Here is a 72089-nt window from a genome sequence, read left to right on the forward strand (position 1 = left end):
GTATGCTGAGCTGAGTAAGTGTATTTGCTGAGTACAAAGACATTCTACATACACTTATTGCTGCCGCTGCTGCTAAGTGGCTTCAGTCATGTCCAACTCTGTGCGACCCCATAGACGGCAGCCCACCAGGCTCCTCTGTCCCTGGGATTCTCCAGGCAAGAATACTGGAGTGGATTGCCATATACTTATTAGCTGAGTTAAATGTACATTGAGCTGAGTAAGTGTATTAGCTGAATAAGCATAGCTGCCACTGAACTGGCTCCAGGTAAATCCCTATGAACATTTGTCTTTAGCGCCCTCTACCTCCTCCATCCCGTCCTTCAAGACCACCCTCATGTATCCCTGGCCCCAATTCATGTTCAGTATCACTAATCAATGACATTAGCTTAAAGTATGGGGTATGCTTATAGATCAAGGGAAGACTCCTAAAGCATCACCTGTGTCCATGGATTTGCTCAAGTCCAATCACTTAGGGCTCCCCAGGTGGCCCAATGGTAAAGAATCTGCCTGCCAAAGCAGGAGATGCATGTTCTATCCCTGGGGTTGGGAAGACCCCTTGGAGGAGGTAAAATGGCAACTCCAGTATTCCTGCCTGGAGAATCCCATGGACAGAGGAGCCTGGCAGGCTATAGTCCATGGTGTTGCAAAGAGTCAAACACAGCTGAGTGACTGAGCATGCACACAATCACATAGAATGTGATTATATCCCATGAATTTGAGCTGAACTCTGTCCTCTGATAGTCCCGGCATGGAGATGAGTGAGAGCAGAAGCTTGAAAAACAGAATTGCACTGCAGTGTAGAAACATGCCCAAAGGGAGAGAACTGTTTGGGACAGTGAAAGCAGGGAAGTCTGAGGACTACAAGAAGGGTCAAGGTGTTTGCTTCAATTTAAGACCTTCCCCCTCTTTTTACTACATTAGCACTTTTGGAGGGTATTTAACGATGATATACCCCAACCACATTTATCCTTCAAGATACCATTCCTCTTTGCTAGAGTTTACTTGGCCATGGGTGGATCAAAGCTGGGTCAGAGTCTCACCTATGGGAATTTTGAATTAGGACAGTCTCTCCACATGGTAAGAACTATCTGCAACAGTAAAGTTAGGGGTGGCCAGACCATACAAGGTGGGCCAATTCAGTTCAGTCACTCAGTCGTGTCCAACTGTTTGCAAATAGAAATGGAAGATAAGAGTATTGATGTCTCTCCTGTCCTGGTGTCAGGGCCCTTCTGTCCGTCCTCAGATGCTGATAACCTCCCCTTACCCTGTGTTCTTAAAATAATCCTTTTCTCTTTCTGAACTCTAGTCATCGGGGTTGCTATCACTTACGATCAAAGCATCCTAACTAGTGGAACAGTGGTTTCCAAGCTCTGTGCTGAGGCACCCTAGGGCACTTCATTACATTCATGGGGGTACGTTGTTACTCTCTCACTTGGATCAAGTTGTTGTATTGTTTTTAATTCTTTCTTCCTCTGTGTTGTATGCTGTTTGTTGGTGGAGAATGTTTGCTGATCACTAAGGAGATGAGGCAGGTTGAATAGATTGTCAGGTATACCTGAGGGAAGAAGCAGGGTATTCAGGTTGACCATCTGACCCTAACAGACAGGAGAACAGGCCAGCAGGGGATCCAGGTATGGGGAGCAGAGTGCTCCCCCAAGTTTATACACTTTTGGTAAGGGAGTTGATCCTATGTCCACCAGCTGGGTGATGAGCAAATCTAACCAAGTATTCATGTGTAAGTTTATTTAAAAAGAAAAATCTTAATTATGCTGAATTTTTGGTGTGCAGAAGACTCAAATTAGAGAGCTTAAAAAAGAGGTAAATAATAATATGTTGACATGTCTATCTTGTGACCATGCTGCTGCTGCTGCTGCTGCTAAGTAGCTTCATATAGGGAGAAAATGAATATGAAATAATTGAAAAACCTGACATTTATAAATCAAAAGGTTAAGCTTTGCTAAAATTCACTGTACAAAGAACACGCCACCAGGGCTGCAGCAGGGGGAGGTAGCTCAGCTTTATTTATGAAAAAAAAAAATCACTGACAAAACAATAAAAAGCCAAAACTAAAAAGACATTTTTAGTTACAATGTGAGCTGAAGCGTTGTATTTTTTTATGAATTTGATTTTAAAAAGAGAAATATCTGACATCAGCAATGGGCAGGTCCTTAATCCACTTTTAAATCTTTCCCCACAAGCATGGCAGTCACAGGGTGCATGGATGCCTTGTGCTCCTTGTAGGTACGGATGGCTTGATCATGGGATTTGTCAAAGGCAGCAAGGTCCCTGCATTGAGAAAAAAAAAAAAAGATAATGACTTGTTGACTTGTTTTGGCAAATTTTATTATGGCTTGCAAAGCAAACAGATTAATAATAGGTATGCCAGGTTATATTTTTTCAGAATTCCTGTCAAATTCATAGTCAAAATAATTTCACTGAGGTATTTTTAAATTGTATCTTGTGGCCACGATAACAACTTTTTTCAATTTTACCAAGCATTCCTTTATTAAATGTCAAGCAACCTACTCTTCTACCTAATTGCAACATTTGAATTAAACAGGTTTGGCTTTACCTGCTTGATCCTTCTTGCATTTAACTTCAGACACTTTTTTCTTGTGCTTCCCTACTCACCAATGATCTTCTACTTGATTTTAAAGATCTTCCTGTGTATATAAGATTGCCTTCGATTTATTTCCTTTTCAGCAGCATCTAATCCTATTTGGCTGGCCCATAACAGATAATCTTCTTAAAAAGCTAACGAAATCATCTCAAATTTAAAACATTTAGAAGTGTTAACTCCTATTCCAAAATTATATCTATAATCTTTAACAAATTTTAAAATATTATTTTTAGATTGCACTTTACAAAGTATTATAGCAACAACAAAAATATCTGTTTAAGATTTTTCTTTCCCATTCTTAATGTAAAGTCAAAGCACAGGGAGACTTGGTTCTTACTTGAATAAGGGCCGTGTAAACTTCATCCTTCCTTGTTCAGTTGCCATTTTTAGAGCCAAAGGAATTGCTTCCTCCCATTTCGATTGAATGCAGAGTCGTAACCATCTAAAAGGAGGATTTTAGGTGGTATGGGGTGGGAAATGAGGTGGGAACAGGATATGACAGGCACATCTGAAAACTTCTGTAATGACAAATAATCCCATTATAGCTGCACTGCACACCACTTTATATTATGTCCTTATTCTGAGAATCTCAAATCCTTATACATATCGTTCAATAATTGGAGAAGAGAAGGAAGAAAAGTGTGTTCTTGAAAAATATCATGTTTTAGAATTTGGATTATGTAGGTGCTCATGGGCCTAACATATGCAATTTCTGAAGGAATTAAACTTTGATTCAGGCTTATACTACCAAATTTAAATTAAGAAAGATGGACAGAATCAAAGATTTCTGACTGTTCCCATTTCAGAGCCCATTTGGTTAGTTGTGGAAGAGTGCTGATTTACCACTGGATCCTTAATTCTAATTTTTTTAAAGGCAAGAGAAGCTTACAGAGAATTCTAACAAAAACTAATATGATCATATTACAGACACTGCAACTATTCCTTAAAGACCACTATAACTCTGTATATAGATGCAGTGAATTTAACAAGGATTTCTCGAGACTCAAGTATGTCTCACATGCTGCTTCCCCTTTCTCTATCTGTTAAACTAGTTTTCCACTTTCTTCCACAGAGACAAGTTAAAATGATGTACCTGAATCGTATTTCAGAATTGTTAATGGCATTGAAGTTGTACACCTCTTGCATTCGCTTTATGTGCCCCAATGGAAGAGGTGCCTAGAGCAAAATAAAGAAGTATAACGTATCATTTCAACAGGATTCCTTGGAAGAAAGGAGTGGGAGAGAAATTCTTAGCCAGATTAAAATCCTCAAGTGTATAATATAGCAATTAGTTAGATAAAAATAAACAAATGCACACTAAGATAAATTTTGTGCAAACTTATTCTGAATATGGATGTCCTGCTAGGAGGCAAAGTGTTAGTCACTCAGTCGTGTCCAGCTCTTTGCGACCGCATGGACTGTAGCCCACCAGCCTCCATAGATTTCTCCAGGCAAGAATACTGGAGTGGGTAGCCATTTCCTTCTCCAGGGGATCTTCCTCACCCAGGTCTCCTGCACTGCAGGCAGATCCTTTACCGTCTGAGCCACCAGGGAAGCACTATGAGCCAAGGGTTAATTTAATTTGCAAGATACATGGAGAATTAAATGAGAAGTACTCTCTTGAGACTTTTGGATGTGTATAAATACTAACTTTCAGACCCTTTCCAGAATCTTTCAAGTTCTTCCTTATACTTTACATATCTTAAATTTATTCTATTCTCCAGATTCAATCACAGTTAATTTTTTTCCCTCACTGAGTTCCCCCAGTGTTATCTTTGTATGTTTCCTCTGAAATCCCTTTTAAATTATCTATATCCCTACAAAATAGCAGTTTTTAAATTTTTATCTTACCCTTTTCAGAATGTGATGACTAATATGTACCCTTTCCTTAAGGGGAAAGTACATATATAAATATGAACTTATGTGTACAGTTTCAGGGGATTCATCAACTCTTGTGACCAAGTTGTGTGTGTGAGAGAGTGCTCAGTCATGTCTGACTCTTTGCAACCTCACAGACTATAGCCCACTGGGCTCCTCTGTCTGTGGAATTTTCCAGGCAAGAATACTGGAACGGGTTGCCCTTTCCTACTCCAGGGAATCTTCCCAACCCAGGGATCGAACCCACATCTCTTCCATTTCCTGCACTGGCAGGTGGATTCTTTACCACTGTGCCATCTAGGAAGCCCCTGTGCCCAGGTTAACCCGCCCTAAAGGGAGAACAAGTTTGGGTGAAGGAGAGAAAGAAGAGTTCAGTTTGGTCAAGTGGAGAGTCTGTGGTGCCTGCATGATGCAGGCTGAGGAACCACGAGGTAGTCGGTAACTCTCTGCTCCAGCCATGACTTTTTCTTACAGAACCTCACTCCCACTCATTAACCATCTCTGCTCTCACTGACTGCGAGACCCTTCCCAAATCGTTTCAGTTCAACTCAGCTCCAAGTCAAGCCAGGCTGGCCAGCTGGTTACGGTCTCGTCCTCAGTGCCCTTCCTCTCCAGTGTTTGATGTGCCTGCTCCCCAGTCACCCCATCATTTCTCTTTTCGCAGTTCCAGGAGACAGGGCAGGAGGGGCTACAGAAGTGTGTGATGACGGCTTCATGCACTAAAAAATACTCTAAAGCCCCTGTTGCTGTAAAATGCTATTCCTCATCTTGTATCAATTCCACAGGAAATTCTGTTCAAAAGTCTCCATCCCTCTCAAGGTCCTTAGACCTAAGTTCTTAGGTCTAAGGACCTGTCTTACAATAAGAAAGACCTCACTGTGTCCCACTCAACATACAGCATCTCCTCTCAGCTGTGCCTATTCATTTAATCCCCTGGCTTTGAAACCTTCAAATCTGCTTGGACTTCTTCCTGTTAACCCCTAATCCAGTGAGTCCCCAAACCCCTCGCTCCATCCTGTGATCTCCTTCTCCTGTTCTTTCCCTTCCCACCAGCTCCCTCCCTCCTGTCCTGGGCTCCTTCGAGTCTCCCAACTAACTTCACTGCCAGCATTCCTCATTCCATCCAGCCTCCCCAGCATCAGAGGAATAGTCGTCATAATCACCATTGCATCAGATGAAAGTGAAAGTTAAGTCGCTCAGTCGTGTCTGACTCTTTGCGACCCCATGGACTGTAGCCTATCAGGCTCCTCCGTCCATGGGATTTTCCAGGCAAGAGTGCTGGAGTGGACTGCGATTTCCTTCTCCATGGGATCTTCCCAACCCAGGAATCAAACCCGTGTCTCCTGCATTGCGGGCAGACGCTTTACCGTCTGAGCCACCAGATGACTCGTCGTTAAAAATGTGAAATCCTTTGCTCCTATCTAGAATCACATCTAACATTTCTAGCTTGACATTCAAGACTTGTCACATCGGGTCCCAGCAGTCTTTCTTGTGTTCTCTCCATTAACCTCTTTCCCAAACCCACAGTTTCCTCCTCTTGCAACACCGGCCACGCTCTGTCATGTTCCGCTCTGTCTGACTTGAATTTGTACCTCCCTGCTGATTCTGTTCTGCTCAGATCAATCCCCAGTTCCCCCAAATCCTTCTTGATTACCCCGGTTGGAAGGGAATCCTTCTTCCCTTTTTTCACAAATGACACCTAAAATTCCTTTTACTGCTAAATTTTGCATGTGTGACCGTTCCTAGTAGCTTATAAACTTTTTGAGGACATGGGATATTTCTTTCTTACATACTTTTATATTCAACACTGTATTAAACATAGCAGGCATTCAATCAACAAATGTTTTTAAGTAAACAAATGAATTTTAACAAATCATTTTTTTCTGTTAGTTTCTACATTAATACTTTTCCAATGCTATGCCTTTATGCCCATTTTAATTTCTAATATTTTGAGCTAGTACTTACATTCTGGAGCATCTGTGCTAAAAATTCATTCACTTGATGGGAAGAGAAGTCTTTTAGGTCTGCTGAGCTGAATGAATTTAAATCATCTTTGGCCTGAAATAAATGTTGCCTGATTATTTACATTCATGTACAACTCAACAAAATGTATTGGTTTATCTGACATAAAAGTTAAGAAAGAGAAATACAAGGATACATAAGATTATAAAAAAATTAAATTAAGCATTAGCTATAAATCATTCTGAGATGGCATCAGTGTAAGTTAAAGAGCTGATATGATTCCTAGATCTATATTACTTAAGAAAAATTAGACTGTTAAGAGTGGAGGAAACTTTTGACATCCTCTGCCATTTGCATTATGTAGATTTCCAAAGTAAAGAAACACTGCAAAATACACGGCAGGTAATTTACAGGCCAATTCAAAAATGTGGGTAAAAAATCATATTGCATATTCTTTAAAATACCACACTAAGGAACACATAAGTCCACAAACAGATCTCTCCCTTCATCTCCACATATTCTATTTTCCCCTGCTTAAATCTTGGAAATTGTCTAAGGAAAAAAAAGTGCTTCTGTACTTTTCAATTTAGGATTTACTGTGATTTATCTTTGAGGAAATGATTAAGGAATATTAATAAAGCTTATCAAAATGGGTATTTTTAGAATCTTTTAAAATAGTTTCAAATTATTTTAAACTAGGGTTTCTTTTAAAAGAAATATATGCATGGGGAACACATGTATACCTGTGGTGGATTCATTTTGATATTTGGCAAAACTAATACAATTTTGTAAAGTTTAAAAATAAAATAAAATAAAATTAAAAAAAAAGAAATATATGCAAAGGTTTGAAAAAAAAATCAAATAGGACCAAATGAAAAATTCCTCTGCTTTTGCTCCCTGTCTCTAAGTCCCACTCCTCAGAAACCTATATTAATAGTTCCTTGTATATCCCTCCAGAAAATTTAATGTATGCATATACATCTTTGCATAGAAACATTATTTTACAGCTTCCTCCCCTTCAAAATGCCCTTAATATCAGAACTTATTCCCTTTTTAGAAACTGACGTCAATATTAGAAGTTACAGATCTCATTCTTTGCTTAAAAACATGCAAATTTAAACTATCGAGGATATACTTATTAGTGGTAAAATCATAAAGAGCAGGGAAAAGATAAAACCACAATTCATGGTCACGGTTACATGGCAGGGCCAGGTGGGTGGAGAGAAGAACGAGACGGGGAGGGCCAAGTACCAACAGAGGAGGTACATATGTGTACAGCCAGCCCACTGCTCTGACAGGAAACTGTTGAATTTTGTATTTTCTTATGTTCATATTTTATTTAAAACCAGAGTATCTTTGTCATGGTTTCCCGTTCTGTTTTCCTGATTTGCCTTACTCCTGATTTGGTTTCTTTTCCTTTTGCTGGCTTTCCCTTGGTTCTCCTAATACCTGGAGCTTTCTACTCCTCTCTTACACTCCAGTCCCAGACTTTGGGGGAAACTGTGCCTCCCTATCTCTTCTTCTAAGGGCCCCTATATTCATCGTTCCCAAAAATCATTTCCTCTCCCCTAAGAGGCCTATATTTCCCTTTCCCTTTTAAGATCAAGAAAAATCAGAACCAATACCATCAACATCCATTTGTTTTCCCCTCAAATTTAACTTTACACACTGGGGGCTGGTATATGTTATTTTGGACAAACCAGACTGAATGAATAGCCTTTCCGAGCACATGAGTTCATAAGTAAAGCACCACTCTCCCACTTCATTGAGTAGAGACATATTTGTACAATTCAAAAAGGAGGCAAAAACCATACATTACTACTCACAGTGATCCATCTTTGACTCAAGGAAATGCAAGCATTTGTCAGGGTCATATCATAACTGCAACAATGAAAAAATATTAGAGCTTATATTTTATACAAAGCCACATGCTTTTGCATCAATGCCATTCTGAAATTATAGAACATTCTTAAATCTCAGAGTTCTTTTGAAAATAACCCCAGAGTGATGGCAATAGGAAATCTTCTACCTGATTTAAATATGACTGATATCCTCTAAGAACACAGAAATCCAAGTAGATACCAAGTTCATGAAACACTGGATTATTTTGTTTTTTATTATTGTCTGTGCTGGGCCTTTGTTGCTACGTGAGGGCTTGCTCTCACTGTAGCGAGCATGGGCTACTCTTCACTGCTGTGTGCGGTCTTCTCACTGCGGTATGCAGGCTTCTCAGTGTAGCGGCTTCTCTCGTTGTGGAGCACAAGCTCTAGAACTTGGGTTCAGTAGTTGTGGCGACTGGCTTACTTGCCGTGAGGCGTGTGGGGTCAAACCGCTGTCCCTTGCCCTGCCAGGCGGATTCTTAACCACTGGACCACCAGGGAAGCCCCAACACTGGACTATGCATTGGAGAGAATGCCAAAACCTCGTAGCAGAGACTGTCACACGCTTCAGCAGTATGTGCTGAAGGGGCTGGGCTGAGCATATGCAGTGTTTTCTGATGGCAGGAGCAGTTGCGGGTACACAGGACAACCTGGCAACCACCACAAGGTCCTTGCCTTCATGGATTTTACCTCCCATGGTTCCACCCATCTAATCATCCACCAGATCTGCCAGTAACTGCTGCGTGATAGGCACTGTCCTAGATGACGGGGAAATAATGGTGACACCCTTGGGAGACTCCAAAATCTTGTGATTTTGTTCCTCTCTCTTCAGAAGAAAGCAGAATTAACGAACCCTGATCATTAAGCAAAGCAACTTATGTTAAGGTTTATGAGTTCTCAGCTTGGAAAACAAATCATGCATTTTGCAACAATGAAAAAGACCATGTAATGTGTGTGAACTTCTTGTAAAACATCCCTCTTTGTCTGTAAGTCATGCTTGCTTGATGTGAAATGTTTGTTAGAACACAGAGGGGTACCTGTCCTGCAGGGCCTAAATGAGGTAAGTTTGATTATAAGTGACCACAGAACTTGCTTTCAGACTTTGTGCCATGGGGCAAGATAATAAAAGGGTCAAAGCAGTGACCTTTTTGTTTGCATTTTGTTTTGTGGCCCCATGGCTTGTGGGATTTTAATTTCCTGACGAGGGATTGAACCTGGGCCCTTAGCAGTGAGGGCGTGGAGTCTTAACCACTGTGCCACCAGAGAGTTCCCAGCAGTGATCTTTTCCGAATTAAGCTGCCAGTTTATTTTCATGAAGTAGTCAGGCTGTGGGCAGTGGGCAGGACCTTTTGACTGCCCTCGAGTCCAAAGTGGGACCAGAGGTCCTTGACTGCTCAGAATGTAAATTACCTTCAATTAGAACATGACTTCGGAGAAGGCAATGGCACCCCACTCCAGTACTCTTGCCTGGAAAATCCCATGGATGGAGGAGCCTGGCAGGCTGCAGTCCATGGGGGGTCACAGAGTTGGACACGACTGAGCGACTTCACTTTGACTTTTCACTTTCATGCATTGGAGAAGGAAATGGCAACCCACTCCAGTGTTCTTGCCTGGAGAATCCCAGGGACGGGGGAGCCGGGTGGGCTGCCGTCTATGGGGTCGCACAGAGTCGGACACGACTGAAGTGACTTAGCAGCAGCAGCAGAACATGACTTAGTACTGATTTCATAAGAAACAGCAGGACAGTAAAAAAAAAAAAAAAAATCTTCAGCTGGTCTGTTTCTTGGTGCCTGAAACTTCCTTCTCAATGTCAAAAAAAAAATTAAATAAGGATTAGCCCAGGCAGGCAAAGCAATCCTTTCTTAGGGCAAGGTCCTAAGAAAAGTAACGAGTGACCCAGGTATAAGGCCTGTTCTCCTGGTGCTTCAGTGGAGTGAAGGAGAAAGACTTAATAATTACACAAATAAATTTAAGATTACAGTCGTGGCAACAACTGGGAAGAAGTGATCTACAGCACCGAGAAACCCAAAATGGGAGACTTGACCTAGTTAGAGAGGTCAAGGAGTGCTCCCATGAGAAAGTGGTTCTTGAGTTGAGACTGGAATTAACTGGGTAAAGAGTACTCAGGTAGAGGGAACAGCAAGTTCCTGGCCGCAACACGGAACAGTCAGCATCTCTGAACAGGACTCTTGGAAGACCAGGGTTCAGGCCCCTGCTTTAAGGAGTGTGCTTTATGTAAAAGGCAGTATAATGGATTGATGGCAACCAAAGTTTAAATCTCAACTCTCATTATCTCCTGTGCAACCTTTGACAAGACCCTTTACTCTAGCTAAGCCTAATATACCTCCTCTGGAAGTGAGGATGGTAATTTATGAAACTGTTGTAATAATGAACATAAGGCTCTTGTGTTATTTTTCTTACTACAAAGGTTTTCAAGAAAAGGGTAATATCTTATTCTTTTCTGTATCTCTCACCGTCTTTGTGCAGAAAGGAGGCACAGTTGCTGTGTCAGGTCCGACTCTTTGCGACTCCATAGACTGTAGCCTGACAGGCTCCTCCGTCCATGGGATTTCCCAGGCAAGAATACTGGAGTGGGTTGCCATTTCCTTCTCCTGGGGAATCTTCCCGACCCAGGGATCAAACCCGCATCTCCTGCATTGGCAGGCAGGTTCTTTACTACTGAGACACCAGAGAAGGCCTCTCAGTAAATACCTGCAAGGACTTTAACTAATTTATATTTATAATATTACGGAAATTACTTTTTTGACCCCAGGGTTAAGGTTCTAACACCTAAGAACTCAACTCTTATTACAAACTAGTAATAGCTTAAGGAAGGCATAAAACTCTCTCAGATACTTTGAGGAGCTCTAGGATTTCAGAGAATGAGAAGGAAAGCTTTAGAATGTAAGCATTTACTTGGGTTTTACAGGGGGCAGTCCAGGAGAGTACAGCCAGGTGTTCCAATCCACTTGATTGAGAATATCAACCTGAGAAGAGAAGGCACACGCAGTTTACTACAGAACAGTCTTTTCTATTGAAAAAAAAAATCTAAAACAGATTTTTAGGTCCTCAAATGTATAATTCTGTCTACACTGATGTGCAAGATAATTTTTAAGTCTCTCTGAAATAAATGTATATTAATCGGCAGTATTCTTTTAAATAAATAGGAAAATCAAGTACACACACAAATCTCTGAACATATTATTGCAAGTTGCTCTGATATAGGAAAATTCTACACATTAGTTCATCCTGTTGAGACCACATTTTAAATAGGAAAACATTCAATGAAAGACTGAGTCTTAAATTCTTGGCCAGTACCACTATCAGGCAACTCAAATCGGCCTAACAAATAGCTATTAAATAAAGACAGATTAGGCATGCAAAATAAGAAAACTCTTAAAATCCAACCTTATCTTTAAAGTGGGAATACAAGAAATCCTTCCAGTTATCAGTAGTTATGCTCTTGTAGGAAAATTTCTCAACATAAGCCTTTAAGAATCCTAGGAAAACCTCTAAGGTTTTTTAAAAAGAAGAAAAAAAAGTCAATTAATAGATAAATAATTAATATATTTTTTTGGCACATTGTACCAAACAGCAGAGAACATTCAGAGAAAAGGAAAAGCAGAGAGGGCTACAAGGATAGAATAATGTCAAAATGTTCAAAAGTAGAGGTAGAATTTAAGTTGTACCTTGAAGAACATACGTAATTTGGTGGAAGGGAGAAGAGAAATCCTAGTTAGAGATAAGAGGATGACATAAGACACAGAAAAGGAATACACAACATAAATTCTAAAAGCAATGATCCGAGTATGACTAGAGAGGAGGAAAATCAAATTGGACAGGCAGGATGGATCCAGATGAGGAAGGGCTTTCAAAGTCTATCAAGTCAAAGTCCAAAAGAGAGTACAGTTATTTATTTATCTAACCATAAGTTTTTATTTTTTTAATTGAGGTATCATTGATTTATAATGTATTAGTTTTAGGTATACAGCAAAGTGATTCAATTATACATATCTGTGTGTGTATACATATATTTTTTTTCATATTCTTTTCCAAAAGAGAGTACTTTTAAATGCTCATCAATGGGGAAGTTTACATTAACTCCACACAATTGGTATTAAAAAGCATAAGCTAGATTTGTAAATTCTGTTATGGAAAGATATATGTGAACCATTGTTGAATTAAAAAACAAATGTAAAAAAATATAGAACAAATATATAGTATGATCCATTTTCTGTATTTAAAATAAGTATATGTACTTATTTGTTCATTTACACTGAGAAAAAGATCTGGAGCCATATACACTAAACTGAGGGACTCTCACTTGTCACCCCTATAACCTTCTATACCACATTAAGTGTTTTCAATGAGCACAAGCTATTTTCCTAATTTTTAAAATATTGAAGAGGTTTTTTTTCCTTTGAAGTGAAGCAGTACAATTCAGAATGCAGGGGCTATTCAAGGTTTCAAATAGAGAGGTAATGTCAGAAAATGATATAGATTTCTTTAGCAGCTACATAAAGAATGAACTGGAAGGATAAGACAGAGAAAAAACAATAGTTAAAAACTTTATTACTCTTGAAAAAAAATCAGAAAACGCCAACTACTTGCCTGGTCCTCCAAGAAGCTGTTCAAGGTAAAAGAGTAAAGCAAAGCCCTTCTCATAGGGAACTGAAGAATATGCCACGTCAGGGTCTGTGTTCGTCAGGTCAACCACAAGTTTGGTGAAAGGATGGGTCTCCCCAAAAGTCTTTATCTGTGGGACACAGAGAAAAGTTCAAATATGAAGTCTGGTTACCACCTTGCAGACAAGCCAGTAAGGAAGTGTTACTTTACTTAGTGTCATAACTTTAGGGGAATCTAAATTTTAGGAGAATTTAGAGAGTGGTAATTATAGGATATGTTAGCACACATTTCTGGAAATCAATTAATGGAATGGCTACTAGTGCAAGATTCTGTAATATTTCTTGCCTAGACTAGAACAATGTTTCAGTGCCTGGTTAGCAAATTCAGCTTTCAGGAGAGAGCATTTAAACATGACATAAATATGCCAAATAAAATTCAAACTCATTGAATATATTCATTGCAAAGCCCAGTAAGCTCCGACTAGTCATGAACACCACCATACACAGGATAAGGATTAACATGTAACAAGAGAACATAATACCAGCATCCGCTTGCTTTCCCACACTAGTAAAAATGACTTTCTTATTGCCATTTAGTACAGTGTAAAGTAAAGCTGCCTTACAAACTGAATCTTTGAGTTTGACTTACACAACCTGGGATGGATGCTTTTAGAAGTATGACTTATTTACCGAATTCTGGAGTTCTCCCCATCCGCCCAGAGCATGAAAATGTCTAAACTTTTCACCAAACAGTCGTCCACAAATGTGGCGTTCCAAGTATACGGTATGTCCTTCATTTAACCTGAAAAAAATTGAAGAATAAAAACACTGGCACAGCTGAGGAAAAAAGGCATGTGATCAACAAGATCTTTTCTTTTTGGTGTTTCTACAGAGCAAAGCAATTGTAAAGTGTGAATACTCCACTCTAAGCAGACTGCTCTGCGTGGCTTCCTTGCATTCAGTTCAGAGCAATGGGAAGCCCAGCCCAGAAGGTGGCAGTGTGGGAAGTTAAGCTGTGGCTCTGGTCCTATGCGTCCCTGTGTTAAAATGTGACCACACCACGAACTAAATAGCATCAGCTGAAAACTTCTTTTCTATCTGACACTGTGCCAAATATTACAGAATTAAAGAAAAAAACCCTGTAAAGAGATGATAACAAAGATATACACACAATCCAGAGACGTGGAAGGCAGGGAAAGAAATAAAATCAAGAACCAATAAAGAAGGAATAATAATAAATCTTACCAAAAGTGATCCCAAGTTTTGTTGGTCACTAGATTTCCTGTCCAACTATGAGATATTTCATGTGCTATAACCTAAAGGAAATAGAGGAAGTGATTATCTAAGTCTAAAATAATTTATTATGTAAGCATTCTACTTTTTTCAATTCCATGTTGTTCATTTCATTTTTTCCCCATATTTTCAGTTTTTTTAACATTAGCTGAAATATTCAAGGAATTATTCAGTTCAGCAAAAAAACAAAAAACACAATTTAGCCAAACATAAAGTATTGTAGAGTTTAAAAAATGGAAATTCAACATTATTTTAATAATACTAAATAGATACATCACTCCATTAAATAATATTTCATAAATATATCAAGAGATCAAACCATAAAATGTTCTTAAATCTAAGGCAATTAAGAGCGTAGTATATGGCTGATACATGTTGAGGTTTGACAGAAAACGACAAAATTCTGTAAATAAATTATCCTTCAATTAAAAAATAAATTAATTAAAAAAATAAAGTTGGATGGGTTCAGAAAAAAAAACAACAATGTAGTAATGTCTTGCAACAAGATAATACATTTTAACTTACATTGGAGAGTGACTTGTCACCAGCCTAAAAAAATAAAGAAAATTACCTTAGTATTTCAGAAATCAAATTCAGACTATATCTAAACGACAGCCTATGTCAAGACATACGTCTGGCATTTATGGTTCACTGTATTTCTGCTATTGTACTCCAAATAGTTCAAAAGCAACATGTATTGAGGAAATTTTTTAAAAATGCAGGACTAAAAAATAGCATTATTCTTTCTCTCCTTAATCTTGGGAATTTTCCCAATACCAAGAGGCCAGTATACTTGTCTCTAATTTCCCAGAAACATTTCTCCTCTTCCATTTTTTTTAATGTACCCTAATTTTCTTTCATTCTCTCCTTAAAACCCACAGGATATTTAAGAAAATTTTGTAGTGTCCTGTGTCTACTAAGGTGTATTTTATTTATTTAGTTGCCAATCCATTACTCACTTGGTTTTAGGAAGGATTTAAAGTAGCTTACAAAGGCATATAAAATATAGCTATATACTATGGGCTAATTCTTCCCTAGTCATGGTAAATGGAGTTTTGTTTTGCCTTTAACCAGAACCTACATGCCAACTGTAAATGTTTCTTTCTCTGGATACACAATCCATCAATAGACTGTTATTACACAACCTTCCAGTCCCAGCATCCCAAAGCACCTTGAACCTATATTATTTTCTCCCAAATGGCCAAGTTAGAAGTTGATATGATGATAGTAACTACAAGAAACAATAAAATCAGAAACAAAGATTACATAAATAAAAGACTTTAAAAAAATTATTAGGAGCTGAAGTTTCTTCTTATCTAGGTGTATGTTTGAAGCAAATTCAACTTTAGATGAAGAAACATTTACACTTACCAGCAGAGTAGGAGTTACAAAAGTGAGGCAAGGGTTCTCCATGCCGCCATAGGGAAAGGATGGCGGCAGGACCAATAGGTCATACTGCCCCCAAATATATGGGCCTCCCAGATCTTCTGCAATTTTAAGCATAGATTCAGTCTGGAAAATGAATGCATATATATTTGTACATCTTAATCATTGCCATCATAAATTTCTTAAAAGTACACATTGCTTTCTACGAAGGCTATGAGTTAATGATGCTATTTTAAATGAAAATGATACCCCAAAAACGCATCAACTGCAAACTCATATAAAATAAGATACACTATTTGACTCTTTTACCACATTACTTAAAACCATTCGTTTCATACTCAAAATCTTAAATCTACTTTCTATCACTATTATTTTAAAAAGGGTAACTTTATGACCAACCTCAGAAAATTCGTAAGCAGACTTTTCCACCTGCTCTTTCTCAGACCATACCAATGTCCTTGGGCCAATCTGTCTGCAAAATGAAAAGGCTCAATAAAAATGAAATTCAGGGCAAATTACTCACCTGGTTCTAGGAAAGATTTAAAGTGTCTGCACACAAATCCTGACAGGAGTATGATTTACCACATGCTTATGGGGAGGAGGTGAGGCTAAGTGGTTTTTCTGAGGTACAAACCTCCTGTTGTACATGCGGCAGTAAATCTGCTTGTCTATAAAGGGGAGCAGCTTGAGCCACATGAAAACCTAGACGTTACGTGCCCCCAAAGGTTAGCTCACTGGCTCAAGTAAGACCCTTAGGGATCTAGTTTTTTCTTCCCTCAATGTTACAACTGTAGAAACCCAGTCATGGCTCAATAAGAGATTATTCTAGAATAGAAGTGGATGTAAACTCTGTTATGCACTTAAAGGTTGATCGCTTTTATAGAAGAATAAACAAACAGAAAGAGAAGGAAATTCTGTCAAATGCTGTAACATGGTGCAATAAGGCGGTTACTGATGGACACATACTCTCTGATTATCTATGAGTCAAACTCAGTGTCAAACTCAGTGAAACAGAAAACAGAACAGTGGTTATAGAGGTGGAAATGGAGCTGTTGTATAAAGGGTACAGAGGTTCAATTTTTCAAGATGAAAAAGTTTTAGAGATTTGTTTCAATAATGACACAAGTGACTACTGAACTATATATTACAGCTAGTTATTATAATTTTGTGTTTCTCTTAAAACCACAATTTAAATACAAGGAAGAAACAAATATAACTATATATCACATATAGGACTATAACTCAAACATTTTTTTAATCTAAATTTCATCTTGAAAATTGTATGCAATGCAAATACCAAACAATAAGACTTTGCCTTGATATTCTTCCCCAGAAAGGCAGTGGACTCTAGGGCAATGCCTCTAAACATCAACGTGCTTACAGTTATTTGGAGAGCTTGTGCAAATACAAAGTTTGATGTAGTAGGTCTGGGATAGGACCCAAGGACTTGTCTTTCTTATTCCTTTTTAAAAATATTTATTTGGCTGTGCCAGGTCATAGTTGCAACATGTGGGATCTAGTTCCTCAACCAGGGATTGAACCCAGGCCCCCTGCATTGGGAAAATGGAGTCTTAGCCACTGGACCATCAGGGAAGTTCTCGCCTTTCTAACTCCCAGGAGATGCCAAAGCTATTGGTCTGTAGACCACTGTGAGTAGAAATGGTAACCAGGGCTATGTAATATAAATTAATGACAGCTGCAAATGTGAGCTACGTGTGTAATTTTAAATTGTCTAGTAGCCACATTTTTTTTAAAAAAAAAAAAGCAAAATGAAGAGGGTGAAATCGGTTTTAATACTATATTTTGTTTAACCCAATATACCAAAAATATTATCATTTTGACATGTAATCAGCATAAAAGATTATTAGTAAAATATTTTGCATTCTTTTTTTTCATATTAAGTCTTTAGAAATCCAGTGTGTGGTTTACATTTATAGCACATCAAGCCTCATGTGGTTAGTGGCTGCTCCTCCAGACAGCAGAGTTCTAAGCTACAGGGGCTCCAACATCAGATGGCCTAGGATGGGTCCCAGCTCTGATATTTTCTAGCTATGCTACTCTGACCCAGTTATTTAAACTCACTGAGTTTTTTTTATTGGTAAAATGAGAAAGAGTAATTGTATTCATTTCACAGAGGTGTGAGGATTCAAGAGGATGATGCTCTGGAAAGTGAAAATGAAAGTCGCTGAGTCGTGTCTGACTCTTTGTGATCCCATGGACAACACAGTCCATGGAATTCTCCAGGTCAGAACACTGGAGGGGGTAGCCTTTCCCTCCTCCAGGGGATCTTCCCAGCCCAGGGATTGAACCCAGCTCTCCCGCATTGCAGGCAGATTCTTTACCAGCTGAGCCACAAGGGAAGCCTGATGCATTGGAGCTGGTACCTAATGAGACCTGCTAATTGGCAACTGCTATGACAATGATGACAATTATTTAGTGAGTGCCTCCTATACGTCAGGAGCTTTACTTATGTTGGGTCTATCAATCCTCACAAAAATCTTTTGAAGTACATATGATTATTTCTAGGTTTTAGGTGACGAAGATAAAACCCCAAAACCTTCAGCATCCTCTGAAGTGAGATGTGGGTATGTCTTGGTGAGTGTTCATCCTGATGCTCACAGATGCTCATCCTGAGAAGTGAGCTACCCTGGGATGTTCATAGTTAACTTCGAGAGCTGGACCAGAAGCTGTGTTTGTCTGACATGTCCACCATGTCCACATTTCTGGCAATTTAAAGAATGTGATTACTATACAGCCATTCTTAGTTTTCAGTTGTTTAGAAATAGGAACAAACAAGAAATTAAGAAAAGGGCACTCTAGCTGCTGGTACGGAGAAGGCAATGGCACCCCACTCCAGTACTCTTGCCTGGAAAATCCCATGGATGGAGGAGCCTGGTAGGCTGCAATCCATGGGTTCGATAAGAGTCAAACACGACTGAGCGACTTCACTTTCCCTTTTCACTTTCACGCATTGGAGAAGGAAATGGCAACCCACTCCAGTGTCCTTGCCTGGAGAATCCCAGGGACGGGGGAGCCTGGTGGGCTGCCGTCTATGGGGCACACAGAGTCAGACACGACTGAAGCGACTTAGCAGCAGCAGCAGCTGCTGGTAAAATTTTAACAAAATATCTTATATTTCTGTAATATTCATAGGCTTCCAAGTGCTTTAAAATACTTTATCTCATTTATTGCACATAATCACCCAATGAGGTAGGAAGGGGGATGTCGTAATTTGAAGGATGAAAAAACAGAGGTTATGAGGATTGACTTGTTTAAACTTGTTTTAGACTCCAGATTAACAGTAAGAGTATGCTCATTCTCTAATACTTGGAAAGTCCAAGGGGTGACTGGTAAAGATCTTTTAATTTAAAATTAATTTGTGATTCACATTTCATGATTAGATTTGAATATTTCTAGAGCTGTCAGCTTATTATCTTGAGAAACACAAAAGTGATCTAACAATAAATCCTGACAGAGGGTCAAAACACCTAAGGTTTGATCTTTGTGTATACTTCAAAATTTGTTCAAAAGCTCACCTGCTTTCTAAAGCTCCAACAACCAAAGCAATCAGGTAGCAGGGGATTGGAACCTGAAGGGGCAAACAAGACACACAGTACATGCTCGAATTAGTGATTAGGAATGTTAACAGAATAAGACAATTCATATTCAAAAGAAAGTTTCCTTTCAAATCTCCAAACATTAGTGTAGATTACTTTCTTTTGGTACTTCTCAAATGGTTCCCATTTTTGAGGGGTCTAGCAGTTCAAAATTGTAATATAAAAACTTTCAAAACATCTATTTTCCTTTTATCCTATGGAAGGAAAGCTTCTGAAATGTGAAAAATACGACTGCACAGTATTACAAGGTACCTCTTAAGCATTTCACAAAAATTAACATATAAGAAGGCAACTGTGCTTTCCTCTTTGTTTTGTCCTTTCTTCTTGAATTAAAAAATTTCGTTTTAAATTGCTTTTTTGAAATCACTCCTGGCATATTTGAGAGACACAAAATAATCCAGCAATGAAAGGATGCTAAAGGTTTTAGAATCCCAGAAGCTGGTGTGGGGACAGAATTGTCCACTGTGATTCAATGACAAGTTCTGCTAAGGAGGATGATTTTAAAAAGCATTAATGTACACACACACACAGACAACAGACACAATTCATTAAAAGTCAAAGAAAGAAGTCAAACTACCAGCTACCTAGGAATTGTAACTTAAAGGACTGAAACTGTTTTTTGGTCTAAGCGCTCTTCCATCTGTGAAGACTACGCCAATACATACCCATAGTTCGGTACCAGGGCAGGTCAAAGTAACTTAGGAACAAGAAACCTGCTACTGACTGAGATGAGCAAAAATGCATCAGGCACACCCCCTACCATACCTACCCAGCAGCTTCCTTCTTCAATACAATGTTGCAAGCAGAATTAAATATTTCAAAAGAGCAAGAGATAGAGAAAAAAAGCAGAAGCTGCATTCTAAATTCTGAAATATTTCAAAAGCCATTTTGCTTTCCAAATGGGAAGAAGCTATTTAGAGTTCACCACCAACTAAAACACAAAATCTAGACCCTAAGATCTTACTTTTTGGCTGAATCTGTAAATTTTCCTGTTCGGGTCTTCTGGGTCAGGTGCTTCTCCGTCACGAATGGCACTCATAAGTGCCACCAGTTCTTTGGGGACAGACACCTAATGGAGAAGAAAAGTCATTACCAGTTATAAATAAAATGTTCTACATAAAATAACCTCTTCCGCCTTCTTGACTCTTGATCCAGTAGACTATGAACTCAGTACAGTCATACGTATCAGTTTTATAAACAGAATTAGCGTATGTAAAACTGGCTTCTTTAAAAATGAATGTAAAATATCAACATTTTCATTCACCTATTCATACTGAAAGCATCTGGTAGAAACTAGATTAAAATCCCAGCTCCGCCATTTACTAACTGCATGGACTTGGGTAAATAACCCTCCTGAGCCTCCATTTCCTAAATCAAATGAGGGTCATACTTCATAGAACTGTTGTGAGGAATAAATAACCTAAATTTATGTTACTTATAAAGAACGTACATTATTTATTTTAATCATTTATTTTTATTATGTTAATATTTTTATCACACCTGGCAATGGCAGTCACCAGGCCTGATCCCCTCTATACCCTCAGGAGAGATTCAAAAGGATGCTATACTCACTTTAGAACAGAGAATACAACTCTGAAAATTTAAATATTTAAAACATAAGAGTTACAACATTCTACTTTTAAAATATCTAAAGTTTAAAAATAAAATAAAATTTAAAAAAAAATAAAAAAATAAAATATCTTAATTTATGTATTTTTGGCTGTGCTAGGCTTTCTCTAGTTATGTCAAGTAGGGGCTACTCTCTAGTTGCAGTGTGCAGGATTCTCACTGCAGTGGCTTCTCTTGTTGCACAGCACAGGCTCCAGGCAGGCAGGCTTTTGCAGCTGCAGCAGGCAGGCTCAGTAGCTGTGGCACAAGCTTAGCTGCTGCGTGGCACATGGAATCTTCCCTGACCAGAGACTGAACCCGTGTCTCCTGCACTGACAGGTGGATTCTTATCCATTGTGTCACCAGGGAAGTCCCAAATTCTACTTTTTAAGGGTCTTGAGTGTGAGGAACTTAAGCTTATTGCTGAGAAAGGTGAAATAATCTTCTCTGGAACCTTGTATGGGGAAGATCCTTATGGAGCAAACCTATGGTCATTGGTGTGTGTACCCCAGCTCCATGATTCTGAAAGTGTTACTTCTAATGAATGCCAGGATAGAGGACCATCCCCTGAGTATTAGTGACTTAGCAAGCATCCATCCCAACAATTGTGGACTTTCTTGTTCTGTCTGCACGTAGTAATGTTAGTCCCTCAGTTGTGTCTGACTCTTTGTGACCCTGTGAACTGTAGCCCACCAGCCTTCTCTGTCCATAGGATTCTCCAGGCAAGAATGGTGGAGTGGGTTGCCATCCCCTTTTTCAGAGGATCTTCCCAATCCAGGGATTGAACCCTGGCCCAGCCCTCAAAGCTGTTACTGCGACAAGCACAGAATCAGGAGCTCCAGAACCAGCACTGCTATAGCCACAGATCCTGGAGCTAAAAGCCTAGAGACTACTGTGGTTCCACTTCCTCCCTTCATTTAGGCAGTGATACGTCATCCAGATGAGAAAGCTGAGGTGGTGAGGTCACAAGACTTGCCGAAGATCATGCAGTTATTCAGTGGTGGAGAAGATCCCAGATCCTGGGATTCTTGGCCTCCAACTGTAGTTTTTGCAGCGTTATGCTCAGGGTGGTTTGGTGGTGGGACAATGTGGGAATCAAGATGTTTCCATAAATACCAGATGGTCCTCAGTTCCATTTGCCTGGTATGAGTAAGTCTAGCCTCTGGGCTAGACTTATTAATTATAGTCCATCTTTTATTAATTATAGTCCACCTTTTCGTAAAAGGGTTAGCAGTACCTACAACAAGAATACGTTGGAAATGCATACAAATAAGTCTGTAATATACACCCATTAGGATACCTAGATAGATATTTATATGGCTAGTTCCCAGGTGGTGCTAGTGGTAAAGAATTCACCAGCAATGCAGGAGACAGAAGGGATGTGGGTTTGATCCCTGGGTCGGGAAAACCCCCTGGAGGAGGAAATGGCAACCCATTCCAGTATTCTTCCCTGGGAAATCCCACAGACAGAGGAGCCTGGTGGGCTATGGTCCATGGGGTTGCAAAGAGTAGGACACGACTGAAACGATATGCACAAAGTGCATTTATACAGCATTTAATCCTAGAAATTTTTTTCAAAGTTAAAAAGAGTTGCTCCCAAATTCTTGATTTTAGGTCTAGAATTCTTTTTTTGTGTATGTTATTTTATTTATTTTTGGCTGCACTTGGTCTTGGTTGCTGCATAGGTTTTTTTCTCTAGTTGCAGCAAGCAGGGGTTACTGTTCGTTGCAGTGTGCGAGCTTTTCACTGCCGTGGCTTCTCTTGCTGCAGAGCATTGGTCTAGTTGCGGCTCCCAGCTCTAGAGACAGGCTCAATAGTTGTGGCACACGGGCCTAGGTGCTTTGCGGCATGCAGGATCTCCCGGGAGCAGGGATCGAACCCTGTACTGGCAGGTGGATTCTTCACCAATGATCCACCAGGAAAGCCTCTGAATTCTTTTTAAAATCAGAATGACACTCATTTCCCTTTTTTACATTTATGTTTGAAACTGCCTTTGGAACAGAGGTTCAAAATGAGATCCATTTTTCTAACATATTTCAGGCAGAATTTAATAAGTAAACTATTGCTAGCTAAAAAAAACATTATTATCTCTGCTTATCATTATTGACTTATTTGATTCATTTTGGAAACACAATCTGTGTTCATGGATTGGAAGAATTAATATTGCTAAAACATCCATACTACCCAAAGCAATCTATAGATTTAATGTAGTCCCTATAAAAATACTCATACAGAACAATTCAGCTAATAATTTCAGTAATAGTTACCTCTGCGCTGTAGGTTAATTTCACGGAAGGAGTGTCCTGGCAAGGAAGAATAGCTCTACAGTGGATAGCCTGGGAGAGAGAGGGAAAAAAGAAACAGCTGTTTCCCTGACTCATAAATCAAGTCATTAAGAAGTCATTACAATTGCAGCATTGTTCTTAGATACGTTCTTTTAAAAGTAAAAATGTCTCACATTTTTTCAGTTCTTTTCAAGTAGCAAAAGTAGATCTGTGGATAAAAAAATCTAATTTCCCCTTTTAATGTATGCCCCACCCTCACATTTCAGTTGGAGCATGAAGCAAGGTTAAACAATGATTCCTGAGCAACAGTAGCACCCAATGAGAAGTTGTTAAGAACCCTGTCAAAAAAGGCTCTTTAGTGAAGTAAATTTGAGAGCCATGGCATGTTACATGCCTGTCTGGGAGAGTCACCAGGAACATTAGCTTTCTGAAGGCTCTGAAGAAACCTGTTCAAATTCTTATACTTATTTCAACACAAAACCCACTTTCTTTTGGTTAATTATTAAAGTCTAATGGGACGCCAGTTTTCTGAGAAACACAGCTTGGACAATGCGGTTAAGGTCTTGACATTTTGATCTTGTGGCAAACCTTGAAAGTAAACACTAGGAAGACAGGAGGGAGAAAGAAAAGTCTCTTTTAACACCATCTAGACATATCCATTCACCTAACAGGTAGAGCGTTTCTTTGCTTCCACATCCATCTGTCATAATGATCAATTCCATCAAGAAGAATGACCAGAGTACCTACAATTTCATACCCTGGCCTGTTGTCAGATAAGTCTGCATCTATTGCTGGTGAGCAAAGGGAACCCAACCTCACTGAGCTAGAAGGAACATTGACACTCACCTCTCTCTCTGAGGTTGTTATAAATCCCAGACACACTTCACACCTCTGCAAACTTCCTCCTATCCTCCAGACACCAGCTCTTTTCACTTCAGATCTAATAGATTCTCCAAAGATACAGGAGTCCAAGTGACCTCACTTCTAGTTGGATTAAGTTGAACTAGAAGAACCAGATAGTCTGCTCTCCCCAAACAAGGTTCTAAGACCATGCATTTAGGGTTCCTTAAAGGTTCATGGTTATGTGACTCCGCAATGCCAGGGGTGAGGTTTATGTGTATTTCACTGGATAAGACCAAACCCAGGAAAATATGCATAGAGAACAGCTATAAGCAAACTCATCAAACAAAACATGTCTATGTGCTTCCTATCAACTGTAGTAATTTAACTGAAATCGCTTTCCTCCATTTTGAAAACTGCTGCCAACAAGAAATGGAATAAAATGTTCAAAATTCACATTCTTGTGACTCACAGATCTTGCATTTCTTGCTAGCTTTAGTTTATGGACATTCCATAATAATTACTGATGAAAATCAAATAAGAGATGGAGTGTATAATTGGTACATTCTTGCCTAGATCATGGTATCTCTTCCAGATTAGTGAACTGAGGGTTTCTTGACAAAAAATAAAACTTCATTTGGCAATAAAAAGTAAACATTGCCAGCATTGCTTCTTTTCTGATAGACTTGTTTTCAAATGTGAGCCTACCATAGTGTCTTACACAGAGGAATATTTAAAGGATTAAATATGCAGAGTACCTTACACAATGCTTGGAAATACAGTCAATGTTTAATGAAATAAATTCTTTTAATTGTAAACTATTTGATTGCTAAAAGAATTAGTTTTGTTTCTTTCAGGAGTTTGACACGTATTATTCTTGTGACAGACTATCTCTAAGTATGTTCTTTATTTTTAGTTTTTAAACAGAAAATAGATGTAGTCTAAATCATATCATCTTAATGGTACATTAATATATATACATAATGTGTACATGTGTAAATGTGTAAGAAAAATCTGGAAAGGCTACCGACCAACTCAGTTGTTATCTCTGGACAAGGGTGTCTGGAGAGGAATGGGAAATCTGATCCTTCCCTTTATTGTTAAGCAGTTTTCATAACCAGTACATATTTTGTTTAACAGTGTTTTCCTTTCATTTTAAGACCATTTACTGAGTGCCCACTCTATGCCAAGTTCTATGGTAGGTACTGAGGATATGAATATATTAATAAATATGACCTAGATAGTCCAGCCTAGGTAGACATGTTTCAAATGAAAGGAAGTTTCTTTTTAAAAGTAATATATGAATGTATTAATGGTGAGAGATATAAATGAAAATGTATGTAGTCTTTATAAGATAAATACTATCTTAGGTAAGATCCCAGTATCCGTAAGACCACTGTCCACTTTGCTTCATTCAGTTGCATGAGCTGGGAATAAGAAACCATCCCAAGTCCTTTTTACCTGGCACTGACTAAAGAGATAGGGGTGCTCTTTCCCAGAAGTTTGTTCAGGAGTGAGCCACTGAAGAGCAGAAGATTTTGGAGATGTCTCAAAAGAAATCTCTATAACAATTTCTTGATTTCTGTATGAAAGGAACAAATACATTAATAGTATACAATTCAATCTAACTAAAATTTTAATTCATAGTACATAAACAACATGATATACACCAAATAATATAAACAGAATTTTATGAGGTCTCATTACTGCTTGAGAGTAAGTTCTAGGAATGTTTGCCTTGCACGCTCTTACCTGAGTGTCAGCCTATGAGTCTTTTTTTCTACATGGTAACTGCTTATGAAGATGTAAGAGGAAATAATATTAGGTGAACACCCCAGCTTTTTTTCTGTGATACCAGGTAATCTTTTACAGTGGTGGGAAGGTAGAAGAAATAACTTTGGAATGCTGACGACCACTGCAGGGGTGGCAGAGCATAACACAGGGCAGTGCTAGTTTGCAAACTGTTTCTGGAAGAGTTAAGTCAAGAACTTGAGAGTAAATGTTCATGTCTGTTAAATCTATGATAAAAGCATATGTGTTTGTATTTAATCTCTTCTTCCTAGTAATTAGTTTTTACTGCATTTTACAAAAGTATTAGCCTGTGGTGGACTGGAACTAACAAAAACTGGGTCCTTCACCCAGATAGATTGAGCAGCATTGTTAATGAAGAAACAGCAAGAGCCCTGGAGACCAGTGGCTGTGCTTGAGTCCTGACTCTACCACTGACTGTGAACTTGGCTGTGCTGTGAACTTGAGCAAATTATTTGACCTTGCTATGCCATAGTTGCTTCATCTGTGGAATATGGTTAATGATATACCTCACAAATTATGTGTGTTTCCTTTCTTTTTCTTAAATGGGAAGAGAAGATATGAAAACACTGGCTGGTACAAGGTGGGATTAGATTGACTTTGCTCTAGGTCAGTGGTTTTCCACCATTTATTCCCTCCCCAATATACCAAGGAGTGGGATATACTCCCAACATGACACCTCTGGCTAACTTTCTTGAACAAGTTACCTTCTGTCTCGGAGGTTCCCTTCCCTCATTTGTCACTTGTATTAATCGAATAACAATGACAAACACATAACCATTTCACCTAACCATTTCTACATACTAATCTTGGGATAAGAGCTGTAGATGTAATCTTTAATCCTTATAGTGCATGCATGCTAAGTTACTTCAGTCATGCCCCTTTGTGACCCATGGACTGTAGCCCACCAGGCTCCTCTGTCCATGGGATTCTCCAAGCAAGAATACTGGAGTGGGTTGCCATGCCCTCCTCCAGGGGATCTTTTCATCCCAGGGATCAAACCTGCATCTCTTACATCTCCTCATTAGCAGGCAGGTTCTTTACCAGTAGGGCCACCTGGGAAGCCCAAACGCTTATAGTAACCCTTTGTAAAATGTAGATCACGCCACAAAGGGTTACTATAGGGATTAGAAGAAAGAATACATCTACAGCACTTATCCCAAGCACTTATGTTTGTCATTGTTATTCCATTAATAAAACTGGCCAGCCTCTGGCGAGGAGGTGAAAAATACACAGCTTGTAAGAGCTTCCCAGGTGACCCAGAAATGCTTCCTTAAGGCATTCCCACCATCACTCTAGGTATTACTAACATGATGAGTGAAGAAGTAACAGTTATCAAGTCCTATTTTTGAGTATTTTATACAGTGAATTTCTTTAGTATTTTAGGAATATATAATTTTCACTATAAGCTTCGATCTGAACAGCAGATTGGTAGGAGGAGTGTACCAATTACTACATACACACAAACTAAAAATAGGAAATGAAAAAAGAAACTACAATAAAAATATATATTCCCCTTAGTTAGCCATAAAAGAGAAAGATAAGAATATCCATACTTGCATAGAGCAATAGGAAGAGAGATTTCGATTGGTGATCCTTTGTAACTTTGTCTTTCTCCAAGAGTATATTTGACTTCTTGTCCATTGATGACCACTTTTTCTATTGTGAGGTCCTTTGTATCCAGAATCTAGAAATAAATCAGTATTTTTAGATGATAAGAAAATTGTTTTATGCACTGGGAAAAACTAAATGATAGTCACAGTCTTACTACAATTTCAGATTAGAACTAGTTGCTTTAAGATAGAGTAAGATACAGAGTGAAAGACAGGAATTAAAGGAGTTGACAGTTAGCGTAGGTCCCAATCCACATTCTCTAAACTTCCCCTCTACCGTCTGAGCTACCAGGGAAGCCCTGGCTTTAAGTAAAAGTCAGATCTAAATGAAAATGCCTTTGCTTCTGTCTCCTAAAACTTAACTTCTCTACTATGAAAAAGCTCATCCATAACTTGTCTTTCATCATGACTCCTCAATATATATTACCTTGTATTTCTTCCTACAATTCATATAGTCCTACTGCTCTGTACTAATTTCACAGACCCCAAAATTAAAACAAATCTTGGTGCTAATCAGGCAAATAAGCAGACTGTACTGCTTTGTGTATCTAGAGAACGTCCAACCTGGTTACAGCAACTCTGATCAAATGGCCCTACAGAGCAGCGGTCCCCAACCTTCTTGGCACCAGGGACTGGTTTCACAGAAGACAATTTTTCCACAGACCAGGGGGGTTGGGGGGATGGTTTCAGGATGATTCATCCACATCACATTTATTGTGTACTTTATTATTATTACATCAGCTCCATCACAGATTATCAGGCATTAGACCCTGGAAGTTGGGGACCCCTGCTACTGGGAGATTGGGAGTGCATATCTACTTGCCAGGCAGATTATCTGCTTTGGGCAGGAAGGGAGTGGCAACAAGTGTCTGAGGATTTTCCATCCCAATGTTCCTCTATCTAAGCCCTAGAACCCATACCCTTTCATTATCTCTCAACTAATCTCTTGTCCTAGAATCTTCAACCTTCCTATGCCACAAGCCTGTTTCCAAACAACTTAAAGCTTCCAGCTTCCTATATTAATTTTAAAACTTCACTCAATCCTTCTGCCCGCTTTGATAACTATTCTACTTTTCTCCTTCCTTCCTTAAACTCCAAGGGTTATCTCTGGCTGCTATTTCCACTTCCTCATCAATCTATCCTCCCTTTCTCCTCTTTAGTCTGACTTCTAGTTTCTGTGCCACAGGAAGGGCAGTCCTCCTGATCAATAGGTCTTTTCTGTTCAGTAACCTGGACCTCTGCTGCTAATGGCCCCAGTGGACCATAACATCTGTTTGAAGGCCTTTCCTTGGCTGCACACATTAATGATGTGTGAAGTCACACATCTTTGTCTAATACTTTTTTCCTCCCCCTCCTATCTAACTACAAAATCTAGATATGTCCCCATGCACTAACTAGCCTTGGGCTTTCAGTTTACTTACCATATTCAATCCCTAGTTTTGCTCATTCTCACATCTTCACCTGGAACCTCTGTGCAGGTGACTACCCATCTCTTTCGCAGCTGCCTCCCCTCCCCAGGACTTCAGCAGGTATCTCTAACTGTCTGGTTAACATTTCCATGGGAAATAGCATCTCATATTCAATAGGCTCCTGAAGATTCTAAAAACAAAGCCACCCTTCTGTACCCCAAGTTTGCTCTCTCTCCTGTTGTCTCTATTCCACTGATGGAACTCCTCAACTTACCTAAGATTTGAAATATTCAAATAATCCACAATTGGTCCCACTTCCCAATCCCACATAGCCAAGTAACAAAGTTTTCTTTCACACTGTCCTCATAGTTTTTTTTTTCCTTCCACCACCACCCTAGGTCAGGCCCTGTGAACTTTCAGAACTGCTCACTATCTAACCTTCCTACCTCTGACATCTTTCCCTTGAAATCTGGCCTAGAATAGCATGGGGAGTTAGACAGCCAAGAAACAGTCACTTTCCAATCCCCTCTCTTTTGGATCAGTTAACTGGGTGATAAGTTGAGGAAATTTCAACAATTTTATTCTTATCTAGAGTCTAGAGTTTTTGGCTGGGAAGAAATTTCCATCCTGGTTTTATTATCTTTTCCCTTTCTCTTTGTTTTTTAAGAGCAGCCAAATTTGTTATGAGTATCATCAGTTTTCCTTCCAAAGGGCAATTATTATTTCTTTTGGAGTACTCCTCTTTTTGGGAAGTCCCTCAATGGTTGCCCTTACTCTAAATTAAATTATCTTCCCACTCTTGCAGATTCAGAAATACTGGATTTTATAGCTTAAGAATAATAAAGGTACTCCTTTGTTCATATTCCAGTACTCGTTTCTGAATATCTGATTTGCTGTAAAAACCTGATGGGAGTATCTTATGTATATAAACTACTTATGTTTATACTACTTTTATAACCATAAGGGTTTTCCTGGTGGCTCAGCTGGTAAAGAATCTGCCTGCAATGTGGGAGACCTGGGTTCAAGCCCTGGGTTGGGAAGATCCCCTGGAGAAGGGAAAGGCTACCCCCTCCAGTATTCTGGGCTGGAGAATTCCATGGACTATACAGTCCATGTGGTCACAAAGAGTGGAACACGACTGAGTGACTTTCACTTCACTAAAACCATAAGGGTGAATCATTTGGGTCATTTCCCAGTGGAACATTTTCTATTTTTTGTATTGCCTAAACTTTTCAAACCTGTTCTGTATCAGAAAACTGTTTTAACTGTTTTTCTGTGAAACCTTTTCCCTATCTTCTGTGTTTGTTACAGCAGCTGGCCCAGCTTTCTCCAGCAGCACTTACTGTGCCACATTACAAGGATTTGTTTTATCCATTAGACTGAGGGCTCTTCAAAAGAAAAAGAATGTTACTTAGGCTCGCATTCCCAGAATTTCACACAGTGCCAGAGAAACAGTAGATGCCAATTAATGCATGAAACAAGTCCTGGACCAAGAGAAAATAGGAAATGCAATGTTTAAGCTGTGTATCTCAAGTCCTAACCTCAGCTAGCACTCCCAAATTACTTAAGAAATTCCCCTTCAAATTTCACTGATAAATGTTATTAAGCAATTGATCAAAAATAGAAATGAGAAGGAAAAACCAAGGAAACTGGATAGTTGGCTAGTTGGAATTAGCAATTTAAAAATCTTCTCTTGAAATTTGCAGAATGCAAAAAAACAGGCAAGTTTTTAGACTGGAACTTTGAACAGACATAAAATTTAAGCATCCTAACTCTAGCTTACTCATGGAACAGAGGTAAAGGTTTAATTTTTATAAATAGGAGTGCAAGGTCACATTAAGCAGTGACAAACTATCAAAATTCACTTTCTTTTACTAAAAGGAGAGATTGCATTGAAAGAGGACTTCAGTTCAGCCAATCCTAACTGGGCAAAGCTGTCTGCAATAATAAATGATAGCCTGGCATTTCAAGCAGACAAAGTGCAGCCTATAAGGAAATAGTTGTGATCTTGCTAATACTACTTTGATTTATTTATTTCCTTATAGTACTTCTGGGGACTACAAATCAATACATAGAGGAGTCCACCAATTTTTCAAACCAGAATTAGTCTAGGAAAATGTTAAATAACAAAGTAAGAAGGTTAGGTGCTTTATTGGTTCATATCAATGAACTCAAAATACAGGTCTATTACTCAAGCAGGCAAAAGTCATAAAAGCCACCAACTCTTATCTAAACTTATTAATACGCCCAATCAGTGGATCCCACTGATTCACCCTATCAAGCTTACAATATACTTTCTCTATTGCTTATTGCTGGGCTGTAGTAGCCATCACCACACTATGCAATATATATGGCTAGTTTTCTTGTTCCTCTTATTTGTAAAAATCCTTATCTTTGAAATTCAAATATTATCAGACAGTTTGAGTAAGAACACTGGAAATAGGCTATGTTGTACAGATAAAATAATAACACTTCACAAAGCCAAACAAGTTTTTCATCATTCTGGTGGCTAGAGAGCTTGGAGAAGTCCTTATTTTCTAAGAAAGTGCAATATTACTTGCTGCTGGGAACCAACTATTAATCAGTTGTATTGAGACATCCTTAGAAAGCTTGAATGTCCCACCCCTCCTTAAATTATTCTCAGAGAAGGGTGATAAGAAGCAAAGGTAGGAAAAACCATGAATCCGGAGACAGCTGCACCTGGAGTTATAAAGCAGAGACTGAAAGTTATTACAGCGGGGCTCGGAATTCTAGGGGGTTTTAGAACTGGCAGGGAGATGGTGATCCGGTCGTATCCTGTAGATCTGCAGGTTGAAATAAAGGGGCCTGGGAGGGAGAGGTGGGACTGAGAATCTGCAGGACAGAGGGCCTGAGACTTAGCTAAGAGTGTGGACTGAGGAAAGTGGGCTGGGGACTGGAAGAATTCTGGGGCCTGAGGAGGGAGTTCTGGGCTGCAGGCCGAGGAAATGGGGAGACTACAGGGGGCGGCTTTAGCGCTGGGAGCTAGGATTAGCGGGGAAAGGAGAATTCCTGCTAAGATGAAACTTGAGGGCTGGGTGAGGAGCGGGGCGTAGAATGGGCACCAGGATGTGTCCAGGAACTGCGAAGGAGGCTTTGGGGGAAAGGAGTGGAGGAGAAGGCAGGTATACATAGTGGGAAAGAAGGAATGCAGAGACTCCAGTTGGACTGGGAGGGATCGATATGGGATGCGTAGGGGGCTGAAGACGGGGCACTGAGAAATGAGTTGAGGCTGAAGAGGAGGTGCAGAACAAGGGTTGTGGGCTGAGGAGGAGCATCTACGGATGCGTGAAGCAGGCGGAGGGCAGGCATCAGGAAGGGGCCGAAGCGGGGTGAGAGACGAGACGGGTGGCCAGGGAGAGGCGGGCACCCGGGAGCATGTCCCACCATACCAGGCTGCGCAGATTGTCCTCCTGGGACTGGATGGTGAGCGCGGCGGTCCCGCTCAGTACCCGGCGAGTAAAGTCGATGCTGCAACGCAGGTGCAGGTGTTTGGTCTGGCAGACGGACGCCGGGGAGGCCAAGGAGCACGTATCCACTACCTCGGGCATGGCTGTGAGGAGTCCCGATGCACACGATCTGCACCCCAGCTCTCAGCAACCAGACTACTCCGCTGAGCGCGAGAGAAAGGGGGAGTGAGGTAAAGAGAGGAGGAGGAATTCGCGGCGTCCGCTGGGAAAGGAAGTTCTTTAAAGTCAGTAAAGAGTAGGGTGTGGCATTGATGGAACTACAAGTCCCATGGTGCAGTGCGACAAGGCGTGCGCTTTGCTCTCTGGGAGTGTGTGTGTGTGTGTGTGTGTGTCCAGGGGTGTAGAAGTGGATCGATATTTCTCCCAAAGTGGGAGGAGGGGAGAAAAGGAGGGGAATGGAAGTTAGAGGAAGGGTAAGCAGATGGAAATAAGTGAAGGCTTTTATTTTAGTTCCATTCAACTTCGATGGAAGTTGCAATAGCAGTAGAAGTGTCAGGCCTACTGATGATTGTGGGTCATGAGAAGGGCGGGGTAAAAAGAGATAAGAGAACTGTCAGAACAACGTTTGTCGTGCAATTCCTCGTTAGTATAGTGGTGAGTATCCCCGCCTGTCACGCGGGAGACCGGGGTTCGATTCCCCGACGGGGAGGCACTGAAGAAATTTTTTTTTTTTTTCCTTGCAGGGTTCATGTAAGCATTTCAAAAGCTACTGTGAAAGAGAGTCAACATCAGGGTTTATATTTTAAAACCGTTTTGTGTCTGCTTTCCACGTCGGCAACCCAGTATGTACATTTCCAGGCCCTAGAGATCAAAACGAAAATAAACCACATTCTCATCTTAGAAACTTAGAACGATTACCTCAGTATACTGTAGTGAGAGAATTTTATGATAAAAGTGTGCAGTGGGTGCAAGGGGAATGCAGACCTGGGGCATACTGGATGTGAGGAGGGGTTGAAGGATGACTTACCTAAAAAATGGAACCTCAGAGTTGAAACTGGGAAAATTGGAGAAGAATGTGTCTCGAAGGACTTTGAACAGCTGGACATTTAATCTTGAATGCTTAAAGGAACACTGGTAGCATTCAGAGAATGACTGTGTGTGTGTTAGTCTCCATCTGACTCTTTACGACCCCATGAACTGTAGCCCCTCAGACTCCTCTGTCCATGGGATTGTCCAGGTAAGAATACTGGAGTGGGTTGCCATGCCTTTCGCCAGGGGATCTTCCCTACCCATGGATCGAACCTGGACCTCCTGCATTTCAGGTAGAGTCCTTACAGTCAGAGCCACCAGGGAAGCCCCAGAAAATGGGTATGAGGTATCAAAACCAGAGTCAGGAGATTTGGAAACTGCCAGGCTTCCCTGGTGGCTCAGATGGTAAAGAACCCACCTGCAATGTGGGAGATCTGGGTTCAATCCCAGAGTTGGGAAGATCCCCTGGAGAAGGGCGTGGCAACCCACTCCAGTATTCTTGCCTGGAGAATTCAGACAAAGGAACCTGGGGGGTTACAGTCCCTGGGATCACAAAATGTGGAACACCACTGAGTGACTTTCACTTCACTTCCACTGCTAAAATAAATAGTCCAGGAAGAAGATGCTGGGGGCCTGACATAGGTATCTAATAAGTAGAGATGGAGAGGAAAGAATGGAAGGAATACTTAAGAGATAAGTGGTGTCACATTAAGAAGGAGCAGAAGATGATTTGTTAGGTTCTAGGCTTCAGTGGTTGGTTAGTCTAGTCTAACCAGAAGTAGAGACTATGTGAAGAGGACAGACTTAAGTGGGAAAGATCTAAGTTTAACTTGGGACAAATGGAGTTTGAGAATGTATGGGAGTCAGAGTGGAGGCATCCTTGAAACATTCTGGGGAAGGTTCAGGTAGATATGTGAGTATCATCATGCGGTGAGTCAAACTATGACAGTGAGTAAACTCAGCCCAGGGATCATGTGCAAAAAGAGCAGTGAAAACAGCTGGGAAGCTTGGAGCATGCCAGAATTTAAGAAAACAAAGCTAGAGGATGGGAGGAATCCTTTTACCGTGTGTATGTATACCAAATCACCACGCGCACACTTTCAATATCTTAACATTTTATTTCTCAATTCTACTTCAATAAAGTTGCATTTTTTAAAAGGTGGGGGATGGTGGTGCTAGAGTAAAAGAAACTCATGAAATAAACTAAAAAGAGCCAACCAGCAATGTCAAATACAGCCTAGAGGGCCATTACAATAAGAAGTAAAAAGTCTTCCTTGAATTTGGCAATGGGATGGAGGTGGGAAGATAGTGGTTTTGTTGACCTTTGTGGTTTAGTTGAAGGTGGATGACAGAGAACAGCAATTGAACAATAAAAAGAGTAGAGGGGAAATAGAACAGAGGCTGCTTTCTCAAGACCTGTGGCCAATGTGAGAAGGGAAGAAAAATGAGGAATAGGGAGGAGTATAGGAGTATGGTGCTGAGAAAACGTTGTCTTTAGAGAGAGGGAAACTTTAACATGTTTAAAGGTGAAAGGATTTCTAGAGAAGCTGAATTGAGCAGTTGGAGAGCACTACATCTCTCCGTTTTGTTTCAAAGTTATCTAGCAATTAAATTTGGCCCCAGCCACAGATAGAGAGGCTATTCAGTAGGGTATCCTTGTGTTGGCCCCTGCAAGCCAAAGGAGAACAAAATGAAACCTCTCAAACTATGAATTCCAATACCTTACACATGCATAAATCCTAACTCCATAGAGCCTAAGAATCTATGACATGATTGGCATTTGCAAACACATTTTGAGGCCTAAAAAGTGTTCCTGGTGTCACCAAATCTAGGGTAACAAATATGATGCACTATAATTGATTTAGCAAAAGAATATACAATCAAATTATCTTCCTAGTGGAGAAAGGATAGTTTGTTTTACTAAGAGAATGTCAATATCATCGTCTTCCATTATTAACCACCAGGAACCCATAGAGTTTATGCCTCTGTGTTAAAGAAGAGATATCCACAGACAAACACATATGAATCCCTCAAACAGATTAATAGATTAATCAAAAGACAAATATACAATAGGAATTGTTTTCTATGATACCACGGACACCCCAAAATAAGTGTACAATAATAGCAATTCACAAATAGGAGTGTCATTCATATCTAAAGGTGGATTGAGTTTTTTAAATGAAGCTTTCCATTGCTTTTCTAAAATGAAGATTCTATGAGGGTGTATATGCAACAGGAGATTTATATTTTATATATATATATATTTTTTAAGATTTATTTTTTGACTATGGGAGGTGTTTGTTGCTGCATACAAGCTTTCTCCAGTTGAAGTGAGCAGGGGCTGCTGTTCATTGCAGTGTCCAGGCTTCTCATTGTGGTGGCTTCTCTTGTTGCAGAGCACAGGCTCTAAGCAAGGAGACTTCAGTAGTTGTGGCGCTCAGGCTCTGGAGCACAGGCTTAATAGTTGTGGCACCTGGGCTTAGTTGCTCTGCAGCATGTGGGGTCTTCCCAGATCAGGGATTGTATCAGTATCGCTTGCATTGCAAGGCAGATTCTTAACCCCTGAACCACCAGGGAAGCCCTAATTTTATATTTTTTAAATTGTATTGAAGTCATCTGGTCCCATCACTTCATGGCAAATAGATGGGGAAACAGTGGAAACAGTGTCAGACTTTATTTTTATGGGCTCCAGAATCACTGCAGATGGTGACTGCAGCCATGAAATTAAAAGACGCTTACTCCTTGGAAGGAAAGTTATGACCAACCTAGACAGCATATTAAAAAGCAGAGACATTACTTTGCCAACAAAGGTCCATCTAGTCAAGGCTATGGTTTTTCCAGTAGTCATGTATGGATGTGAGAGATGGACTATAAAGAAAGCTGAGCACGGAAGAATTGATGCTTTTGAATTGTGGTGTTGGAGAAGACTCTTGAGAGTCCCTTGGACTGCAAGGAGATCCAACGAGTCCATCCTAAAGGAGATCAGTCCTGGGTGTTCATTGGAAGGACTGATATTGAAGCTGAAACTCCAATATTTTGGCTACCTGATGCGAAGAGCTGACTCATTTGAAAAGACCCTGATGCTGGGAAAGATTGAGGACAGGAGGAGAAGGGGACGACAGAGAATGAGATGATTAGATATCATCACCAACTCAATGGACATGAGTTTGGGTAAACTCCGGGAGTTGGTGATGGACAGGCAGGCCTAGCATGCCTCAAAGAGTCAGACACAACTGAGCGACTGAACTGAACTGAACTGACAGTTGATTAACAATGTTGTGTTAATTTCTTCTGTACAGCAAAGTGACTCAGTTATATGTATACAGCCACACATATATATGCGTATATATGTGTATATATATGTATTTTTTCATATTCTTCTCCATTATGATTTGTCACAGGATATTGGATATAGTTCCCTGTGCTAAACAATAGGCCTTTGTTGTTTATCCATCTTACATATAATAGTTTGCCTCTGCTAATTCCAAACTCCCATCAAAAGGAGATTTTACTAAGGATGAAAAAGATGATTTACGTAAAGTTCTATGAAAAGAAATGTACATATATTTACAGGGCATTATGAACAGTAGGCATTTCAGCTCTACTGCTCTATGACTCTACCTGGTTGTTGTTGTTTAGTCGCTAAATTGGGACCACATGAACTATAGCACGCCAGGCTTCCCTGTCCTTCACTATCTCCCTGAGTTTGCTCAAACTCATGTCCACTGAGTCAGTGATGCTATCTAACCATCTCATCCTCTGCCATCCTCTTCTCCTGCCCTCAATCTTTCCCAGCCGCAGGGTCTTTTCCAATGAGTCAGCTGTTTGCATCAGGTGGCCAAAGTACCAAAAAGAACAATTCTGGGAGTAGAGAATTCTCAAGCTTAATTCAGTGCTGCACACACTCCTTAACAGTTTGCCTTGCTTTCCTCTCAAGATTATATATCTGACACATAGAGAACATTAACTATTCCCCAATATATATATTTCTTTTCATCTCTAAGTAGTAAAACCCTCAATGTTTATCTGGACACATGGCCTCTCAGTAGACTGCATTTTCCAGCCTTCTTTGAAGTCATGGCCATGTAACTAAGTTCTGGCAGAATTGTCAATTATGACTTTAGAAAGTGTCCTTAAGAGAGACTTTTAAAAAACACTTTTAAAATTCTGTTATGTGGAATGCAGACTTGATGTCTGGCACTCTGTCATATTGTATCATGAGGTTGGAACAGTTCTTGAAGGTGGCGGAGCTGCAGCATAGAAGGAGTTGGAAGTATGGGCTGTAAGTAGCCAGTTGTCTGGTGATCATGGAAGGCCCCTGTGGACTAGATTCTTTTCCTTGAGAGAGAAATAAAATTCTGCTTTAAGACAGTTATTTTGGGTTTTCTGTCATCTCCTGGGAATTCAGTCTTTACCAGGACACCTTGTTTCAGTTGGATGAGGTTTTCAGTTTTGCCCTAGACTGTTACCCTTGTCCATCCATTTGTTACCACTTATTTTGAGCTATTACATAAGTTTGAAAAAAGTGATCAAGGTAGGCTTTCTTCCCTCTATCTTGTGTTTTCTGCTGCAGCATTTTTTCTAATCATCTCACTACCCTGTTTAAAAGCCTTCAAGTTCCCATCAGTGTCTGCTCTAGATGTTCTCTACTTTTTGGTAGATGTGGCCTGGGTATGGTTTAGTGAAGACTGAGCAAGGAACAGACATAAGAGGTGTGAGAGACCATGAAACAGCAGAAACAGGGGACTGGAGTTCCTGGGGGGCCACGGGCAGTTGAAATCAAAGTTCATAGCTGAAAAGATAAGGGGTTGGGTGTGGACAGGGAGTCTGACAGAATAAGATTATGGATGACTGCCTCTTTTTGTATAAAAGGGGAAGGAGAATATATACAAAATTTGCTCATATTCTGGAAGGATCTCAAAAAACTCATGGCATGGTTTGGTACGAGGAAGGGAAGTGAGGTGGCTAAAAAACAGAAGAGAGAGGTAGGTATTTCAAACAAGTAACCTGTTAAAGTGAAATCGCTCAGTCGTGTCTAACTCTTTGTGACACCATGGACTAGCCTGCCAGGCTCCTCTGTCCATGGAATTCTCCAGGCCAGAATATTGGAGTGGGTAGCTGTTCTCTTCTCCAGGGAATCTTCCCAACTCAGGGATTGAACCCAGGTCTCCTACATTGCAGCTGGATTCTTTACCATCTGAGCCACCAGGGAAGCCCAAGTAACCAGTTAAGCCTTTGAATTTTGATATATGTGAACATGCTACCTATTTATTCAAAACTATTATTTGTAGATATTTTAATATCTATATTATCACCAGAACTCAGATATGCAAAAAGAACCAGGAATAGCCTTCTGTGACTTTTGTTTATATGAAGCTCCCTAGCACGGGAGCCCTGCAGTCTCACCTCCACCTGCTCTGCTTCAGCAGTGCTGAATACACCTTGCTGGAGACCTCTACTCTCCCTGGAGCTGGAGGCCGCTACCCCACCCCCACCCCTACCCCCTCTACCTCCAACCCACCCACCTCCATTGCAGGGGCTCCATGGCAGGGCCCTTCTTTTGGGAGCTAAAGGTGGCTGAAATCATTTCCTCGATTTTCTCACTCACTGGCAGGATGTGAAGGGCATCACATACACCTGTTCCATTGTTATTGTTCAGTTGCTCAGTTGTATCCAGACTCTTTGCGACCCCATAGACTGCAGCATGACAGGCTTCCCTGTCCTTCACTATCTCTCAGAATTTGCTCAAACTCATGTCCATTGAGCCGGTGATGCCATCCAACCATCTCATCCTCTGTTGCCTGCTTCTCCTCCTCCCTCAATCTTTCCCAGCATCAAGTCTTTTCCTTTGAGTCAGCTGTTTGCATCAAGTGGCCAAAATATTGGTGCTTCAGCTTCAGTCCTTCCAATGAATATTCAGGGTTGGTTTCCTTTAGGATTGACTGATTCCTTAAGGCAAAGAGATTCCCCTAGACTCCTGCCCAGACCCAGACTGGAGGGAAAAGAGGAAGAGTCCTGGGGGGCAGAGGAGGGCCCTCACATGTCTGACTGGCAGGCAGGGTCTGGAGAACCTCACCAAGGAGCTGGTCTCCCACCTAGATCCGTCTTTTGTTTCTCTGCTTGTGCCCTCAGAGGGACCAGCCTGAAAAAGACAGATTGTCGAGCTGTGCCTGGGCTGGAGCTGGAGAATCACTGCTGGTCACTCTCCTAACTCACACAGAGTGGTTCCAGCACCAACAGACCTCAGCCACCACCCCACCTCCCCACAACACACCGACACCCCGACTCCCACCTACAGGATGAGAATTTGCATCTCACAAGATTCCCCAGGTGATTCATGTGCATATTACAGGCTCAAAGGATACTTTGGAAGTCAAGGAAGTTCATTTCCAGAGTTAATCAAACTTGGCAAGACCCCTCCTCTTGGAGTTGACAGCCCTGGACCCTCCAGTCGATACTCCCTTCACACCCTATTGTCACCCCCAGCACAGCACCTCCCACCTTGTGTATAACTGTCTGTTTACTTAAGTCCCAGATGGTATATTTTCTCTCTCTGAGCATGTGTGTAGTTGGAATAAATACCTGTGTGAATGAATGAATGAATGAGATTTTGTATGAGGCTCCAGGCATCCTTGTACTCAGTGTGTTGATCTGTTGACTCTGGAGCAAAGAGGGCCCTCTGAGCCCTTCCTTGTCCTGTGATATCACCAGGCAGAGTGCTTGCAACAGGAAATGCCCTTACCACCCTCTTGCTAATGGTAAACACTTCAAAAACACTTTTCTTAAAGCAAACTCTCCATTCTTAAAAGCGCACCTCTCATAAGCATATTATTCTCTGAGTAGCACTGACATACGTACACTATATGTTCAGGTGTAAAATAAACAGCTGGTAGGGAGCTGCTGTATAACACAAAGAGCTCAACTCAGTGCTCTGTGATGACCCAGAGAGGTGGCAGGGGTGGGTGGGAGGGAGGCTCAAGAGAGAGGGGATATATAATATATAGTTGGTTCTTGTTTTTGTACAGCAGAAACTAACACAGTGTTGTAAAGCAATTAGACTTCAATTAAGAAAATAAGTACATTACCCTCTGAACTTGAACTGAACACACCCAGTGCAAACAGCAGCTAGATTAGACACAGAGCCTGACCACCATCACCCCTCCCCCGCCACCAGATGCCTTGTCAAATTCCCTTCCAGTCTCTATAAATCTCACTCCCCAGGGGTAACTGCTGCCTGAATTGCAATAACTCATTCCTTCTACTGTTGAGCTCTTTATATTTCCTTTCGTTGTTTAGTTGATAAGTCGTGTCTGACTCTTTTGTGACCCTGGGGACTGCCAGGCTCCACTGTCCATGGGATTTCCCAGGCAAGAATACTGGAGTGGGTTGCCATTTCCCTCTCCAGGGACTCTTCCCAACCCAGGGATCAAACCTGCATCTCCTATATTGGCACGCGTATTCTTTACCACTGAGCCAAATGGAAATGTGCAGGAGAGGTCCTCTTAAGCCTGACTTCTGCAGCTCATATTTGCGGACCCTCCACACTGTTGTGCATTCTCATTGCTGTGTGGTATGACACGTGTGGACAGACCATGATTTACTTATCCATTCTACTATGGATGCACATTAGAGTGATTTTCAGTTCTGGGACTTATACTGCTTGGGACAATTCCAGAACATGTCTCTGTTGAGCACATTATAGCTAAGTTTTGATGTGCTGCTTTTAAGTTTGGACAGCATTTTTCCAGAAATTTCCTGTGGGACCCTTGCACCAAGCCAAAAATCAGTCATTGGGGCAACCCAGGACCTCAAGTCATGGATCAGGCATGGGGGGAAGGTGTTTTCCAGTTATAAGAAAAAGATTGCTTTGCAAGTGAAACAGGTTGGAACCTGGGACCCTTTGCTGCAATGCTGCAAAGCTTGCACCTGTACATACCTCTCCTTGAGCTACAAAATACAGAGAAACTGTAGGGGACAAAATTAACTCTGTGCACACAGTTAAGGTAAATTCTGGAGCAAAAGATACAAAGACATTTCTGAAGATCAGGGTACAAAATATGGGTACTGTGAATGTCCCCCCTGCATACAATACTACCTAAGGGGTGGGCAAACCAGCTAAGCCACCCCTCCAGCCCGAAAGCCTTGCCTGAATTTCTTGTCTGGCCTCTAGCCAATTTCTATTGATTGGAGAAGGCCAAGAACAGTGGTTGATATCACAAGTACTGGATCAGATCATACTTCACTGTCCCCTCAGTCACTTCTGTTTCTTTTCTGGGTGTGACTGATCGCAAAGTTCAGCTCTACTGGAATTTTTCCTGACTCAGAGATTCCAGGTCTAGTTATACTTTTCCGACAAAGTAGCCAGTGGTATTTCATCAGAACAGGTACTTCCACCTTTTGTTCTAAAGAATGAGTGGGATTTGACAAGTGTCTACAGGGTCGTGTTTTCAAAAGCATTTTCAAAAGCATACTTTCAAAAGTATTTCTGCCTCTTATGGGTTGACTTTGAGCCCATTCTCTCTTGCTTTGCCAACAGAGCAGGTTATTACTACCTGCTGGTGTTGAGCAAAGACCTTCCCCCATCCTCCCAGAGGCTTTCTCCTAAACATTTTTCTTATCTACAAATCTGTGTTTGAGGAAGTAACTCTTATTTTGTCATCTCTTTTGAAAGGCCTCTCTTAGTATTTGGAGTTGAGCAACTCAAGTAAGCTCCCATAGTTGACTTGCTTTTTACCTTCTCCAGCAGAGGTGGCTCGGTTATTTCTCAAGCTGAGGCATGGACTTCCTCCTCCATCTGGTTCCCACCACCCTTCCAAGCCACTTCCTCTTGGCTCCTAGACACACCTCACTATGCTTAGCTGTCCCCATCAGTTTCCTAGAAAATCCCCTTTTCTCATTTCTCTTCACCAACCCCTTCCTCCATGAATATTTTCCCAAAGTATTTTCCTTTCTCTTTGGGTCCTTACATTTTCTCAATGCAAGTTTTACACACACACACACACACACACACACACACACACATGCATGCACGCACACACACACACTCACATAGTGAACCCTCATTAGTGGCAGATTTCATGTTTCTGAATTTGTCTACTCACTAGAATTTATTTTTTACCCACAAATCAACACTTGTGGTCATCTCTGTGTGCCCAGAGCTGTGGAAATTTCAAATTGTGCAGCTAAGTTTGAGCTTAGCCTTCTTGCTTCTGTTGCTATACTGTGAACACGTGTCGGTTTCGTGGTCTATTTAATGACACGTTTTTCACATTTTCATGCATTTTGTTGGTGATTTCACTGTTAAAAATGTCCTCCAAGCCCACGCTGGAGTGATGCCTAGTGTCCCTATACATGAAAAAGCTGTGATGTGCCCCACGGGCAATGTACACAGGTTAGCTTCACTCAGGCCTTCGCTCAGCACAGTTCACATGCTGTCAGCTGTTAGTTCAGTGTTAATGAAGCTGTATGTTATTTGTAGGAGTACAGGTGCCTTTAGACAAAAACACACATAAAGCAAGCTTACCTATTGACTGACTGATGAAAATGTTATGGTCCGAGGCTCTCGGGGCCCTGCTGTATTTCTCCTGGGAGCCAGGGACCAGGATTCACTAATTCAGTACTTGAGGTGACTTTATGAAACGTAATTGCTACAAATAAGGGGAATCAACCGTATATATTTCTTGTCCTTCAGTTAGTTTGCATTTGTTTCTTTCAACCTCTCTCCCTCTGTTCCTAAAGTAATTAAGGTGGCAAGTTTCTTCCAAGCCTACCTTAACTGTCTTGAAACACCAGCTCAGTACAAAACAGCATGCTGTGTCCTCAGCAGGTGTGGACCGAGTAACAGAAGCGAGGGTATAGGCGTTAGGATGGAGGGATGACGGGGAACAAGGAGAATGGCAGAAACAAAAGCCCCAGTCATAGAAGCAGAGGTGATTGCTTTCTCTAAAATGGTTTGGCTTCCCAGAATTTTTCAATCTCTCAGTCCTCGAATGCTTCCTCTTTATTTCTGAGCAGAACATTAAACTAGAATAATATAAAATTAGAAATTAAGTGTTATTTTGTGATAGATTTGATGTATGGAAGTCTTAAAGCTATCCTTTTCTGTTCCTTAAGGAATCAAACAGAGCAGAGCATCCAGATTCTTTTGCTGTTTTTCCATTTTCCATCTCCTCACTCCCTCCCCCTAGGGCTTCCCAAGAGGCTCTTGTGGTAAAGAATCTGCCTGCCTGCCAATGCAGGAGACTTAAGAGACTCAGTTTAGATCCCTGGGTTAGGAAGATACCCTGGAATAGGAAATGGCAACCCACTCCAGGATTTTGGCTTGAAGAATCCCATGGACAGAGGAGCCCGGTGGGCTACAGTCCACGGGGCTGCAGAGAGTTAAACACGACTGACTCAGTCAGTCGCTCAGTCTGAGCATGCACACACACCTCACCCCAACATCTTGGTCTTCACTTGGAGAGAGATAATCACAGAACTCCTAAACTTGGGCACTCACAGCAGGCACAACCACAACATGGCAGCATCATCAGACACCTTTCATGAGTATCAAGCCTCATGGATGCTGCCTGTGCCTGGGAAGTTAGTAAACCTATTGGGAAAATGGAGATGATGAAGTGAAACCGCCAAAGATCAGTGTGGGAGACTGACTAATTAAAGGGCACTCAGATGGACCAGTCTGCAAATGCTGTAGAATTCAATAGAAGGATCAGTGGGCATCTTCCTGGAAGCAGTGAGGCTTGCATTGAACCATAAAGCAGGGATCTCTAAATTTTTAAATTACTAATAACAATAAAAATTTGGGACACACCTTCAGTAAATATTTATAACTTCTCTACATGTGTTAATATAATTAATGAATATTTGGGCTCCAAAATCACTGCAGATGGTGACTGCAGCCATGAAATTAAAAGAGGCTTCCTGCTTGGAAGAAAAGTTATGACCAACCTAGATAGCATATTGAAAAGCAGAGACATTACTTTGCCAACAAAGGTCTGTCTAGTCAAGGCTATGGTTTTTCCAATGGTCATATATGGATGTGAGAGTTGGACTGTGAAGAAGGCTGAGCGATGAAGAATTGATGCTTTTGAACTATGGTGTTGGAGAAGAATCCTGAGAGTTCCTTGGACTACAAGGAGATCCTACCAGTCCATTCTGAAGGAGATCAGCCCTGGGATTTCTTTGGAAGGAATGATGCTATAGCTGAAGCTCCAGTACTTTGGCCACCTCATGTGAAGAGTTGACTCATTGGAAAAGACTCTGATGCTGGGAGGGATTGGGGGCAGGAGGAAAAGGGGACGATAGAGGATGAGATGGCTGGATGGCATCACTGACTCTATGGACGTGAGTTTGAGTGAACTCCGGGAGTTGGTGATGGACACGGAGGCCTGGCATGCTGCGATTCATGGGGTCACAAAGAGTTGGACACGACTAAGCGACTGAACTGAACTGAACTGAAGGCACAAAATGAGGCTTCCCAGGTGGCTTAGTAGTAAAGAATCGGCTTGCCAATGCAGGAGAGTATGTTTGATCCCTGGGTTGGGAAGATCCCCTGGAGAAGGAAAAGGCTACCCATTCCAGTATTCTTGCTTGGAGAATCCCCATGGACACAGGAGCCTGGCGGGCTACTGTCTGTGGGGTTTCAAAAGAGTCAGACATGACTTAGTGACTAAAAAAAACACCAAAGGCACAAAATACATCAAGGGCAAGGTTCATTGTTAATGACCATGAATATAAATAAAATAGCCATCTTAATAATGTTGATTTGGCATGGTAGGGGGCTACCTTCTTATCTGACTTATCATCATTGTTTTGTTCATCAGATCAACATGCCCACTTTATCCTGGAGTAGGAGAATCTTTAGTTCTGTCATTTTCCTGGTGCGCATTTATTCTACATGCTACCTTCTACATTGAGGTTGCAATTCGTGAAATGTGATTCTAGAACTCTGAGTGACTTGAGTGTCTAGAAAAGTCATGAGCCTGCAGGAGGTTTTAACAGGGGTGATACTACCCACTGAAAGAAGTTACAGGAAGAGTAGAAGAACAGAATATAATTGCTTATGATCATATCTCAGAAGTCATGCCTGTGAAACAGAGCAAATACATAAATAATATTCGAGATTTACTATTTTATGCCTGAACGCACATGATTGCTGTGTGCATGTGTCCAGCCCACTCTGGAAACCCCTTCCTGGATGAATGTATCAAGTTTGGAAGGGAGATTGAAAGGGAAAGAACTCCCAGTGAGGTTGGTGGTTAAGAGCAAAATCAGATACCAAAGGCAATTTCAGAAAAATAACTCACATTTCTTGAACCCCTAGATGTATTTCCAAAGAATGAGTCCACTGCATTTTACACAAGATGCCTGTGTGCCCTGGGATGGTCCACTCCACTCTGGTCTGATGACCGAGGCAGGGACTCATTGAGGTTTCCTGTCCCTTAGAGGAAGAGAAATTAGCAGCTACTGGACAGCCATCTTCCTAGCTTTAAGCTAGCATCGTTGAGCCTTGAAGTGACATACCACCACTTTGCAATGTTCGATTGGTCATATAGAAAACCCTGATACGATGGAGGGAACCGCACAAAGCAGCAAAAGCAGGAGGTGGGGGTTGTTGGGGACTGGCTACTACCATGAGGTCAGCATTATTATCGCCCCTGTTTATAGAGGAGTAAACGAGGCTCTGAGAAATAATTTGCTCAAGTCACTGAGTTTGGAACAGGCAGAGCTGGGGCTCAAACCCAGGCAGTGTGACCCCAGAGCAATCCTTTTTGAGCACTGCCCTGTACCCTGGCTATACCACAAGCTTTTTTCTGACTTCCTTTCTTTCCCCCACTGCACCAAGCCTTGCAAATAAGGTATATTTCCTTTTGCTTAGACCATTTGGAAGGTCTTTGTTTCTTCAGGGTGGAGCTTGGAGAGTTTCCAAAGAAAGAAATATAATGAGAACATCTGGCCAAAGTCCCTAATGTGTACACATTTATTAATTAGTTAAGACATAACACAGAGACTACAAATAACAAGACCACTGACCCAATTTCAGAGCCTGAAATTTACAAGCCATACCCAGGCAGAGTGGGTTGTATGTACATTCTGTTAAGTTGCTTTTCTTTGTGGTTGCTTGGGTCAGATTGTGGTCTCATGAGGTTGGGTGGGCTCCGCTGAGCAACATTTTGCTGAAACAAGTCTGCAAGATTAGATCTTAGGAAACAAAAGCCAGAACGAGAAACTACACTTCCTATAAAATGCGTAACTGTGGGATAACACATTTGACAAGGGTGTGACTGGATAGAGGCCAATTCATTTATGAGAAGGAATGGGATTATGTATGATATATAATGTCATCTGTATAAGTGATCACATGAAAGATAAAGCTTTATTTTGTTGTTGTTGTTGTGTTTTTTTTAAAACCAAATTTTTGCTGCATTAGACATCCGCGTCATAAGCCCAAAGCTGCCGGCAGCCTTCTTGTCATCATGCTATGTTTGAGAATGACACCAAAATAAAGAAAGTAAGAAAGGAATGCAAGAGAAGAGGTCTGCTGGTGACATTGTTTGACCTTCTGGATCACACCCACTGAAATCCAAGATATACTCATGGACTTCATGTGCCAATGAGTCCCTTTTCATATTATGCCAGTTGGAGTTTTCTATCATTTGCAACCAAAGGAACACTAACCAACAGATATATTTCACTATATATCTACATGTCTATATCTATTTCATTATATGAATATGTCTCCCTACTTGACCATGATTTTTTGAGGGCAGTACATGCTCAGTATTTGTTAAATGAATTTAGTTGAAAAGTGTTTTGAAGGGGACTGAGCCTAGAGCAGGGACATCTTTTTTTTTTTTTTTTTTTTAATTGAAGTGTAGTTGTTTTACATATGTATATATTCTTCTTCAGATTCTTTTCCATTATTGGCTGTTATGAAATACTGAATATAGCTCTAGAGCAGGGCCATCTTTAGGGAAGATAATGAACTTGGTGCAAGATATGATCAAGGGACTCAGGTTGGAGTGGGATTGAAAGAGAAGGGACAGATGCCAAACAAGGAATTAGTAGGCAATGATGCAGAGTGGGGCAGAGCAATAGTTGGCTTAGGTGCTACCAAATTCTGTGTGTTTGTGTCTGTGTTGTTTTAGTAAGGTTCTCTCTAGACTAAATTAAAATTGGATTTTACCAGCCTGTCTGAATCATCCATCTCCACCAGTTTATCACAAGTGGGGAAATTCACATTGGAGAATCAGAGGCTCACAATATGGGCAAATAAGCATGATGGTCACACAAAAAAAGGGTTGTTCCTAAATAAGCACCGTCAGGTCTTCATAAGGGCATGCCCAGAGCTTACAGACCTAAACAGCTCAGTTTGCAATGACAAGCAGCTTCTGGACAATTTAATGGAGTACCGACTGCAAGCAAAGGCCCCCGAGTGAAGTGGAGATTGGGAGGCGAGGTTTCACTTACCTTCTAGATCCGCCAGCCAAGAAGACTTGTGGAAGGGATGAACAACAGACCCACCAACCAGCTCCAGGACCCAGTGGAAGGGTCCCTCTCTTTCTTCCATCCCATCACCTTAAAAAAGAGTTCTATTGAGATCTGACATCTTCATTTTCAGCCCACGCCTGGGAGGGTCAGGAGGAGGAGGGTCATTGTCTGTTTTGCTTTGAGATTATTGCTCTTCTGTTCTCCGACTTGGTCACCGATCTACAGGCTCCCAGCTGTGAGGTCTCTGTGTGACCCACACTCAGGTCATCCTTGGGGAAGAACCCACTCTCCAGGATAAGGAATCTGCAGCATAACTGTCCAGTGAAATTTTCTGTCATGATGGCAATGTTCTGTACTTATGCAGTCCGTGATGGTAGCCACATGCGGTAACATCAGCCACATGTGGCTATTGAGCACCTGAGATGCATTGAGTATAACAGAAACTGAATTTTTAATTCAATCTAATTTAATTAGCTAAACTTTAAGCAGTGACTAGTGGCTGCCCTGTTAGATAATTCAGCTCTCCAGTTTCTTTCTCTCTCTCCCTCCCCTCTCCTGCTCTGCCTTCTACTTATCTCTTGACCCATCCCGCTCCCTCTTGCTAAAATAGCTCCTGTGGAATGTGGACTTTCTATTTTTTAAAACTCTTCCTGTCTGGACCAGTGCCCTAAGCCAGTGGATACACAATGAGTCAGTTGAATGTGACAAGGAAGATTCTTGACAGTGAAACAACAATAGAATCTATGAAGAATAAAACAGTATGCGGATATTTTTTATTCTAAAAATTTATGTTGTCGCTGTTGTTGTGTTGTTCAGTCACTAAGTTGTGTCTGACTTTTTGTGACCCATAGAATGCAGCATGCCAGGTTTCCCTGTCCTTCACTATCTCCCAGAGTTTTCTCAAATTCATGCCCTTTGAGTCGGTGATGCCATCCAACCATCTCATCCTCTGCCGCCCTATCTCCTTTTACCTTCAATCTTTCCCAGCATCAGGGTCTTTTCTAATGAGTCAGCTCTTCACATCAGGTGGCCAAAGTACTGGAGTTTCAGCTTCAGCATCAGTCCAGTGAAGGACTGACTTCCTTTAGGATTGACTGGTTTGATCTCCTTGCTATCCAAGAGACTCTCAAAAGTCTTCTCCAGCACCACAATTCAAAAGCATCGATTCTTCAGCACTCAGACTTCTTTATGGTCCAATCTCACATCCATACATGACTAGTGGAAAAATCATAGCTTTGACTATATGGACCTTTGTTGGGAAAGTGATTGCTCAGCTTTTTAATATGCTGTCTAGGTTCATCATAACTTTCCTTCCAAGGAGCAAGCGTCTTTTAATTTCGTGGCTGCAGTCACTGTCCACAGTGATTTTGGAGCCAAGAAAATAGAATCCGTCACTGTTTCCACTTTTTCCCCTTCTATTTGCCATAAAGTAATGAGACCGGAGAAGGCAATGTCAACCCACTCCAGTACTCTTGCCTGCGGAATCCCACGGAGCAGGAGCCTGGTAGGCTACAGTCCATGGGGTTGCTGGGAGTCAGACACGACTGAGCGACTTCACTTTCACTTTTCACTTTCATGCATTGGAGAACGAAATGGCAACCCACTCCAGTGTTCTTGCCTGAAGAATCCTGGGGATGGGGGAGCCTGTTGGGCTGCCGTCTGTGGGGTCGCACAGAGTCGGACACGACTGATGTGACTTAGCAGCAGCAGCAGCAATGAGACCGGATGCCATGATCTTAGTTTTACAAATGTTGAGTCTTAAGCCAGCTTTTTCATTCTCCTTTTCACCTTCAAGTGGCTCTTTAATTCCTCTTCACTTTCTGCCATTAGAATGGTATCATCTACATATCTGAGGTTTTTGATATTTCTCCTGGTAATCTTGATTCCAGCTTGTGCTTCATCCAGCCCAGCGTTTCACATGATGTACTCTGCATAGAAGTTAAATAAGCAGAATGACAATATACAGCCTTGATGTATTCCTTTCCCAATTTGGAACCAGTTCATTTTTCCATGTCCGGTTCTGTTACTTCTTGACCCGCATACAGATTTCTCAGGAGGCAGGTAAGGTGGTCTGGTATTCCCATCTCTTTAAGAATTTTCCAGTTTGTTGTGATTCACACAGTCAAAGGATTTCATGTAGTCAATGAAGCAGAAGTAGCTGTTTTTCTGAAATTCCCTTGCTTTCTCTATGATCCAATGAATGCTGGCAATTTGATATCTGGTTCCTCTGCCTTTTCTAGACTGTTTATCTCTTAATAAGAAAAAACTGTAACAGCCAAGAACATGTCTATAAAGAGTTCTGGAGCCAGACTCCCAGGCTCAAAATGACGGTCTCACTTATTAGCTAAAGTCTCTTGGGCAAGTTACTGAATTTCTCAGTATTTCAGTTTCCTCCGCCTGGAAAGAGATAACAGTACCCAAAGGGTTGTGGTGAAGCTTAAATAATTTTTCTTTGCAAAGCAATGAGACAGAGCTTAGCACATAGTAGGTGTTAATCCGTATTTACTCATATTCTCTTGTCACAGAAGGGGCTCAACAGAAATTAGCTGAATGAATGACTGGATTAAGTATGTGGCCACCGGGTGGCAGTAGTGCCTTACTAATAGAGACTGAACCAAAACCCAGGGACTGTGCTTTATAGGAGATTCCCTGAACCTCCCTCCTGAAGTCCCAGATGCACAGTATGAAGAACTGAGTCTCTTCTCTCTCCTGCCCCTCCTTTTTCTCTCATCTCTGCCCTCTCTCTACTGTGATGACCCTTTTCTCATTTTCCTACTGTATTGCTCTGCTCAGGCTACCGTAACAAAAGACTGGGTGGCTTAGTGACAGACATCTATTTTTTCATAGTTCTAGAGGCTAGAAATTCAAGGTCAGGGTGTCTACAGGGTTGGTTTCCAGTGGGGCCTTTCGCTTGGTTTGCGATTGCTTCTTCTCTGCATGCACACAGAGAAAGATCTTTGGGATCTCTTCCTCTTCTTATAAAGTCACTAGTTACATTAGATTTGGGTTCCACCCTTTTGACCTGATTTAACCATAATCATAATTTAATCATAATCCCTAAGGGCCATATCTTCAAATACAGTCAACATACAAATTTTGGGGAGACAGGGACATAATACAGTCCATCAGTTCAGTTCAGTCGCTCAGTCGTGTCCGACTCTTTGCGACCTCATGGACCGCAGCACACCAGGCCTCCCTGTCCATCACCAACTCCCGGAGTTTACCCAAACTCATGTCCCTCAAGTTGGTGACGCCATCCAAACATCTCATCCTCTGTCGTCCCCTTCTCCTCCTGTCCTCAATCTTTCCCAGCATCAGGATCTTTTCAAATGAGTCAGCTCTTCACATCAGGTGGCAAAAGTATTGGAGTTTCAGCTTCAGCATCAGTCCTTCCAATGAACACCCAGGACTGATCTCCTTTAGGATGGACTCGTTGGATCTCCTTGCAGTCCAAGGGACTCTCAAGAGTCTTCTCCAACATCACAGTTCAAAAGCATCAATTCTTCAGCACTCAGCTTTCTTTATAGACCAACTCTCACATCCATACATGACTACTGGAAAAACCATAGCCTTGACTAGATGGACCTTTGTTGGCAAAGTAATGTCTCTGCTTTTTAATATGCTGTCTAGGTTGGTCATAACTTTCCTTCCAAGGAGTAAGCGTCTTTTAATTTCATGGCTACAGTCACCATCTGCAATGATTTTGGAGCCCCCCAAAATAAAGTTTGCCACTGTTTCCCTATCTATTTGCTATGAAGTGACAGGACCAGATGCCATAATCTTAGTTTTCTGAATGTTGAGCTTTAAGCCAACTTTTTCCCTCTCCTCTTTTACTTTCATCAAGAGGCTCTTTAGTTCTTCTTTACTTTCTGCCATATCATCACATTTATTTCTAATCTCTATTCTTGTACATATATGCTCATTCGTGTCCAACTTTTTGCAACCCCATGGACTGTAGCACACCAGGCTCGTCTGTCCATGGGATTTTCCAGGTGAGAATACCGGAGTGCATTGACATTTCCTCTATTCTTGTATTTGTTACCAATGTGACTTTCCTTTCTTATTTCCTATCCTCACCCCTGCCCTCCCTCAAGCTTTGCATGGCTTTTCTAGGATTGGTTGTACAGGTTGTAAACTGAATACCTCTAGGGGGGGCACCATTCATATCATATTTAACATATATTCATATATTATGACTATGCTGAGACAAATGGAAGGAAAGTTATGACCAACCTAGACAGCATATTAAAAAGCAGAGACATTACTTTGTCAACAAAGGTCCGTCTAGTCAAGGCTATGGTTTTTCCAGTAGTCATGTATGGATGTGAGAGTTGGACTATAAAGAAAGCTGACCGCCAAAGAATTGATGCTTTTGAACTGTGGTGTTGGAGAAGACTCTTGAGAGTCCCTTGGACTACAAGGATATCCAACGAGTTCATCCTAAAGGAGATCAGTCCTGGGTGTTCATTGGAAGGACTGATGTTGAAGCTGAAACTCCGATACTTTGGCAACCTGATGCAAAGAGCTGACTCATTTGAAAAGTCCCTGATGCTGGGAGGGATTGGGGGCAGGAGGAGAAGGGGACGACAGAGGATGAGATGGTTGGATGGCATCACCGACTCAATGGACATGGGTTTGGGTGGGCTCTGGGAGTTGGTGATGGACAGGGAGGCCTGATGTGCTGCAGTCCATAGGGTTGCAAAGAGTCGGACACGACTAAGCGACTGAACTGAACTGAGACAAATGGTGTAACGTAGACAGGGGAGTCCTTTTCTAATTCACACAAAGGGTTGGCTTTCCTCATTTTCGTCCATTGTCTTCCTTTCCTTCTCAGTGTCATTCTCTTTGTCTTCCCTCCTTCCCTGCTCTCCTCTTCAGGCTGAACCTGCTCCGTGTTCATAAAGAGATGATGAAATTCATCACAGCACACGTTTGTTCAGTACCTTGGGGGAGCTGGGCTCTCTGTGAGTGCCAGATGATGCACCCTGCCCTGGTACCTTTAAACCAGCCAGTCCTTCCACATCCAAGAGACTGTTACCCCATGGAATGAGCCTCCAACATCCTTGGATCATTCAAGGCCTTCTATTACCTTGGAGCAGACATTAGGACCAAACATGGGCTGGGAGGGAGGCATATAGTATTATGATATGAACTAGCATTTGCTAAACACATGCCATGTGCCGCAGACAGTTCTGGACCCTCTCTATGTATTAGGTTTAACATTAAAGCCATGCTCTTATTTTGTAGATGAGAAAACTAAGCTGCAGAGAACATGGCAGAGACTTCTGATTTCCAGCGTCTCTTTCTTGAAATAATAGAACCCAGGAATTTTGGCTGGGCCCAGGGCTCCCCAAGAATAGTCTCATTTCTCAGCCTCCCGTGCAGTTTGATGTGGTCATATGACTCAATTCTGGCCACTTAGATGTGAATAGAAATGACATCTGCAGGTTCAGGGTTCCCATTCTTGAAAGGAAGCTTCTTGCTGTCTGTGTCCTCCTTTCTCTGTCCTCAGGCTTAGACAAGGGTGGGGCAGTAGTAAGGCAGCTTTGACTATAAGAACAAGACTGTGATGAACAGAAAAGGAACCTAGGTCCCTGGATGAGTTTATGGGACAAAGGCACATGCCTGCCCTAAATCTACCTTCAGATTATTATGTGAATAAGAACTAACCTCCTATCTTGCTTGAACCAATGTATTTTGGGATGTCTTCATTACAGCAGCATAGCCTGTGTTGTAACTAATATGAAAAGGTTAAATAACATGCCCAAGACCACACAGATAATAAATGGTAATAAGAGGATTTAAACTCAGGCAGGATTTGAATCCAGAGCCCAGACTCCCAGCCAGTAATTGGATAATAATGTCTTACTCCTGCAGAAGTTTATCATCTCCAGGAAGACAACATCCTGTGCTGAGCTTTGAAGGACAGTCAAGTGGACTCTAAAACACCATTTGTATAGCCTCCTCACCGAGTATCTGAAAGCCCTATTATTATCATTCTCTTCTTTGAGGCATTAGCAATCAAGTTAAAATGTAAACACGAGGCGCAAGCAGCACAGAAAGCTATTATCAGTCCTATCCGACTCATTTTGATCCTGTGGACTGTAGCCCACCAGGCTCTTCTGTCCATGGGATTCTGTAGGCAAGAATACTGGAGTGGGTAGCCATTCCCTTCCTTCTCTAGGTAATCTTCCTGACCCATGGATTGAACCCAAGTCTCCTGCGTTGCAGGCAGATTCTTTACTGTCTGAGCCATCAGGGAAGCCCCTTAGGCCATTTGGTACTAGTTAATTCCTCATACTTTCTAGTCTCCCAGAGTTGAAATAAAGTAAGACACGGGACAGATGAAATTTAATGGAATGCTGTGAGGGAGATAGGTATCACTAAAATGGAGTATAGGGGAATAGAGTATAGGAAAGAAAAACAGAGGGACCCTTTGCCTTAAAGGAAGATGTGGTACAGAGAATAATATTTTTTCGGCTCCAGTGATGTCCACGTCTTAATCCCTGGAACTGTGAATATGCTAACTTGCAGATTAAGGGTCTTGAGATGAGGTGATTATCCTGGATTATTTGGACAGGCTCAACCTAATCTCTGGAAGGCTTACTGTCAACAGCAGAACAGCAAGTCCTTGGTTCTTGTCTTTTCAAAGAGAAATAATTCAATTGAGAGATATGGAGCGGCTTTAAGCAGCAAGAGTTTCATTAAGCAGAGCTAAAGTAGACTCCTGAGAAAGGATGAGAGTGAGCTGTCTGGAAACCAGAAGCAGCCTTGCAACGGGGTGGGGCTGGGTTTTGTAGAGTGGTGGCCGCTCCATGTCCTGCATCATTTGACTGACTGACTGATTGACAGTTTTAGGTTGTATAGCTTTTCTCCTGCTGCACAGGCACTCACCATAAACACCCAAGCAAAACCCATGGGGAGGGGGGTACAAAACCACAATGCTAATGTATTATAATTATGGCACAAAGAACCAACCCCAGGTTACTTTGAGTTACCTTTTAGGTCTTGGTGCCTTTGTGCCAACCTGTGCTGGTGGTTTTATCTTGCTTGGTCTTGATATGGCTGGACACCTAGTGGGTGGTCCTTGGCTACAAGAGGGAGGGTCTCTGGGTATGTTCTGATCACCAGTGTCTGGGGGCGGGGAGATGACCCCATCCAGGACAGGGCAGGGACCCACTCATGTCTGACTAGCTACCTAATGTTATAAGGGAAAGAGGGAAGCAAGATAGAGTCAGAGAAGGCAATATGACAGCAGAAGCAGAAGTCAAGAGAGAGAGGAAGAGAAATATGAATATGCTACATGCTGGCTTTGAAAAGGGAGGAATGGGCATGAGACAAGGAATGTGGGCAGTCTCTGGAAGCTGGAAAAGGCAAGGAAATGGATTTTTCTCTTAGATGCTCCAGAAGAATGAAGCCCTGCTGACACCTTGATTTTAACTCAGTCAAACTCATTTTGGACTTTGGACCTCCAAAGCTGTAAGATAATAAATACTATCAACTTTGCAGTTGTGATAATTGCAATTTACAGGGAAAAATTTATTTGGTCACTCATATCACCAAAATATATTTCTTATATACATTTGGTCTTCCTCCACAGTTCCTGGCTCACAGCTCCTCAAATCCTATGAATTTCTGAAGTGCGGCAATAAAGGTGTCTTTTGTTATGTGAATGAGTGACTTTTGGAAAGTACCTGAGGATGACCCAGTGGAACCAACCTTGTGATCAGAGGATGGGAACTTTCAGTCCTATAGGGAGCGGGGAGGAGCTGGAGGGTGAATCAGTCACCAGTGGCCTAATCAATCATGACTATAAAGTCCAAAAGGATTTTATAGTCATGATTAGAGAGTTTCTGGGTTAGTGGGCATTTGGGAGACTGGGGAGGGTGGGGCCTGTAGAGAGCATGGAAACTCCGTCCCCTTTCCTCATGCCTGGATCTATGCATCTCTTCCTGCTGGTTGTTTCTGGGTTATATCTTTTTATAATAAACCTGTGATGTAGGGACTTCCTGGCTGTCCAGTGGTTAGGAATCTGTGCTTCCACCCAAGGAGCTATGGGTTTGATCCCTGGTTGGGGAACTAAGACCCTATATGCTGTATGGTGTGGCCAAAAAACAAACAAACCAAAAAACCTGTGATGTAGTAAGAAAACTGTTTCTCTGAGTTCTGTGAGCTTCCCTAGCAAATTAATCAAATCTAAGGAGGGGATCATGGGGAACCACTAATTTGTAGCCAGTTGGTCAGAACCCCAGGTGATAACCCAGGCTTGTCACTGGCATCTGAAGTTGGGTGGTCAGTCTTGTGGGACTGAGCCCTTAACCTGTGGGACTTGATTCTATTTCTGCTTAGGTAGTGTCAGAATTGAGTTGAATGGTAGGACATTCAGCGGCTGTCTGGAGACTTGCTTGTTGGTGTAGGGAAACCACCTTCCCTCTAGTATACACACATTGAAATTGGATCTAGGAACAAGCAGAGACATTACTTTGTCAACAAAGGTCCATCTAGTCTATGGTTTTTCCTGTGGTCATGTATGGATGTGAGAGTTGGACTATAAAGAAAGCTGAGCACCGAAGAATTGATGCTTTTGAACTGAGGTGTTGGAAAAGACTCTTGAGAGTCCCTTGGACTGCAAGGAGATCCATCCAGTCCATCCTAAAGGAGATCAGTCCTGGGTGTTCATTGGAAGGACTGATGTTGAAGCTGAAACTCCAATACTTTGGCCACCTGATACGAAGAGCTGACTCATTTGAAAAGACCCTGATGCTGGAAAAGATGGAGGGCAGGAGGAGAAGGGGATGACAGAGGATGAGATGGTTGGATGGCATCACCGACTCAATGGACATGGGTTTGGGTGGACTCCGGGAGTTGGTGATGGACAGGGAGGCCTGGCGTGCTGCGGTTCATGGGGTCTCAAAGAGTCGGACACAACTGAGCAACTGAATTGAACACATAAGTGGGAATTTGTTAGAATATCAATAGGAAATAGTACAAGGAATGTGGTTGTCAGAGTCCCTGCTGGAAACAAGAGGCATGCATATAGGGCTTAAGTATCAAGAGTTTAATAGATTATGTCTTATGCAGGTATGGACAGGTTTAAGAGCACAAAAAAGAGTGAGGAGGCTTTAAGCAATTAACAGTAGAGGGGAGCTGATCCCATCATGAGGCCTGAAGAACAAGGTGTCACTGGGGACCAGTGAAAGCTATGGTCACAAAGAAGATGCCCAACAGAAGCTGTGGCCACAAAGATGGGGCTCTGGGTGGCAGATCTCCCAAAATTTTCCATTATGTATAATAAACTCCATCAGTGAAGAATTCTTCATAAAAGACTTTTGTCCCAGAGATTTATAATGAATTCCTCACTCATCCTGTGAGGCCAAACCAGACGATGTAAACAGTTGACTTAATGAGGAAGAAACTCCATTAGACCTGCTTATTTGTGTAACTTAACTCTTGTACTAGCTTTTACTTTGTTTTGAATATGTAAAAATGCTCTTAGTGATTATGATTTATGCTCCTTACTTCAACAGATCTTTTAATGGAAAAAACATATCAGTGAAGCTTAGGGTACAAAGGAAATGCAGTTATCCACCCATGCAAAAGCTCATCTAATTGGCAGAAGCTATAAACTGAGTACCACTGTGCATCTGGGGGCAGTGACCCATATTTCAGGCAAAGCAAGAAGGGGAAAATGTAAAGTTCCTCTAGTTTTAATATAGTAGTGGTTACCCTAATCTCACAAATCATACCCAGAATCAACTGGGAGAATGTGCAAGGGGAATGGGTACTTTGATCTTTTCATAGTTTCCTTCTCGGTAAATAAACTTGTATTTTCAAGCCAAATCTCATCTTGCAATTTCCTGCCAACTTCAGTTCTCTGTGTAGCTTACCTTTGCTTTTTCCACTTCTGGCCTCTGGCATTCAACAAACACTTTGTTTTTTTTTTTTTCCCAGATTTAAATTAAATGTTTTAGAGAAATGAGGCATGTGATAACAGTTCCTGCAGCTCTCCTCTATAGTATGACATTAATTTGGGCCTCTGTTTTCTCTCAAACTTTCTATTGCCCCCTGACTTATATTAAATACAGCTACACTGGAAGATTTAGAGGTAAGTTAAGTGGAAACAGCTTGAGTCTCTAAAAAAAATACATATTGTAAAAGTCAGAATAAAATAATTACAAGCAAATTGGAAGAACAGACTCAATTTTGTCACCAATAATTTTGAGAATTTGTTAGATTGTCACTTGTTATTACTCTGTTTCCACTTCTTCAGTCAAAACAAGTTCTAACAAACCTGACTATTTTTGTAGATGAATTCAATAATTTCACATAATTTGAAAGAAATTGCAGAACAGTTACATAATGGAATCCAGTTCACTTGGATCCTACCTATATTTGCCATGATTTGGATATGAATTTGTTCAGAGTTTACTTTTCCTGTCCACGGGGCGGGGGGGGTGGGGGAAAGAGTTTACTAGGAAAATACTGTAAATAAGATTTCAATGTATTTAAGTCAAATGGCTTCCAAGTACTTGAAGAAACTTTGAGAGTGTTAATTTGCATATAAATCAACTGTTTTGATAATGACTAATGATTATCAACGTCCCTGACTTCATTGACATTTAATTTGAATTTGTAGTTCAAAACATTTTTGTGAATCAGAATTTTTATTCTCACTGTATAGAGACATTCATTCAACAAGTATTTTATTGGGCATCTAGTGTGATGCCAGGCTTTCCCTATATGGGCTTCCCCATAAGTCATACCCAATAAGGTATGGGCTTCCTTCGGCTCAGAGGGTAAAAAATCCTCTTGCAAAGCAGGAGCTGCAGGAGACATGGGTTCAATCCCTGGATCAGGAAGATACCCTGGAGAAGGAAATAGCAACCCACTCCAGTATTCTTGCCAGAAAAATCCCATGGACAGAGGAGTCTGGTGGGCTACAGTCCAAAGGGTCTCAAAGGGTTGGACACGACTGAGTGACTAAGCATACATTCAAGCATGGTGCTAGGCATTGATCAAAAGCTGAAAAGAAAACTGTAGACTTAAACCAGAACTTGCGCCTAGGTTATATTCATCTTCCCACTCACCACCCCCACCCCAGCACCACTCCACTAAATATTGAACTTGCCCCTTTAAGGACAGAGTATATGTCTTAATTATCTAGCTCTCCAGAATGCCCAATATCTAGAACTGAGCTTGGCACATGCTGCTGCTGCTGCTGCTAAGTCGCTTCAGTCGTGTCCGACTGTGTGACCCCATAGACAGCAGCCCACCAGGCTCCCCCATCCCTGGGATTCTCCAGGCAACAACACTGGAGTGGGTTGCCATTTCCTTCTCCAATGCATGAAAGTGAAAAGTTGGCACATAGTATATGCTCAATGAATGTTCATTGAATGAAAAACTTCTGACTCCCAGTCCAGTGCTCTTTTGTTGTAACACAGCTAATACTTATTTAGAGACAATTATGTGTTTGGTGCTTGGCTAAGGAGTATACCTCATTCCTCAAAATAACCCCGAGAAGTAGATAGGTAGACAGTACTAATAGTTTCACTTAATAGATAAGAAAAATGAAACTCAGAGGGTTGAAAGTATCTTGCCCAGGGTTGCATACCTAGAAAGTGACATAACCAGCATTTGGATCATCCCAGATCACGGGGTGCCTACCAGGTGTCTAACACCAATTATTTCCTCCTACTTTGCTGCCACTAAAGCCACACCCACAGCCCTTCGGTTGCACTGCCGGGACACTCCCTGAAGCCACTAAGCTCATACTAACAGGTTTTCGAGGTGGGCAAGCTTCCCTGGTGGCTCAGATGATAAAGAATCTGCCTGCAATGCAGGAGACCTGGGTTAGATCTCTGGGTCAGGAAGATCCCCTGAAGGAGGGAATGGCATCCCACTCCATTATTCTTGCCTGGAGAATTCCATGGACAGAGGAACCTAGTGGGCTACAGTCCATGGGATCCCAAAAGAATTGGACATGACTGAGCAACTAACAAACTCCTTAGATGATCTTAAAAGGAGAGCTAGGACTGTTCTCTGGAGGTGATGGCAAATCCTTTTGTTCCTCTCTGGGCAGACAATTTAGAGAAAGGCCTCTGCTCTCTCCCTAGGGCTTCTGCTTTCTACCATCCATGCACCAATCCCTGAAGGGCAAGTGTGGGGGTGAAGTTCCATTCACTTCCTTCCAGATTCCCACTCCTCCTAGACTCCTCTTGAATTCTTTGCCAGACCAGCCCAATTAGTCCCTTCACCCTTCCTGAAGCTTTTCAGGGAAGCAATATTACAACATGGACTCCCTCATTATCTCACTCCTTCTAAACTCTATGATTCTAAGAGCCACCCCCACCCGCCAGGGGCGGGGGGTGGGGGGTGGGGTGGGAGGGCAGAAGCTAATTAGCATGACTTTAACCCTTCCTTGAAAGACTTCTACTACACACACACACACACACACACACACACCCCAAAACAAGGTGAGAGGAGGGGGTATTCAAGAATGCATTTAAAAGTGAGACAGAATTTCAGACGGATTGTAAGTAAAAGAAAACACAGTTCTATTCAAGTACAATGTGAAAAAGTAAAGCACAATGCCTGTGTTTCCTAATTCTCACCACAGGATGCAATGACGACTTTTCTAATTTACGGGTTTGTTAGTATGAAAGAAATCTCATGAGCATAAAATCAAACAGTTAACAAATTATCTTATTATAAAGGAGTATAATTACGTTGTGGGATCTTTCATCCCCCTCAAACACTGGGGGAAAGGTTACTTCCAGGCTGGGCCAGTTCTATTCATGGAAGCACAACCTTCTGATTTGTACTAGGGTTTTTCACCTTTTCATCTGCTGATGTCCAAAGTAGATGTACTTGTTCAGGATATCCATTTAAATGCTGTGTCTTCTCTGATGTCTTAGCAAAATGTCCAGAGCATAGGCTGGAGGGAGTGGACAGATGCTCCAACTCTGTGGACCCTGGGAGTATTCAGATGTGTTTGGAGAGTGGAGGTTTCTGTGGGGCGAGCTCTGTGCACAGAGGGGTAAGCGTATTTGTGTTCCTCCACTTCTCTGCTGTCATGACCGCGACTTCTTTGCATTCTGTGATTACTGTTTATGCAGGAGAGTGAAGGAAGGGGTTTGAATCCTCACTGATGGTTATATTACCAGGCAGGGATTCATGTACTGGGAGACACAGAAAACTAAACTCTGATGAGTGTTTGAAGGGCTCCAAGCTCATGCTTCAAAGACCCAAACTTCTTGATGATTTTTTTAAAAATTTATTTAATTGAAGGATAATTACAGTATTGTGTTGGTTTCTGCCATACATCAACATGGATCAGCCATAGGTATACATATGTCCCCTGCACCTTGAGCCTTTCTCCCACCTCCCACCCCATCCCACACCTCTAGATTGTCACAGGGCCCTGGTTTGAGATCCAGAGTCATACAGCAAATTCCCACTGGCTATCCATTTTACATATGTTAGTGTATACAGGCGAGCGTTTTTAAAGACTGTCAGGATGAGTGATCAGCTCATGGGCTTTCTTCTGACTGGTTAGTGGTGAGGTCATAAAGTGTTGTTTTTGGGAATCTAGGTCGTCATCCTTCTGGTTCCTACCAATCTGGGGTCCACATGCTTGTGGTCAGCATGTAGTCACCCTCCTCCAACTGGGTGAAGATCTTAGTTTCTGCAGAACAACTCAAAGATACATAAGATTGCCTTTCTGTATCCCATCAGGAGGAACTAGGAGTCCTGTGACTTCTGTCCTAATCATTAGCTGCTTGAGCCTGCTCTTTGGGAAGGCCTAGGAGACTAAAGCCCTTTCTTTTCTATCAACAAGAAATGGGGAGCACGGAGGAGCTTTTGTACCCAGGAAGTGGCTGCAGGACCCTGTCGGGTTTCAAACCTCCCGCTTTTCTTTGATACATCTCAATTTTGAGGGGAACAGGGCCAGGACAAGAAAGGAAATACAGTTTGGGATAGAGAGATTAATCATAAATTCAGCAAGAGTACTTGGTTTTGTTTTGTTTTTTGGCTGCTCCACATGGCATCAGGATCTTGATTTCCTGACCAGGGATGAAACCCACATCCTCTGCAGTTGAAGTGTGGAGTCTTAATCGCTGAACCACCAGGGAAGTTGAGAACTCAGTTTTAGGGGGACTCAGCTTCATTTGGGGTGGTGGACAAGGCCTGGCCCCAGGAGGAACCATGTTATAGGCAAGCTCATTTTAACAGAAATAATCACAGGACGGTGGTACTTCAATGAGTTAGTAAAAGTGAAGCAACCTGAACCGTGCCTGGTACACAGGATACCATACCCAAAGTTCAGCGGTTACCCCTGCTCACTGCGTGTTTGTTGAATGAGTGACTGTTACACTTTGTGCCACCCTGGCAGCTCCAGCAGTCTCAGGATGATCCTCCTCCTGGCTGTTCTTTTTCTTGCATCCTCTACAAAAAAGGGCATGAGCTCACTACCTGACCCCTACATCTTGAACAAAGGGGCCAACCCTCCCACCTCTGCTCAAAGCTGGAAAGCTTCTGGTTTTGCAGTGAGCAAGGGACCCCTGTTGGCAGTGAAAGAATAAAGGAAGCAAGACCCAGGTGGGTAATAAAACTGCTGCAAGTCACTGCAGGAAAGAGCAGTTGTCTCCAAAAAAAAGCAGTTGCACCAGATTTTCTAAACAATAAGAAGGGTCAGTCCCTCTCAAGAGGAAAGAGTCAAGGGTTCCTCTGAGAAGGAACTAACTCCCTCAGTAAATCAGGAAACCTCAAAGCACTCACTGGCCAAGGGGAGGCCCAGCACCTCCCCTGAGTGATTCACTTGTTCCCACTGAACCCAGAAGCTCAAGACCAGTTGGGCCCCTTCCTGGGAACCCTTTGCTCCCTCTTCTCCCCAAGAAGCAGGTTTGCACCTTTCACAAGACATCCTTCTATGCCCAGTGACTCCCTTCCCCATTGATTCACAGCTGGCAGCTCCTGACCCCTCCCTGGCGAACCTGGGCCTAGCAGGCACCCTCTTCCTTCACCTAGAGCCACATTTGGCCTAATACTTGTCCCTCAGGAGCCTTTTTAATTGTGAAGCCTTCCATTTCATAAGCCAATGAAAGGTGCTGTGAGGCTCGTACTTGTAAACAGGTCCTGTGCATGGACTCCATGGAGAGTCCCTGCTGCCTTTTTCCTCCTTCCGTTCACCCTGGCCTCTCGAGGGAAGCGCACCATTTTGAAGAGATCAAAAGTAAGTTGCTGGGGTGGTTTCACCGGTTTGGGGCTCTCTTTGGGGTGATGAAATGCTTTGGAACTGGATCGAGGTGGTGGTTGCTGAGTATAAACTAAATGCCACTTTAAAAGGGCTAGTTTTATGCTGCTGCTGCTGCTAATTTGCTTCAGTCATGTCCGGCTCTGTGCGACCCTATAGACGGCAGCCCACCAGGCTCTCCCGTCCCTAGGATTCTCCAGGCAAGAGCACTGGAGTGGGTTGCCATTTCCTTGCTAGCCCTCAATAAAAAATTAAATTGCTTTTACCACCAAATATTGGCCCAGATTCTCAGGCAAATGGGTTTAGGGGAAATACTGTAAATGAAAGAATGGGGAGCTACTTCGGAGACAGCAAGGGAGGCTTGCCTTTCTCAGGCTCCAAGGCAGAGGCTAATAGGGTAAGGAAAACAGAAAACACAGTCGGCTGCCCTGCATATGCATTCCCTGAGGTGTAGAAAGGGCTGGGCTGGGCATCACTAAGGCATCAGTTTGCCCTCAAGATAATGTTACTTGAAGGTTTAAATTTTTTTCCTATTTTCTTTTTAAATTTACTTTTTAATTGGAGGATAATTGCTTTACAATGTTGTGTTAGTTTCTTCTGTACAACAATATGAATCAACTTTTGTTCAGTGGCTCAGTTGTGTCTGACCCTGTGGATTGCAGCATGCCGGGCTTCCCTGTCCTTCACCATCTCCTGGAGCTTGCTCAAACTCATGTCCATTGAGCCAGTGATGCCATCCAACCATCTCATCCTCTGTCATCCCCTTCTCCTCCTGCCCTCAATCCTTCCCAGCATCAGGGTCTTTTCAAATGAGTCGTCTCTTTGCATCAGATAGCCAAAGTATTGGAACTTCAGCTTCAACGTCAGTCCTTCCAATGAATATTCAGGATGATTTCCTTTAGGATGGACTGGTTTGATCTCCTTGCTGTCCAAAGGACTCTCAAGAGTCTTCTCCAGGACCACAGTTCAAAAGCATTGATTCTTAGGTGCTCAGCCTTCTTTATAATCCAACTCTCTCATCCATGAATCAACTATATGTATACATATATCCCCTCCCTCCTGAACCCCTCTCTCCCCACCCCTACCCCTCCAGGTCATTACAGAGCACCAAGCTGAGTTCCCTGAGCTCTGCAGTAACTTCCCATTAGCTCGATATCTTATACGTTGTAGTGTATATGTTGATGCTACTCTATCAATTCATCCCATCCTTCCCTTCCTCCCAGTGTCCACAAGTCTGTTCTCAACATCTGTAATTTCATTATTATAGGACAACAACATTTCTTTTTTGTGAAGAGTCCCTTTGACTGAGTTAGTGATAATTGGTCATTTGAGTTTCCTATACTAAATCACTCATCCCTTAAACAAACATTTCTTGAGTCTGAGAACCAACTCCTAGAAGCGTTCAAAGGCTAAACTATTAAATAAGGAAGGCAGACTTCACAGAAGGATTGCCTTCCACTTCTGCCTTCAGTAGAAGCTTCTGGAGGCATCCTGTACCTGGGTTCAAGTTGCCAGAGAAAATATTAATACAAGGTGCCCATCAAATTTGAATTTCAGATCAAGAAAAAGTACTTTTTAAGCCTAAGTATCTCCAGTGCTGTATGCTGTATTTGGCCTATAATTATACTAAAAAAAGAAGTGTTCATTATTTATTTGAATTTCAAATTTCTGCATTTTTATGTGCTAAATCTGCTAAATCCGATTTCTAGAATTATAGATGACCCAGGCTGCGAGTTTGGAGAATGTATGGTCTCCTCTAGGACATAAGTTCCCCCACTTTAGTCTTCTTCCCTCGGAACATTCAGGCTCCCCAAATGATTGTGCAGCTTCAACTACCATGAGCCTGAAATTTGTAACAAATGACCAGTGGCTAGTTTTGTTTGTTAATACCCTGCCGGTGGCCACAGTAGCCCTTATAATTTGCACCAGCAGCATCAAACCTTCCAAATGGAGACAAGTTGTTTGTGATCAGATGGAACATGAAAAGGGTGGAGCTCAACCCACTCTGAAGCAGCAACCTAGCTCCACTAAGAAGTGCTATGTCTTGGCCTCACCCATTTCTGGTGGAAAACTTCCTGGGGAGTTGTTTCAAGGTGGGCCCGCTGGATTTTGTCATTCTCCTCCTGCTTCTGTTCTCCTGTGTTAAGCTTAGGCCATGAGGGCTAGGTGATGGGAGGAAGAGGCCTAGCCACAGTGTGAAGTTCTTGTAGATAGAAACTCAATACAGCTTAGTGATGGTCCCCTGCTGAAAGCTGGACAGCCATTCTGAAAGCCTGTTTGCCTCAGTTCAGACTTGGACCCCGGGACAGTAAAACAGAAAGAGATCACTGTCGACTGCAAATAGTTGACAAGATTGGTAATAGACAGCACCCTCCCACATCATCAAGCCCACCATTCAGCTCCAGTGCTTCACTTGCTTGAAGATTGAAGGAGGAAAAAAAAAAGGTTTGGCTCTCTTGATGGAACTCACCCCCGAGCACATCCACCCTTGCAAAGTTCAAACAAATCTCCAGGCTGGGGCGGCGGTCTTGTCATGGAAGTCTCCCTCTTGGAGGCAGTTGGCCAGACCCCCTGAAACACACAATGCTTTGGCCCCGGCTCAAAAAACACCAACATTCATTGCCGACAACGTTCCCACCTACCACCCGTCCCCACCCACCCCTTCCTGGAAAGTGTGATGCAGGGTGGTGGTAGGGGGGGCGACTCCAACACCACCACCTGGGTCTCCTGAGCAGACCTGGATGCCGGCCCGGAAGCAGCCCTGGCCGGCTGGGTGCACAGACAGCTTCTCCGGGCTGTGCAGGGGGGCGGCCCAGCCTTATTCTCACAGTTTTCACTTCCTGCGGGGCTGTGCAGTCACGTCTGTTGGCTTGGGTCTCTGTGACCTCGGATGATATGGGAAATGGGGGGCTGGTGGGTGAAATTGGGAGGCCGGGCTGTGATATGCCACCATCCGGCTTAGGGTGGGACGCTTTGTCCCCGAAGAGGGAGGGTGACTTCCCACCACACCCAGGCCCAGCACAGCCTTTCCAGGGTCACCGGCCGTCCCCTTCTCTCCATGCAGCCCTGAAAACACCGGCCACAGGCTATGGCCCAGTCGCCGTCGGAGGTAATCCGAACCTGGCAGAGCGGCTAACACTCAGTGCTTTGTCTACTGCTGCAGGAAGTCTTAACTCCCTTTAGGATAGCTGAGTTTTGGAGGCCTGTGGAGGAGGGGTGTGGAAAGTATAAAAGCATACTTTCAGAAGTTTGCTCACAAAACAGTGTCGTGCTGAAAACTTCCAGTGATTCCAACAGCACTGACTGAAATCCTACACTCCCATCGATTTCCACTAATCCAGACATCTCATCAATATGACATGTTTTTCTCAAATGTTTCAAACTGGAAATAGATAGATGGACTCTGTCACATCTGCTCAGTCAGACACAGCACCCGGTGGCCTCAGCCAGATCCCAAAGGGAGAAGAGTATAGATGAAATCTGACTCACTCAACGGGGTCCTGGAAAAGAGGACACAAAACGATCGCTCACATAGTAGGAGAACCTGATGATAAGACAGACCTTTCTTCTTTCAGACGCTGAGGAGTCACTGAATTTCCTACTCAACACAATTCAGATTACTGAAGTGATGCAGAGACTATTCTCAGGTGTTCTCCAGCCAGCCTTTGTGGAGGGTCTTTTATGTGCATGCATGCTAAATCACTTCAGTTGTATCTGACTCTTTGCGACTCTAAGAACTGTAACCCAGGCTCCTCTGTGCATGGGATTCTCCAGGCAAGGATACTGGAGTGGGTTGTCATGCCCTCCTCCAAGGGATCTTCCCGACCCAGGGATCAAACCCATGTCTCCTATGTCTCCATTGGCAGGCGAGTTCTTTACCACTATCGCCATCTGAGAAGCCTCTTGTATGTGTCTCTTATCGGGTTTCTCCTCAGCTTGGGGCTCCCTATCTGTCATCCCCTGCCTAGGAATGCTCCAGCCTGGAGGATTTTCAAACCTCAGTGTATCTGTCCCTTCCTCAGAAATGTTTCCTAACCACCTCTTTCAACCTTAGCTTAGCTTCTCCCATTTGAATTTGTTATTCTTCTTGTTACTGTTAGAGCACTTAGCACAAATGGTATTTTCATATTTAATTGTGTGATGATATATTTACCATAGAACTCCTTCCTAAGCTAAAATCTCTGTAAAAGCAATGTTATGGGTTGAGTTGTGTTGTTGTTATTATCATTGTCATTATTATTATTACGGGTTGAGCAATGGCCCCCCAAATATGTTCTGTCCGATTTCTTGGAACATGTGAGCATTACCTGACAAAAGGAACTTTGTAGACGTGATTAGTGGAAAAAAAGTGAAAGTGTTAGTTGCTCAGTCGTGTCTAACTCTTTGCAACTCCATGGACTGTAGCCCACCATATTCCTTTGTTCATGGAATTCTCCAGGCAAGAATATTGGAGTGGATAGCCATGCCCTTCTGCAAGGGATTCCTGATCCAGGGAACAAACCAGGTCTCCTGCACTGCAGGTGATTTCTTTACTACCTGAGCCATTAAAGATCTTGCAATGGGCAGATTTTCCTGGGTTATCTGGTTTGGCTCAATGTTTTCACAAGGATTCATATAAGTCAAAGAGGAGAGGCAGGGTCAGATGTGATAATGGAAACAGAGGTTGGCATGCTGGGATTGCTGGCATTGAACATGAAGAAAGGGGCCGCAAGCCAGGGGATGCAGGTGACCTCTTAAAGGATTGGTGACACATTCGCCCCTGGAGCCTCCAGAGGGAACATAGCCCTATGTCTACCCTGACTTTAGCCCAGTGACGTTCATGTCTGATTTCTGACCTATAGAACTGCAAGAGAATATATCTGGGTTGTTTTAAACCACTAATTTGACTTATGTGGTAATTTGTTGTAGCTGCAATAGGAGACCAATACACTTATTATTATTTAACATTTGTATGCTATTGAATCCAAACCTTGACCTGAGGAGGTTATGGACTTCATTCAGTCTTGTCTGGAAACCCAACCTCATCACCTGCCCTTTCACTTACTTTAGGTCTTCTCTCTTCCTTAAACTTCTTCAGGCTTCAATTTGCCATTCCTTTTGGTTGAAATGCTCTTCCCCCAGCTTTTCACATGGCTTATTTGAAGCATTTGGGTCTAGAAATAAATGTCACCTCCTCAGAGACTTTCTCTGACCATCCTTCTAAACTTTCCCTCTCCACTCTTCTCTCTCTCATTACCCTTTTTTATTTACTTTATAGCCTTCATTACTTTAAAAGAAGACTTAATTTTTTAGGATAGCTTTAGATTTACAGAAAAATTCCAAAGATAGTACAAAGAGATCCCGTGCACTCTACTCCTGGCCCCAGTTCCTGTATTATTAACAGCTTACACTAGTGTAGAACATTTGTCATGATAAATGGACCAGTATCGATACATCTTAACCTAATGTCCCTTTTCTGTTCCAGGATTCCATCCAGGACACCACAGTACATTTAGTTTTCTCTTCTTGGCTGCGATAATGTTTTTGATGACCTTGACAGTTTTGAGGAGTACATGTCAGGTATTATGTAGAATGTTCCTCCATTGAGATCTCTCTGATCTTTCTCATGATTATTCTGGGATTCTGGATTTTGGAGGAGAAAGACCACAGAGGTAAGTGCCATTTTGGTCACATTATGACTTACGATCTGGTCTGATTTATGCCCAAACATTTTTTTAAATATTTTAAAATTTTATTTATGGCTGCACTGGGTCTTTGTTGCTTTGCTCTGGCTTTCTGTTGCAGTGAGCGGTTGCAGTGCATGAACTTCTTACTGCCGTGGCTTCTCGTTGTGGAGCATGGGCTCTAGGCACACAGGCTTCAGTAGTTGTGGTGCGTGGGCTTACTTGCTCCAGTGGATGCCATACCAGGAATTGAACCCATGTCTCCTGCATTGGCAGGTGGATCTTAGCTACTATGCCACCGGGGTAGATCTGGTTTGATTTGTGAATGTTGACATTGACCTTGGTCACCTGGCTGATGTAGTGCTTGTCAAGTTATCTATAAAATTACTCATTTCCCTTCATTTTGATAGGAATGGAAGGAAGTCAACACACACAGTCCACACTGAAGGAATGGAGAGTCAAGCCCTTGTCATTTTTTAAGTTGTTGTATTTATTTGTTCAATTATGTGTTTTGGATGACTCCATTTCTGGGCTAATTCATAGTCACTCTCAGCTGCCTCTTTAACTTGCTGCTTCCAGGCAGATGTAGGAATGTCAGAGGCCTATTTTCCTGTCTCCCTCCTCACAATGAAACAGAAGGAAGTCTGGTATGTTTGGGGGGAAGGCATTTGCTTTCCTCACAGGAGAGATAGACACAGTTGTTCTATTGTTTCCTTCTTTCTGCCTTGAAAGTGGAATCCTGGAGTTGCCGTGGCCGTCTTGTGACTGAATGACAGGCATGGTGGCAAAGTCAACATGCTAAAGATGCCAGAGCGGAGAAATAGAAAAAGCTTGGGCCTTGGATGACAACTGATGCCAACCACTGCTTATCTTTGGATTTCCTGTTATGTGAGGGGAGTTAAAGCCACACCTAGTGGGGTTTCCAATTATTGTTCAAAATGTTCTTAACTGATAAGGTAATTCTTTCATATCTTTTTCTAAAGGTGAAGTTCTTTAAGGGAGGACAGAAACCTTGTCTGTCTTACTCATCTTTATGTTTCCAGGGGTTGAATTAGGGTAGATCCTCAGTGTCTTTGGGCTGCATGAAAAGATGATGATAGTTTAGGGGAGAGGTAGGATCTCAGGAGATATTTCTTTTAAGAATTAGGGAGACTGGAAAATAGTTGTAGGATAATGAGAAGGCACCAGAAGAGAGAGGGAAATGGAAGGTATAAAGGAGAGAGAAGGAGAAGATAACTCGTAAAGGATGGTCTCAGAAAAGGGAGAGGGATGGGATGCCATTCCCTGATGAAAGTGTGTTGGATTATGAAAGGTCAAAAAAAAAAAAAAAAATCAGAGAGAGGCTCTTAATCTCTTCAATGTGGGTGCATTTGAGAATCAGCCAGGAAGCTATGGAGACTCTCCCTGCAAAAAAGCATGTAGTCATACGGACATCATTTTACATTTATTTTCATGAGGTTCATGGATGCTATCCCCCCATTCACCCATGGCTTCCTCACTTGAATTTCAGTACCAGTGAAATTAAAAATAAAATGAGAAAAATTGACATCAGGTTATCAACTTTTGGGGGCTTCCCAGATTGTGCTAGAGGTAAACAGCCTACCTACCTCCTACATGCAGGGGACTTAAGAGATGTGAGTTTGATCCCTGGGTCAGGAAGATCCCCTAGAGGAGGGCATGGCAACCCACTCCCAGAATACTGGAGTGTATTCTTGCCTGAAGAACCCCATGGACAGAGGAACCTGGTGGGCTACAGTCCACAGAGTCACAGAGTCAGATACCACTGAAGCAACTTAGCACAGCACACATCAACTTTTTAGATTTAATTAATTTAATTTTGGCTGTGCTGGTTCTTCATTGCTGCACACTGGCTTTCTCTAGTTGCTGAGAGCAAGCGGGAGCTACTCTCTAGTTGCAGTGTACAAGTTTCTCATTGTCATGGCTTCTCTTGTTGCAGAGCATGGGCTCTAGAGCCCATGGGCTTTTAGTTGCCCTGTGGCATATGGAAATTTCCCAGACCAATGTCCCCTGCATTGGCAGGCAGATTCTTAACTACCAGGAAAGTCCCAGGTTGTGTGTGCTTATGCTCAATCATATTCAACTCTTTGTTACCCCATGGACTGTAGCCCGCCAGGCTCCTCTGTCCATGGGATTTTTCAGACAAGAATACTGGAGTGTGTTGCCATTTCCTTCTCCAGGGGATCCTCCTGACCCAGGGATTGAACCCATATCTCCTGAGCCATCAGGGACATTCTAGGTTATCAACTTTTAATTTTCCTAACTAAAGATATTAAAAAATGAAACAGTTGCAATCTCTGTCTTTTCATTAAAGAGTGGTTTTTTTAGGTTCAAAAAGGCAGGAAGGAGCTGATCTCAAATAGTATAGTACTTATTATTTATATTGAATAAGTTTAACATCACAGATAACTTACTGCATTTTCCTTAATAGAACCATAATGCAGGTTTATAGTTAAACAATCTGAGCTCAGCCCTGCCTCTTATGTGTTGCATGATTTTGGGGAAGTTTCTAAACCCCTCTAAGCTTTGATTTCTTTAGCAGCAAAAGAGGAGAAAATAGTACCTAACTCATAGGGTTGTGGTGAGAATTAAATAAGATCATGTCAGTGAACCCATCCTAACACCCAGGGATAGCCAGTTAGCTTTTAGGGAAGGATCCTTCTAAATATGGGTGTGAAAATGATTATATTAATATATATAACTAGAAACATACATAACCACACACACAAACCAGATGCTTGTGTGTATCTCTTTGTACTCTGCTTTCTCCCCCTCTTAAGAATAGACCATAAACATCTTTCTGGTCACTGCATATTCTATGACATTATTCTAAGTGGTTACATGGTAGTCTATAAAATGATGTAGCTTCATTTATCTATCTGATCTTGTTGGACATTTAATTAGTAGGAATGCTTTGTTTTATATTGCTTTGCTTTATTGAGCATCACAGATTTGCTTTTTTTTTTTTTTTTTCAAATTAAAGTTTTTTGGCAACCCTGCATCAAAGTTGATCAATGCCATTTTTCCAACAGCATTTGCTCATGTCCTGTCTCTATGTTATGTTTTGGTAATTCTCACAATATTTGAAAATTTTTCATTGCTGTATTTGTTATGGTGATCTGTGATTAGTGTTCTTTGTTTCTATTGCAAAAAGGTATCTTGCTAAAGGCTCAGATGATGGCTAGAAATTTTTAGCAATAAGATGTTTTCTAATTAAAGTATGTACATTGGTTTTTACAACACAGTGCTGTTGCACATGTAATAGACTACAGTACAGTGCAAACATAGCTTTTATATGCACTGGGAAACCAAAAAATTCATGTGACTTACTTTATTGCAATATTTGCTTTATTGTGGTGGTCTGGAACTGACCCTGCAATAAT

The 72089-nt window shown here is 41.8% G+C and overlaps 1 protein-coding gene and 1 non-coding gene across 3 annotated transcripts; one reads left to right on the forward strand and one right to left on the reverse strand.

The window, feature by feature from the left end:
* Positions 1–1993: 1993 nt before the first annotated feature.
* On the reverse strand, positions 1994–32495 carry LTA4H (leukotriene A4 hydrolase). Of its 2 annotated transcripts, XM_019961115.2 has the most exons (19): positions 32236–32491; positions 27360–27490; positions 25456–25576; positions 23137–23205; positions 20226–20330; positions 19181–19233; positions 16044–16116; positions 15630–15770; positions 14784–14807; positions 14211–14281; positions 13656–13767; positions 12952–13096; positions 11749–11852; positions 11257–11327; positions 8287–8341; positions 6464–6556; positions 3714–3796; positions 2958–3062; positions 1994–2286 (listed from the first exon to the last, which is right to left on the reverse strand). In XM_019961115.2, the coding sequence occupies exons 1-19, from the start codon at positions 32392–32394 to the stop codon at positions 2169–2171; spliced, it is 1833 nt and encodes a 610-aa protein (XP_019816674.2). In that variant the 5' UTR covers positions 32395–32491; the 3' UTR covers positions 1994–2168. The 2 variants fall into 2 exon arrangements, with proteins under 2 accessions (XP_019816674.2, XP_019816675.2); XM_019961116.2 differs by lacking the exon at positions 3714–3796 and having other exon boundaries at positions 32236–32495.
* A 395-nt stretch (positions 32496–32890) lies between these two features.
* On the forward strand, positions 32891–32962 carry TRNAD-GUC (transfer RNA aspartic acid (anticodon GUC)). The gene has a single exon. It is a non-coding gene; the product is annotated as a tRNA-Asp (tRNA).
* Positions 32963–72089: the final 39127 nt, after the last annotated feature.

This window comes from Bos indicus, chromosome 5, assembly GCF_029378745.1.
Source record: "Bos indicus isolate NIAB-ARS_2022 breed Sahiwal x Tharparkar chromosome 5, NIAB-ARS_B.indTharparkar_mat_pri_1.0, whole genome shotgun sequence".
NCBI classification, from domain to species: domain Eukaryota; kingdom Metazoa; phylum Chordata; class Mammalia; order Artiodactyla; family Bovidae; genus Bos; species Bos indicus.

Excerpts from the sequence above, each read along its gene's own strand:
- LTA4H (XM_019961115.2), bottom strand. The coding sequence starts at position 32,394 with ATGCCCGAGGTAGTGGATACGTGCTCCTTGGCCTCCCCGGCGTCCGTC. Across the intron at positions 3,797-6,463 it reads TAGCACAGATGCTCCAGAAT|GCACCTCTTCCATTGGGGCA; the intron begins GTAAGTACTAGC and ends ATTTTGCTCTAG. Across the intron at positions 2,287-2,957 it reads TTTACACGGCCCTTATTCAA|GGACCTTGCTGCCTTTGACA; the intron begins GTAAGAACCAAG and ends TTCTCAATGCAG.